The sequence below is a fragment of the Malania oleifera genome, chromosome 3 (assembly GCF_029873635.1).
Source record: "Malania oleifera isolate guangnan ecotype guangnan chromosome 3, ASM2987363v1, whole genome shotgun sequence".
In the NCBI taxonomy this organism is placed as follows: domain Eukaryota; kingdom Viridiplantae; phylum Streptophyta; class Magnoliopsida; order Santalales; family Ximeniaceae; genus Malania; species Malania oleifera.
In genome coordinates this window covers 58563864-58635952 of record NC_080419.1, presented here as the reverse complement: position 1 = coordinate 58635952, position 72089 = coordinate 58563864, and the positions used below count along the sequence as shown (strand labels likewise).

Below are 72089 nucleotides of genomic sequence, written 5' to 3'. Positions count from 1 at the left end.
TTCATTTTTCACAACAATTTTCCAAGGAAGAGAAGGATTAGTGAGTGAAAGAATTTGTGGTGGAGAGAGAATTTTTGAATAAATTCTTAATCACCCACTTTTTCCGATCTCATTTCTTAAAGATAATTATTGTGTTCGTAGCACACGGTAAAAGAAGACGGTAAGTAAATTTTGATTATGTTAGTTTCTTTTATTTTAAATTCATACCCGAGTTTATTTGGTACGTAAATTTTAATTATGTTACTTAGTTCCACAAAATTTCCATAAGTTTATTTTTACGCATATTTAATTATACCAGTTCTATCTTTAATATACTTGCATCTATTTTTGGGTTAAGAAATGTTCCAATCCCCTCGGGTAAATTTTCAGCATTTCTTTCTATTTAAAAATAAAATTATATATATTTTAAACACAAAAATTGTGTGGCATGAGTTTATTTCTACGTTACATTTTTTTATGTAAATATGAGTAAAGATGAGATTTTCACGATATTACTTTTAAATTTGCATAAATTATAATAAGATGATTTTAAAACCCCTTATGGCAACGGAAGTTCAAAGTTACAGAGGCTCGGTACCGCAGCTTAAAGTTTATACGGATCAGAGTGCACCCACACTGTTTACAGAGTGGTTATTTATGTTAGTGGATTTCTCCTGAGTGCACACCTGGTTTAAGTCCAGGACTTAATAAGGAAAATCTCACTTAAAGTTTACGTACGTTGATTTAGTTTGGTCGGCCAGCCAGCTAAGTCCAGTCTTCGGACCGCACAACCCAGTCATGGGGGTAAACATGACTTATGGCAAAAAGGCCTAAGGGTGGTTTTTATAATATATGTTTATACATATTTAATTACGTATACAAGTTACTGATGATTTGAAGGAAAAGTATAAGTTTACGTGAAAATGATCATTCTGGTGCTTAAATGACGATCTAAGGAAAACGTATAAGGAAAAGTATATGTATGTTTATCATTAAATGTTTTTTTACAGTTTTAAAGTTAAAAGTTTAATTTAGCAGTTATAATATATGATTATAAAAATTTACTGTTGAAATTGATGACAAAAGTTTTATGCAGAAATTTTTAAATTTATATTTATTCTAAAAGCAGTCTTGAAGTTATATTATTAAATATTGTTTTACGAAATTCTTTAAAAGCTCATTTTAGCCACACACTAATAATAATCTTATTTACTTACTGAGCGTCGTCTCACCCCAATCATATTTTATTTCAGATAACTCTGAAGGACATGTCGGAAATCAGGCTTAGCAAGCATGCGGGTGGGGATTAGAAAAATAAAGATTAATTAGAAATATAGTATGATTTCAGATATTTACGTTTGTGTAATTTTCTTCTTTTGAAATAAGTGATTGTAACATGAATAATTAGCGCTCTGGTTTGAATAAAAATTGAGTTTATTTGCTTCCGCTGTAAATCAGTAGTAAAAAGTTAATATCTCAGGCCCCTCGGGGTCGGGGTGTTACATTCAAACTAGTATTGTGCTTATTTCATTGAGGAAAATCTTTTTGAACAAGTTTGATTACCTGATTCATATCTTTGGAATATTGATTTGCTATTAAATTGTGCTTTGCTTAGATTCCAAGATATTGCTTGTATTGAACACTCTTGAGTGTATTACTGATTATACCATATTGAGTGTTGATAGCACAATTATTTGCATCACTAAGCTTACACTATATCCATATCTTTGATGTGTATGTAACTGCACGTAATAGGTACATATCTGCTTTACATGAAAGCATAATCACTGTACCATTTGATTGAGAGAATACTGTTATATTTCCAAACGTGGCCTGAGGGGGCAGTAATCCAACCCGATAAGGATTATGTAAAGTTTGAGGTCAGTCCTATGCTAATTGACCTGATTTTTTTGGATGCCACTCCACCCGTTTAAGTGAGTATTAAAGTTGTAATCCTTGTGTTTGTTAGCCAAGGCAGGGATGTAGGCAATTTTCCAAACCTTGATAACATTTCAGCGTGTCACTGCTTAGTTAATTAAATTGCATTATTTAATTTTTGGTACATATTACAATTGCTTTACTTTACTTGCACTAGATTGACCATAGGGTTGTGAATATACTGCTATTAGGATACTGACTTAGGGCATTAATTTTAAAAATACCAATTCACCCCTCCCCCCTCTTGGGATCACGGTAAAGCTAATAAGATCAACACCCAATAAATTAATTTAATCAATGAAGATAAACTTCAATATAAAACAATATATCAATTCCAATAATGCTTCCAAGATTTAGCTTTTGAATATGTCAATCCACTTAACAAGATGAGCTTGATTCTCAATATGAAACACAATAGAAAATTCAACCAAGCTTCCAAAACTCAAGTATTGATGTCAAATATGTAACTTGAATTATGCAACCAATCAATATATTAATGAGCTTTGGTATTGATCAATCAATGTCCTAGATTGTGGTTTCCGCAATAATATTGGTCAATCAACGTACTCCCTTATGATTTCCGCAATTCCCAAAAGCAAATTAATTTTTAGCGGTTAAATAATCAATCCACACAGTTTATATATGTGTAGAAAATTAAATTCACAACCACGCAGTTTGTATATATATGCAAAAAATTAAAGAGAGTAGGGAAAAGAGAGTGACACCAATATTTTACGAGGTTTGACTATCCTCACCTATGTCCTCGCCTTAGGCAACACACCTAAGGATTCCACTATACCACTGCTTTACGGGTGGAGCAAACCTTTACAACACTCCTTGAATAGGATAGAACACTCCTCTCCAAGCGATACTCCACGCTCGATTCACTCCTTCAACTAGGGTGGAGCCCCCTCTCTAAGCGATACCCCACGCTTGATACAATGATTCAACAATCTTAAACCTTCAAGAAAATCAAGAAACAAATTGGTGTATAAAGACACTCTCAACAAGCGCAAATTAGTACAATTGAAAACAATATACTTCAATCAAATTTAATGTAGAAAGGTGAAGCTCTAGTGTATATCACCGGGTTCTTTCTTAGATTGAAAGATTCAAAATTTGTGCTCAAGGATCAGTGAGAAAATCTCAGCAAGACTCGGTAGAAACTTCAGCAAGTATGTGAGCAAGATAGCTTTTGAGGATTGTAAGCAATAAGGCTTGATTGTTGATTTTAATTCTTGGTATCTAAAATATTTTGTCTTGGGGGGTATTTATAGAGTTTAGAAGGTGTATTTTGTGTTCCTAAGTGACTTGGAGTGTTTCCCAAGTTTTCATAATGTTTAGAATTCAAAAACTCAATTTCGAAAACTTCTTGTTACTTTTAAAAATCTGAATTTCAAAAGGTCAGTCGACTGGACTCAAGGGGTTAGTCGCTTGGACTTTAAATTTCAGCATATTTTTTAAGTCAATACAAGGTCAGTTGATTTGGCTTTGATGGGTTAGTTTCCTGGACAGGTTCTGTCTGCTGTTTAGTTGCCTGAACAGATATGTTCAATCGCTTGACAACTTCGACCACCGTTTAGTATTTTAGTCATAACTTTTTATATACAACTCCAAATTAGATGTTCTTCGCATAAATAGAAAGCTAAGGCCTACAACTTTAATGTTGATCATTGTTGAAGATAAAAATTCGTTGATAGAGAAAAGTGTACATCAATGCAGATATAGAAAAAAGAACAGAATTTGGAAAATCATGTTTCACTACTTTTCATTCCAAAAATAATTTTAACCTTTTTGAAATAACTTTTGACCTTATAAAAATATTTTCCAAGTATTTTAAAAGGTATCTAGGTCCAAAAAATTAACCTAAGAGTTTCATGTATCCATATTGAAATCGTTTGAAGTACTTACATAAAGAGTTCTTAAGATCTTGACATTCGAAGCATTTAAGTCCTCATGCTTGTCTTTCTTTGAGTTCGTCTTGTCTTCAAACTTCAATATACTTTAAGCTTCATCAGATTTTTCTATTTTTGAATCCAATCTTTTTTTTATTCATTTTTCTTTTGTTTCACCATAGGCCAAGCATAATCTTCATGTGAGCTTCTTTACAAATATTTAAGATTGATCCTTTAGAGACTTGATATGTTATAAAAACTTTTGAGCTTTGTCTCTTTTTATGAAAGCGTTTGAGCCCTGAAACATATCTTAGAAAAACATGTTAAGTTCCTTTAGTTTGTTATCATCAAAATAAGATTCTAAATCTTGTGAGGCCAACTGAAGAATGTCTGACCACAGGGGAGAAGATTTTATTATAGTCAACCCCTTTCCTCTATGAGTAACCCCCTTTGCCACTAGACAAGCCTTGAATTTTTCTCCTTCTTTTTCTCATACTACTTTTTTCTTCCTATGCACCCATTTGCATCCTATTGCTCTCTTCCCCTCTGGAAGCTCTACCAACTCCTATGTTTGGTTCTTATGTAGAGACTCCATCTCCTCCACCATAGCACCCATTCATATAATTTTCTCTTAGTTGTGCACCACCTCTTGAAAAGTAGTAGGATCCTCGCTACTAGTAATGAGTGCATAAGAAACCAAATCATCAAAACCATACATATGGGGTAGCCTGATAGTGCGTCTGGGCTTGTCTATAGCTATACTATGATGTTACTTATCTCTTGAGCTAGGACTCCCTGCATTCTGAACATTGTCATCTCTACCATGAGTCCCTAGCTCCACATGCACCCTATGCTCATTACTGTTGCAATTTTTTGGTACTTGTTTCTATTCTTCCTAAGTACGCTGCAACATGACTTTCTCATTAAAAACCACATATGTACTGATCACTACCTTGTTTGCCTTCGAATCCTAGAGCTTGAAACCTTTCACCCCTTTCTGATACCTCAAAAAGATACATTTTCTAGACTTTGCATCAAGCTTTGATCTCTCCTCACTAGAAACATGCATATAGGTTGGAGATTCAAACACTCTCAAACCAGAGTAGTCCACTGCACTACTTATCCACACCTCCTCTACTATTTTCCCATCTAGTGCTTTCATTGGTGACTTGTTAATCAAGAAACATGTTATACTCACTACTTCTGCCCAAAAGTTCTTTATAAGTCTTGTATTCAACCTGAGACACTAAACTCTTTCAGCTATTGTTCTGCTCATCCTTTTCATCACACCATTCTGTTGTGGTATCTTACATACTATGAAGTGTCTCTTAATCCCATACTATTCACACAATACCATGAACTTTAAATCTATGTACTTATTACCATTGTCAGACATAAGGTATTTGATTTTCCTCCCTATCTGGTTTTCCACTTCAGCTTTCAAAAACTTGAACTTGGAAAATGTTTCTGACTTTTGCCATATGAAGTACACCTAGAACTTTCGTGAGTAATCATTAATAAAAATCACAAAATACATATGTCTTACCCATGATGCTACCCTTACTGGCCCCTAAACATTTGTATGAACATAGTTGAGAATTCCCTCTGTCTTGTGTGTGGTTGTCTTGAACTACACCCTATTCTGTTTTCCAAGAACACAATACCTTCATAAATTAAGCCTACATGTTTTGACACCCTTCAATAGATTTCTCTTATGCAGCTCCATCATCCCACGCTCACCTATATGACCTAACAGCATATGCTACAATACTATACTATCTAACTCAAATTATGTAGCTACAGATCCACCTAAACCTATGGTGTCTGGTAGTGTAAGATATTTCGTACTAATTTTTGCACTTTCATCATTGTTAAGACACCTTTACTCACCTTCATTACTCCACTTGTAGACTTGTAATTAAACCCGTCACAAGCTAAAGTGCCCAATGAAATTAGATTCTTCCTTAAATCTAGTATACACCTATCATTACACAACATTCTAAAAACACCATCGAACATTTTAATTCTAATATTCCCTATTCCAACAACTTTCCATGATGCATCATTACCCATAAGAATAGAACCAAAATTTACTAACCTATAGGTGTCAAAACAATCTTTATTGGGTGTCATGTAATAGGAGCATGCCGAACACAAGATCCAAGAATCCGTGAGATAATCTAAATCAGATGAAATTGAAAGCATATCCCTGTCACCGCTCTCTAAGTCTCCTTCTTCCAATACATTCCCAGATTCTGATGAACCCTTTTTATTCTCTGCATTCCCCTTCTTTTTCTTTGGACAATTTTGGTTTATGTACCCTTTTTTTCCCACACTTAAACACCATATGTTCTTCCTATTCCTAGAATTGGACCAAGATTTATTACTACCTAGTCCACTTCAAAACTTGCTTCTCCCACGTTCCTAGTTACCCCTTACCACAAACCCTTCACCTTGTAAATTCTTATCGCTAGCTTTCTTCCTTTTATGTAAACCTGAAAGAGCACTTGTGATCTCCTCCAATTCGAGAGTTTCATTTCCCCACATCAGAGTTGTAACCAAATTTTTGTACGTATAAGAAGCAGGTAGGGAATTCAGCAGCATCAATGGCTTGCCTTCATCTTTGAACTTCATATCAACTCGCTTCAAATCACTAATGATCTGATTGAACACGTTGATGTGTTAGTTTAGATCCAAACCCTCTAACATCTTAAGACCATATAGTTTCTACTTAAGATAAAGATTGTTCGTCAACGATTTACACATATACAGACTTTCCAATTTCAGCCAAACTATCACCGATGATTCCTCATCCATGACGTTATACATCACGTCATCAAACATACAAAGCCTAATATTTACCACAACCTTCTTTTCCAATTCCTTCCAACTAATTTCGCCCATGCCTTCCAGCTGCTTTCCATATAACGCCTTTCACCATGCCCTACTTCACTAACAAATCCTTGACCCTCCTATGCCATAATCCGAAATTTCTAGATCCATCAAACTTGACCACATTGAACTTCTTAGAAAAAATCCCAACCATCATAATCTATGGCTCCAATACCAATTTTTGTGTAATGAAACGTGTGGAATGATCGTGCGGTGCAAAAATTATGATGAATAATATGGAAACACACATAGAAATCATGAAAGCAATAAAAGACACAAGGATCTACATGGTTCAACAAAATGCCTAAGTCCACAGGAGGAAGCGGTAGCTAAAATTCACTATCTGTCAAAAATAGGGTTACATCACTGTATTTATGCTAACCCTAGACTTACAAAGGTATTAGAGACTCCTTCAAATACCCCTATATCAATTAGTGGAGGATTTGCTTATGTATCCCCAACCTATTGATCTTCCTAATTTAAATTTCAAAAACAACGTCGAACAAAACCATCGATAGTTTTCTTCCTAATTAGCTTCTGTTTGAAACCGTTGATGTAACTGTCGATGGACTATGCAAATCGTCAACGGTTTTATTCTTAATTTAGCTTCTACTTGAAACCGTCGATGTAATCATCAAACCATCCATTGTCACAATGTCCCTGGAGCGAGGGGCCCCAGGAGGTGAGTAAAAATAATAAGTGTTGATTTTTGAAAAAAAAAATTAGAATTTTGGTGTAATGACCCCAAAAATATTTAGAGGTACTAATCCCAAAATAATAATAATAATAATAATAAAATTATTATTAATTTAATAATATAATATAATATAATTTAATATAATAATAATATTATAATACTATTTTATATATATGTAAATAGTTACCTGAAGGATCTAAGATCCTTCAAGATTTCAGAGTCTTTCTCCTCACGTCTCTCTTTTTCTCCAGCTCTCTCTCTTGTTCTCTCTCCTCCGCCACTTCTCTCTCTCTCCTCGATTTCCTCAGCCTAACGTGCACCGATTGGAGAATGAAAAATACCCCTAAGTTTCATTCTCCACCACCGATATTTTAACCGGAGTGGATTTGTTGTAGGAGCATCATAGGTACCACTCTTGGGATAAGGTAATCTCTCTCTCTCTCTCTCTCTCTCTCTCTCTCTCTCTCTCTCTCTCTCTCTCTCTCTCTCTCTCTCTCACTCCCCCCCCCCCCCCACCCTTCAATTATTCTCAAATCTTTAGTCAAATCGACGATCAAACATCACCATGGGGTCCTAATGTTAACCCTCATCATTTTAGTTGGGACAGATTTTTAATTTGGGTTTCCTAGGCACCACTCCAAGGTTAGGGTAAGGATAATGAAATTATATCTATTAATTATTTTTAAAGTTTAATTAGCTAATGGGAGTGTGTGGGCCTAGGAAATATTAAAATAAATATTATTCTGGGGTTGAGTTAATTGAATTGGTAAAAATATGATTTACGGGTTTTGAGTTCCAAACACTACAGGCGTGGATTTTGGGATTTAAGCAAGCCTCTCAGTAAGCAGATAAGGGTAATAAATTATAACAGTTATTTTTGAAAAATACTAGTTTAGTAAATATGTGAAAAATGAGATTATGATATATTTATTGTGATAATTATAATATGAATATCAGGTGAAAATTGTGCCATAAGGAATTTTGAAATAATAAATTTATATTGGGAAAGTGTTAGAAATTGAGAAATGTGTTTTGTACTGAGAAATGATAGTATGTTATAGTATGGAAATGTTTTACTCAAATGTGAGAATATGAGAAACGCAGTATTGTTATATATATATATATATATGTGTGTGTGTGTGTGTGTGTGTGTGTGTGTGTGTGTGTGTGTGTATGTGTGTGTTTAAATGAAATGATGAGAGATGTGTTATACAGATATGTGAAATGAAATATACTAGTATGAGATGAGAATTGTGTAGAAATGATGAAAATTATACAAGAATGATAGAAAGACATAGAAATGATGTGAACTATATGCTGACATGTTGAGATATATTGTTATAAAGGATTGTGAATACTGAAATGTAGACATGAGAACCCTGATGGACCAGACTAATTCTAAGAGCACGGTACTGTTGCTAGCATTGTGTTAATGCAACGACACGACTTGTATAGCATGTGGCATGGCAGTCAATTGGGCCAATGTGAAGGGTTGTCTTATCCCCTGGAGTCCATACCAAGTGTGGGCAAGCCAATCATACTACAAATATGTTCACTGTTTTGATCTAATCGGGTAGGCCAACTGCGGTTAGATCCAGCCTTCGGGCCGCACAACCCGATCATATGGGATGAATACATGACGATGTGAATATCCTCAAGGTAGTCATAAGCTACAGAAATGATGTGTAAAATATATTGGTGGATGCTCATGAGTTAGGGAATGTTATGAAAATGAAAAGTACAATGAATAGCCATAGGTTACAAACATGACGTGCTATATGTTGGTAGACACCCATGGGCTGGAAAATGTGAATAAATATGAGAAATGAGAGAATGTGAATTGATATGAGAAATGTACAACCATGGGTTACAGACATGACGTGCTATATGCTAGTGGACACCCACAAGCTAGGAAATATGAAAATAAATATGGGAAATGAAAGAATATAAATATGAATATGATTATGAGGAATGAGAAAGTACATAAATAGTATGAGAATGAATAAGTACGTATATGATATAAGAAAGAAAGAGTATGTATATGACATGAGATGTGAAAGTATACGAATAAGAAATGGGAAATGAAAGCATACGTATATGATTATGAAAATGATATGAAAGCTTATGAAATTATGCTTTACATATGTATATGTTTATGAGTACATATTTGTATATATTTTCTGAGCTAGTATATTTATTAAAATGGAATGTAATATGATGTGATTCAACTCATGTGCCACACACTATAAATAATTTATTCTAACTTACTGAGAGGTGTCTCACCCTAATATTTAAACTTTTCAGGAAATCGTGATAGACTAGTAGATAGAGCTCCAAGACAGAAAGGGAGTCGGTACCCTGATAGATAGGGTGAGTGTTTGAGTTAGGAAATGAGTTTTATGAAATCTACTGGGATATTTTCTGGAGTCGTAGAGATGTATATGTGTATGACAGATATATAGTACTCTGGTATTTGTATTCAGAATGATATGTTAATATTGACTTCCGCTGTTAGGTATGGTTGTAAGAAATATACTGAATACCCGGTACCCCACTTCTAGTTGAGTTATGTTAATATGGTATCAGAGCTTGTGATGTGGCAGATGCTTGTTTACTATTGTTTATTATGGAAAAAAATGGTATGAAAAAAAAAATCAGGGCGTCACATTTGGAGTCGCCACTAACGTTTTTTTCTTGGTGTGGTTAGAATACCTGATTACTACTCAGTTAAGAATAGTATCGGTCCGGGTAAATCAGGATCGGGATCAGAAGTTTAGTTATGCGAGGGGAAGGTACTTGCACCCCTACACGCTCGTTTTATGAACGATACCTAATTAATTGAGAATTATCTCGAATTAAATTTTAATAACCTTTTATTTCACCCCTTTTAAATTAAAAACTATATACAATCAAGCAAACAAACAAAAAAAATTATATAGAGTATAATTAAAATGAGGTGTGATTTATGGATTGTCTAATAACACCCCCGGAAGTGGGGATCTTGTTAGAAAAATCCCTCTTAGAGCTAACACAGGTGAGACTTGAAAGAACCATTGCCCTTTTTAAAATCATAGGGATACACTCCTTTTAAAAATTTAAAAAAAAAAAAAATGTTATTTTTTACAAAAATACCCCTAGATTTTTTATAATTTTCTGAAAATTTTTTTCATTTTTCCTAAAACTTCTCAGAGGTTTTCTCATTTTTCTGAGTCAAAATATTTTTCTTGACTTAAAAAATATTTTTCAAGCATTTTTCATATTTTTCTATGATTTTTATGATTTTTTATAATTTGCCTACTATTTTCACAATTTAAAAATCAAATAAATAATATAATGCCAAAAATAAATAGGAAAATAAATGAACCAGCTCAAACCGATCTGAATCGGATAAACCAGTTCAAGGGGAGGGGGTTTGGATCAGCAAACCGGGCCACGTGTCGTTTTCGGGTGAAGACATGTGGTCTGGTATATATATATATATATTAGTATTTAATGGGGGCAGGAGGTGACGTCATGACAATATCACCTGAGACACGTGTTGGCAACCGTGTGAATGGGAGTTGAGGGATGCGAATCAGTGATGTGGCGCTATCTGGACTATCCTGAGAAAGCACAGATCGGATAGCTAGGGAGTAACCATGTCGTGTCAAAATGAGTGGATAAGGGTTTGCCAAGTGTCGCCCCTCGGTGGTGACATGTGGCCTCATAAGTGCTTCATATAAAAGCCCAAATTTTCCTTTTTGATTCATTTGTCTCAATTTCCTTCTCTCTCCTCTCTAGAACCTTCACTTCTCTTTCACTCTCTTTCTCTCTCTATTCACGCGAGCCCTCTGAAACCCTAACTCTCTTTTCTTCTCTCTCACTCTCTTTCTCACTATATACCTATGAAACCCTATCCCTATCTTCTCTCTCACTCTCTGTAAAGACCTATAAGGTATTCTAGCTTGTCTCCACAAGAGACCAGAACCCTAACCCTAGAGCTCTCTCTATTTCTCAGCGAAGACCTATGAGGTCTTCTTGTCTCTATGCTTGTAGTTTGTTCCGGAGATTCGAGGGGACCTGATCGGGGTCCTATGATGGTGATGTGTTTACTGAGTTGTCAATAACTCGAAGATAAGTATCCCTTTCTAATTGGGTTTTGCCTTTTGGGTTTTGTAAATGTGTTTATTCTGGGTGATGTTGTATAGGTGTGATATTGTGTTACGAGTGTTGGCTTGATGATTTGGATGTGTGTGATTTGGTTTGGGCATGATGACCTATGTGTTGGCTTGAGCACGTGTTCGGGTGTGTGTTCCGATTCGTGTTCAGATTTGCGACCTATGTGTCTGCTCAAATCTGGGCATGTGTTAAAGGGTTTTAGGTGAGTCAACCCGCCTAAAACCTGGTGAGTTTGGGTTCAGGGTTGACTCAGCTTGTAAAGACTCGAAAAAAAATAATAATAAATAAAAATGGGAAATCGATTTGGTGTAGGACCAAACCATTGACTGTTTGATGAGCTCATAGAAATCATTGACGATTTCGAGTTACCAAGGCCTAGTAAGGATAAAATAGTAAAAATAGGTTTAGTTAAAAACCAAACCGTCGATGGTTTCAAACAAGCCAAAGTTCGGTTCTAGGCTAGGTTTTTCGATGAGAAGATCATGCCCACACTGTATCTGATCTTGAAGAGCAACGGCAAAGAGCAAGAGAAGGTTGTAGAGGGCTACTCAAAGCTAGTTAAGGTGTTTTAGGAAGGGATCAAAAGGGATTTTCAGATGGGATCACCGTTTATGAGGGGAGAGGCGCCGCCGGGGTATCTGGACATTGCAGTGGCGGTAGGTAACTTGACTGCTCAAACAGGGGTTGTTCGACACTGTTAACGAAGAAGAGAGGGGGTGTTGCGGGAATGGGAGAGTCAAAGTGGGAAAGAAACAAAAAAGGGGGTTTTGTTTGCGGACCATAGGATGTTAAGAAGTGGGCTGCTCCTTCTCCACACACGCAAAGGGAGGCGTCTCACCTCCTAAGTCGTTCAATTCAGGGGACGGCCAAGATCACACCATCTCCACCATCCTTACTCCTTTTGTCCAGCCACTCACAAGGTGACATGTGGCAAAATTGGTCTTGACGAGACTTTAGAAAGGTTCACCCTGATTTTCATCCGAACTGGTTTGGGTCTATTGAATCGGCCGTAGACCGATTCCTGTTTACATTCAATTATTTTTAAATTGAAAATCCACACAAAAAATATAAAAATTTAAAAAAAGACACTAAAAGTATTTGGAAGTTTTAAAATGTTTTGCATTTGAAAAACCTCAGGAAATACAATAAAAATTCAGAAAATTTACAAAACTCTCAAAAATGATTTTGGAAACCAAAAATTTGTTTATGCACTTTAGAAATTTAGAAAAAGGTCCAAAAAAATATTTTGAAGCATGAAAAATGTTTTGCATTTGAAAAATTCATAAAAACTCAAACAAATCCAAAAAAAAAATACATAATTTCATAAAAATATTTTTAGGATTAAAAATTGTTTTTGAACTTAGGAAAATCACAAAAAATCAGAAAATCCAGGAGAAAATTCCACAAATTTTTTTTGCTCGATTTCTTATATTATTTTTGCTTAATTGTCTATTTTTATTTAAATAAAAATATGAAAAATAGAAAAAAAAATATCAGAAAAATAGAGAAAAGTCAGGAAAAATATTTTAGAATTTGAAAACCATTTATGGCATCCTCTTCCACCCAAAAAAATCCCAAAACCTCTCAAAATAGTATTTGTCCTTACTTATAAAATTTTATAAAAATATCAAACCCCAGGAGCATATTTGTTAAATTTATTTTGGGATAATTTTTTATTAATTAGGTACCGTTCGTAAGAATAGGCGCGTAGGTGGTGCTAATACCTTCCCCTCGCGTAACTGAAATCCTGAACCCGACTCTAGTAATGCGGATCAATTTTACCCTTAATTAGGAAGTAATCAAGTGTTCTAACCACACTAAAAGATTAGTGGTGACTCCATTACACCATGTTTTCCATAAAAATCACATTTTCAAAACCCATTTCACTTCATCATCATTTTCAAAATCCATATTTTCCAGTTCGCGTACCCCAGGGCAATACACATTCTGGTGTTTTCCCTATGCACATGAGAACGTCGCGATATCTTGGCAACTCCATTGGGAAGGTTTGAGAGTCGGGTCAATAATTAATTGATGATTATCCCAATTTCATATATAATAAGCCTTGGTGAGTACTCCCTTTCACTGGTGTGCAAACTGACAATTTGATGAATAATTATGTAAGTGCTTGACTTACTTTTTGAATAAGCATGTGATTAATTCTAAATACTTATGAATATTTTCCATGTTGAGCATTTGATTGGCTATGGGTACCTTGATGAGCATGTGATTGATTGTACATACTTTTAAGCATGTGATATGTTGTAGCATGTATTTAATTGTGAATAATGTGTTTGAATAAATGCGTGGATGCATGTAGGGTAAAGGGATCATGGCAAAATTGAATTCACACACTTTCACAGCTCTATACCTGAGCTTTCCCTTCTAGGATTAGAAAGGAGTGTAATAGTGTCAGTCCCCATGTGGCAAAGCTTATGGGGACCCGTAAACCACTCTGCCCAATGCGAGCTTTATCCAAACCTCTGTGATGGAGGATAGAGTCTCAATTTGGTAACCTTTAGTCAATAGGGGTTAGAGCCTAACCACATATACTTATCCAAAATCCCCCCTAGGGTAGAGCCTTAGAGAACCCTATATATACCTATCACGAGTTGGGACAAAAGCTCTGTCCTTCTCAGCATGGTTTCATATGTGTATAATTGTTTTAGAAATGTGTGATATCATGACTAATATGTTGCATACACGTAGGCATCACATATGCCTTGCTAGGTTTCGAAAAAGATCCTAAGTCATTCATGGAAAGCCCGACAATCCACCATGAGACTGAGTCTACAATACAAGAATATCCAGAAAGTTAGCAGGCAAAGTGGGGTGACAGTCTCAATCAAGGGTCCGTCATTGAATTACCAGATCGGATTAGCATCAACACGATATCCAACCCACTAGACAAGTTGAAGGTCATATGGAAAGAATGGTCTCTTGCGCGACGATTGAAATTCTTTCAGGAATAAGGGCATATTGGGTTCTTGCTGTATGTCTCAGTGAACATTCAGGCTATAGAAGCACTAGTCGAGTTCTAGAATCCACCGTACTACTGCTTTATGATGGATGGAATTGACCTGGCACCAACCCTCAAAGAATATGCTTCACTTCTGCATTTAGTTGAGTTGCAGACACCATAACGAATGTATGTACATGATGCCAGTACTTCCTTTGTGAAAGAGTTGTTTGACACCACCAGGGTCAAGATTTCAAAAACACTCTCAAGGGAAGGCACGGAAGTAAAAAAGATCACATGGAAACAGCTAAAAGAAGTAATGGAAAGGGAAGAAGGGGAAGAAGTTCAAATACACATAATGGCACTATAAATTTATGGTTTAGTTATTTTCCCAAAGGATCTGGGCACTGTTGATCAAGAAATCGTTTCTTTCGTCGCACAAGTATAGAAGGGAGCCAATCTGGTACAGGGCATCCTGGCAGAAACTTTCCGTTTTCTCAACAATTGCAGAATGAAGAGATAGGGGTGTTTAAGATGTTGCGTACCCCTACTTTATATTTGGATCATGAGCCACTTATGACCTAACCTAAGAGGTTTTCACAACATCTTCTCAACTATCAGGATTCCTCTAGCTGAGTTCGAGGAAACACAGTGGAAAGAACAATTTGGCAAGCCGAAATGGAACAAGAAATTACACAAGATAGTTAATTCGAGGATAGTTTGGCAGGCACCATGGATGGATGGCTTGAATGTAATATATAAGTGCGTGAATTTCCCTTGGGTACCGCTACTAGGTCTTTGGGGAGGAATCGCTTACGCGCCCCTCATGTTCAGAAGGCAGGTGGGGATGTGTCAGTTCATGCCAATGACGCACGAACTAGCAGACACACAATTCACATACGAAGAAAGTAACTATCAGAATCGAGTCTGAGAATTTGCAGTTTCTTGGAAACATGTATGCTTGATAGAGTCAGGCAGTCAGTGCTTAAGTGTCCAAAGGAACTACAAATCATGGTGGGCCAACAGAGTAAGCTCGCAGGTCAAGTCGGTACCCAAAGTCCTCACGGCTTAGACCAAGGTATCAGTAGCAAATACATTGTTGAAAAAAGGCATACGACCGACCAAGGAAAAACCCATGGTAACAATAACAAAAAGTCGGCAAACGGAGCAAAAGAAAGAAGAACTGGTCACTTTCTACTACAACGAAGTTAAACGGCAGAAGACTCAACTCTTGCAATCAGAAAGGGAAGTAGTGGCTCTAAGGAAGGAAAGACGAACACTTCGAGCCACAATCAATCAGAAATCCAAGATGCTGGAAGGCACCAAGGTTCAGATTGAAGAGAAAACCCTCTATATACAAGAATTAGACAGCCAATGGGATGAACAGTAGAGAACATTTTGCCAAGGCGGAATTGTTCGTAGAATAGGTCAGATACTAGGAAGTCTAATACCAAGCACTAAGGTGGAGGGTAGACGGTTCGACACCTAGAAGGTCAGAGCTAGCTCAAGAGGGCTCGAGCCGCATCAACAGGGCAAGTAGAGGAATCAAAATCCCTCATCCGTTTGATCCATTCAGAAATTTCTTGTGTTTCTTCCAAAATGTTGTATGGAAAGACAAAATTGTAATGGAATGATGGCAATTCTTCCTGGAACATTGGTAAAAGTACATAAGTTGCATGCACAATTGTCTTGTTTGTATATGTCCATACATTAACTACACCCTTTGCATAAACATTCATTGCATATCATCATTATTCTGAAGAGGAAATTTTCTGTACAGGGAGGGAAATCAAAGAGTGACTTCTAGTCAGCAAAAATTGAGGTCCCTACTCATCCCTACGGTACCAGAAGAAAGACTAAGATCATGGCCAAGCAGGTAGAAAACAGAATCGTAGGTCTAGACCAAGGGCAAAAGGTGATGAAGAACAAAATAAGAAAAATACTGGATTTGTTAACGGGCAAAGGGAAGAAGGTTCTGGACTTGAATGATGAAAGTGATGAGGATCCCATCCATGCTCCAAGTTTCACCCCAATCCATGGGCAAGCATCTGGGCCACCACCGGTTGTTGTGGAAGGCCAACCACCAAACATGGCCCCTATTCATCCCAGTGGCACCAGTACTAGGGTTCCCCATGGATAGAGCACCTCCAATGGTGGCAACAAAGGCAGGAACAAGTAAATTTGCAACCAAGCATTGCTGCAACATGCTCAAAGAACGCCTAAAGGCCATCAAGGGGACCAATGCATCCCGTTCCTTTGACCCCACATACCTCTGTTTGGTACCTAAGGTGGTATTGCCGCCAAAGTTCAAAGTACCAGACTTCAAGAAGTTTGACAAGACCAGATGTCTACCAACCCATCTTCAATTGTACTATCAAGCGACGATAGCCTACTCTGATGACGAAAAGTTGATGATGCATTGCTTTTAGAGTAGCCTAACTGAAGCAGCAGTAAAACGGTATATCCAGCAGGACAGGGCATGGATACGTACCTAGAGAGAATTTTCCAATGCCATTGTCATCCAATATTGTCATGTAGTGGAAATGGTGTCAGATCGAATGACTTTGCAAGAGATGGAAAAAAAGCCCACATAGACATTTAGAGAATACACTTATTAGTGAAGAGACGTGGCTATTCAGGTGGACCCTCTAGTAAATGATCGAGATGTCATTTCTTTGTTCATGGGCACATTGAAAAACTCTTACCATAGACATCTTTGGGGGGCAACTCCCCATGATTTCATGGACATTGTAGTCGCAGGAGGGAGGATTGAGGCCGACATCAAGGCAGGCCTAGTCAAGAACAGTGGAAATAAGGTTGGTCAAAGTAAGAAGTGGGCCAAAGAAAAGAGAGATGAAGAGGTTCAGATGACTCAGGGGTGCCCTTACCAGAAGGGTAAGACTCAGTGGATAAACAAAGATTCGTCTTATGAGCCCACAATTAATCACATAGCACAACAGGGTGAACACCCGCATTTGATTACCTGAGGTCCTCCATCGACTTTGGGGCAACAAAACTCATGGATGCCAGAGGGAGGAATGAGAAGATTTGAAGTTCAACCAATTCCAATGACCTACACAAAATTGTTTCCATAATTGGCTGAGAGACATCTAGTTGTGCCCATATCAGGAGTATTGATATAACCCCCTTTTCCTCAGGTGGTATGACCCAAATGCTCGATGTGAGTACCACACTGAGGCAATAGGGCATTCAATCGAAAAATGTTGGTCTTTCAAGCACAAGTTGCAAGCCTTAAGAGATGCGGGATGGCTAGATTTTGATGATAAAAAGCCCAATATGCATGGGAATCTGTTGCCAAATCATAGTAGTGATGTAGCTAATGTCGGTAGATAGGAGGATTAACTGCTACGTGATTACGGAATTAGTGTTGAAAAATTTCCCGAGAGGATGTTTCCATTTTTTTTTAGTCATTTCAAATTTGAATTGAATAAAATGCAGTTCAGTCTCACTACCTTGTTCCAAAATGTGACTAGGTTTGACTTGCATTTTGTGTATTAACACAAGAAATGATTTCACCGTAATAAAGTAGTTAGTTGGTTGTGTGAATCTACTCATTAGGGAAAAAAAAAAAAGACCCTGGCAAGATATGGACAAAAAGCCTTGTTGATAATGGAGAATTTTAAGAAAAGAAGACACAAACAACTTTTTCTTAATAAAATTGATAACGAATGGGTGTCTTAGAAGTGTGATGATCATATTTCAATCAAATGAAGGGTGATCGTTTTTGGTTAGCTAGTTTTTCTCTAAAGAACTGAACATGAATTTATCGTTTGCTAACCCATTGGAACCTGAATAAACATAATAAACCAGATTTTTCTTAAAAGTCAGTGCACCATAAAATTAACCAGGGTTTGGGGCCTTCCAGGATCTAGAAAATCATGCCAGACAACAATTAGTTGCCAAAGTGATGGCAGACCATTTTTCTACTACCCAGAAGAAAACCAAAGAAGAAATCCCTTGCAAGCCCTCTTGAGCCTAGAAAGTTTATTTCTTGGCTAACCCATCAAATGATCACACCCCACACTGGGACAGTTTTAGAAAATAATCAATCCCAAATACAGGCTCAGTTGAAAATGACGCTAAGTTTCCTTCATGAAAAGGAAAACAAAAACAAAAAAAACAAAAGATGCAGTAAAAAAGGAAGATGCAGAAAAACAAGAAAAGAAATAGGAAATGGATAAAATAACAAGGGACATGCTTCATTTGTGATCTTTGACCAAAGATTACCCTTGAACGAAATAGATAATTTTGAGCTTTACATCCCTTTTCTTCTTTAACCAATACCCATAGCCTACATTATGGTCCAAACCAAAGTCCTGACCAGATTGGTACACATTATTGTCTTAAATGATTTGTCAAACTCAATGTTGAGTCTGAACTACGAAATGACTTGATCCTAAAATGGTATGTAGGCAGCTTGTCCAAATGAAAATTTTGTTCAATGCTTTGCGAATATTGCACCCCCAAACTAGGGTAGAGTTTTTTGTTATGGAATAAGATTTTTGAGCCTTAGTTTTCTTTTTCTTGTTGAAACCTGAATCCCTGACCTACATTTCATCCCATGTCTTGAAGTCCACCCTGAGCTTGGAATTTTGATCAGGCTACTTAATAAGATAATAGACAAAAAGTTTGACATGAGCAAGAAAGAATTTTTAGTTAGAAGGTTGAAAAAGAAAATGAGCTTTGCCTATTGATGTGACTCCCATGTCAAAATACTGGTAAAATTATTTCCTTATAAAAACAAACAGGCTTGAGTCTTTAATTCATATCCCTAAATAAGATTGAGATGCCTAAATGCATGTTCATTCATTTGAATTTCAAATTGGTTTTAAAACACTAAGGAAGCCAATCAAAAAAGGTCCTTGCGAAGAATGCAAATGTAGCCAAGATCAACCACAGATAAATGTAACTAGGGCAGACTCTGTGTTGAGCTTCAATAAGGCCAATTCTTGCTTCTTCGTATTAGAGCGGAATTCGAAAACCTAGCCAATTATAGATGCATTTAACTGGGGCAAGTTCTGTGTTAAGCTTCACCATAGTTAGTCACAGTGCCTTCGCATCAAAGCCAAATTCAAGAATATGGCCAGAAGCAGTTATCAATGAATTTAACTAGGGCAAATTCCTTGTTGAGCTTCACTGTAGCTAGTCTCGGTGTATTCACATCAGAGTAGAAGTTGAAAGATTGGCCAATAATGTAACTGAGGAAATTGACAGATTGAATTTCTAACGAACCAATTCAGCGACCCTCAAATGGGACTAGAATCTAAAAAGTGGCCAAGGTCAGAGTTGAGGGTTGTCAATTACAAGCACATTGGAAGAAGAAAGTTCAAACATCAACATGCATTTCATGCATTGTGACTCACTCTAAAAATGAGCAGCTCGAAAGTTATCCCAAGTATAGGAGTTCAGTCATATAATAATTAGCCCAAAAGTTAGATCGTCTCATCAGGGAATGCAGTTTAATTCCAAACTTGGTGTAAATCCAAAAGAAAATAAGAAAAGAAATTTTTACTAACTAAAAATTAAACATGCATAAAAAAATTCCGATTAAACACCAGACTCAAGACCAAAAAGATGAAAGAAGATGAACCCTGCAAACATTCAGTTAAAAAAATAAACTAAACTAAGCAGTAAATAAAACTCCACTAAATAAATAAACTAGATTTAACAGTAAATAAATCAAACAAGATTCAACCCCAACAATAATAATAAAAAAATTGAACTTGATAATATGAATAAACTCAAACTAAGAATTTTAAACTAACCTTAACAAGAATTAAACTCAAACAAAGTTTTAAATGAAAATAACTAAACTTTGAATTGATAAAAAGCTCCAAAAAGATAATCAAAATGACCTTAAAATAATAAGTGACAAAGTTCCAAGAATATTTAAAGGGATATTAAAGAAAAAAAAAGCAAAGGTTCTACTAGAACTTTAAAAATAAAATTAAAATGAAACAAAACATGTAAATAAAAGTAAAGGAGAGAGAGAGAGAGAGAGAGAGAGAGAGAGAGAGAGAGAGAGAGAGAGATAGAGAGTAGGAGAGGAGAGAGAGAGAGAGAGAGAGAGAGGTGTAGCCGTGTTGTTTGGAGAAGAGGAGGGGTTGGAGAAGCCTCCAAGAGAGGTGTAGCCGTGTTGTTTGGAGAAGAGGAGGGGTTGGAGAAGCCTCCAAGAGTTGCTGCGAACGGCCTCCAAAGCGCCCCTCCCCCCCCCCCCCCCAACCCAAAAATCACAAAAGAAAACCATAATAAAAGCTCACTCCAAAAAGCAACCCTAAGCCCCCACTTTTTGACTTTTCCATCCTTTAATTTCCTTCCCAGCAAATTGCTTCAATTGCTGTAGCAACCCATTTGAAATTCGAAGCCCCAAGGAGCTCCAACGCATGGGCCTAGCATGCAGCCCTCTCACATGGTCACATCACTTGATGGGCCTTTATTCATTTTTTTTTTCTTTTGTTAACACATGGTCAGTTCTGCACTTTCAAATTTGATTTTGACCTTCTTATAGCTTATATCTCTCAAAACTCAAAACTCAAAAGTTGTAGAGCATTTTCTTGGCTTTCCACAGCATTTTGAATCATCTCAATCGGAGCTCGGATGAGAGAGTTGTGATTAAAATACCAAAATACATCCAAGCTGTCTCCTAGCAAATTTCGGACTTGGATTGCGGCTCACTCATTTAATTTGTGTGCATGCAGCTTCATTCACAAGTGTTCTTGCATGGTCCAGCTTCCATATACCCGAATGCTCATGGTTGGCATGGATGAAACCCACGTTAAATGTATGCACGGCACCTAGATCATCTACACATGCACACAACTTCTAGTCCTCTCACACACGCCCACTTCATTCTCGTGCATGGCTCGTATGAATTTGCATGCAAGAGTTCAACCTTTCGAAAATTATCCTAGGATATTAAAACACAAATATCTGTAAATTTATAAAAATAAGATAATTATCTTAACATTATCGAATGAGCTCACTGATTAAAATAATGGACATAATATGACATTTAATTAAAATTATAATCCTTAATGCATGAATGTAAATGTCTAATTACGCAACTTTGATGCATAATCACACCCTTCAACTAACGTTTTGCTAGTCCCTAACAAAGCAAAAACTAAGAAAACTATCAAATCCTATCAACCTCCTCTTTCGCGGGAAACATGGTTGCATTTACCAAATGCAACAAGGCTTTAAACTCCTAGGTCAATCCTAGTGGACGAGTTGTAGTCTCGTGAGGGTTTCTAGGGCGACAGCCTCAAACACCAATCTCAACAAATATTAAATGAATGCATATGCAACACAATCATACCATTTCACATACAGGAATATAACCAGGTTATACACAAGCTCATTCATACACAATTCATGTAACCTCGAAGCAAGTCACTCATGTAAGTTTCATCATTATATAGCCCTTAAGAAAAGTATACTCACATAGATTCAACCAACAATAAAGTTCAAAGTTAATGTAACCATATAAATTCTAGTATAAATAGGCGAAATCTCGATGCATATGTAATGTGTATGACTCGTTACACCCAGGATACCAGTGGACACCTATAGAATGGTTGTTTTGACTTGGCCTAACTAGTGTACCTTAAAAAACACTCAAAAAGGATGGGTTCACTTATCATATGTGAGGAGGAGTGTCATGATCAAACATCCCACATATTTTAAGGAACAAACTCTAAATGTATAGAGTGGACTAGTCTGAAAAGGATCCAGCCTATTTGTAGGTGTCGGATCCTTCACCCTAACATCTTCTCACTTATTCGCCATATCCAATTAAGACCACCTTAAATCAACTTATTCACAAATTAGGCATCAATACATTTGAGGCATTAGGCAGTTGAAGAGTCTTCATATGTAGAGAACACGTGTCATGCCCCTAACTTTTTATTGAAGTTGTATGGAGCAGGTATTAATTTTTCACCCCATTCTAGTGCATTTCTATTTTTTGTACTCATTTTTCAATTTCTTTCTTTTCATAGTAAATTAGGAAAATCATTACACTTCTTTTGTTGTCTTCATACCACCCATGTGAATTAAGTTCGAACAATAGTCCATAAACTAAGTCTATTTCTAGGGTTGGCTCAGCCTTCACATTTTAAGTAAGCTACAAGACCTAGGTTTCTATCTCCCCACTGGATGTCACCTCTAGGCTAACAAGTCAAAAACCGAGACTAGCGTACAAAGAATATCCAAAAAAAAAAAGTTGATTTTCATGAACTCTGAGTTAACGTCAAAAACTCAAAAGAACGATAAATGGCTCAATAGTAGCTCACCAAGTGTCATAGTCGCCACAGGTGCTCTTTAAGTGCTCACAAGTAACCCTAAGTGCTACAAGTCACGTGAATGTTGTGTTTTTAGCCTCATGAGATACCATGTAAATACAAGAGTTTATATAGTCATATTAAGACGAATAAACTACTAATCAACCTACATAGAGTTATAATTCTTATATTAGCCATATAAAGAGAAACTACACATAAATAGCCTATTATATAGCTTAAGTGTGTAACTCCTAGGTTTTATGCAAGTATGTAAAGGGTATAAGTCAGTGTTAATTATGGTCTAATCATCCATATTCAAATTTTTTTTCCTTAATGTATTTTCTCACCCCTCCCCCCCCCCCCCCAAAACTAAAGTGGAACATTGTCCTCAATGTGAAAGTATAGGGGAAATAGAAAAGATGTGCATAGGGAAAGTAGAGCGTACCTAGGTGGAGAAGTAAGAGAAAAGAAAAACTGAAACTAAGGAAAAATGTACCTAAAAATTAACTAAAAATAAAATAAGGTAAAACAAAATGAAAAAAAAAAAAACATCACAGTCTGTCTGGCGGAGGCTTTGAAGGAATTTCATATGATGGGTACAATTCTATAAATTGAATCGGCAAGTCTCCAAATTTGAGTCACCGCAATGAATCAGTATTATTACTTGTACAAAAGTTAGGCTCAAATAAATCAATAATTCTAAGGTAACAGACAAAATATGTGCAAATTGTCTTCCTTATTTTAATAAGAAATGATCTCTATTTAGTATATTTTTTAGGAAATTCACTTCTTTAAGAACCAGTCTTAAAGGTGTCAGAGCAGTTACCTTTGGTTCTTTAGAAGCATCAACATTAAAATTTTTACCTGGTTCCTTGAAAGTTAAATTATCACCATTCTACTCACTCTCTTTATTGAGTGTACCAATCACCTTACCACTGCAAGGATTTGTTTTAGCATTGCACTCCTTAACATTTACTCCGATAGGGAGTGACATTCGACAACAGCCAATTTCTGAGGATAAGATACCACAGGTTGGTACTCCTTACTGATCTCGGTCTCCACGTTAACTGACTTCTTCAATTCTACACTTCCTATGATTTTTCTTTGACCTCGTCTATCTCAGTTGTAACTTTAAGTTTCGGGACAACTGTTGGTCTATCAATGAGTATCTTAGGTTGGAAAACTTCTTTTCCACTTCTCGAAGTAATAACGGTCTCCACTGTCTTAAGAGAAACATTATGTATTTGTGTTATTGGTGCTGGTATTCTTAAGGATTAGGCTGAGGTTCTACCGAAAATTTCCTTTTTTCTAAGATATTCAACTGTGTATTCATCTCATTAATGGTGTCCCACAATTCATTCATAGTCTAAGTATTGATCTGTATGAACTGCTGAAGAGCATCCTCAATAGACTTCTCCAGTGGAGCAGGTGCTGCATTAGATTGAAATCTTGAAGGTGCATAACTTTAAGAGATTTGTTGTGGATAAGGGGGTGCATAGGACTGGGAAGGTTGATTCCAAAGTTGCTCTGTACTATTCTCCTTTTCCATCTCCATAGCCTCCACTCATCTGGTAAGTTCAGTCAAACGTGCCTCAACATAAAAATCATCTTTCAATTTATACCATTCTCCACCATGTATTGCTCTCAATGGTTGAGTTGCAATTGGGTTTCGGTCAATCCTAGTGTTCTACTGCTGAGCATAGTTAGCTAAATGATCTAGAAAATCCAATGCCTCATCAAGCTCCTTGTCTAAGAAATATCCTGAACACATAGTATGAACGAATTGTTTCGATTCAGGAGTCAACGCAGTGCAAAAATAGTTAACCAGGCACCATGATTCAAATCCATGATGGGGACACATGTTAACCAGATCTCTAAATCTCTCATAGCTTTCATGAAATATCTCATCAACTCTTTGCATGAATCGACTAATTTGTTCCTGCAAAAATTGAGTTCTCTATAAGGGAAAAAATTTATGCAAAAATTCGTTTTGCATATCAGCCAAACTAGAGATAGAATTAGGTTTAAGTGAATTAAACCACGTCTTAGCCTTATCTTTTAATGAAAAATGAAATAGACGCAATCTAATTACCTAATTAGTAACAGCCTCATTTATGAATGTAATACATGCAAGCTCAAAATCACTTAAATGCTTATACGGATTTTCACACTTCATCACATAAAATTGAAGTATCACAGATATCATTCAAAACTTAATGTTAAAGTTTTGTACATTCTCAAGCAATATGATGCAAGATGGTTGTGTGGTTCGTGTGGGCTGCAAAAAATTCATAACCATGCGTGGTGCAAGTGTAGCCATATTTTCTTCAAAACTCTTTTTTTTTTTATGAGAAAAATTAAAATAATGGGAAAAACACTAGTTTAAAACTAAAACTGACATTCCCCGACAACGACGTCAAAAACTTAACTCACTCTAAAAATGAGCAGTTCAGAAGCTATCGCAAGTATAGGAGTTTAGTTGTGTAATAATTAGCCCAATGGTCAGATCGTCTCCTCAAGGAATGCAGTTTAATTCCAAACTTAGTGTAAATCCAAACAAAAATAAGAAAAGAAATTTTTACTAAACATAGTTCAGATTTGGTTTCTTGAGATTTTTGAGATTTTTGCAATGAAATTTAAACCCTGACTAAAAATTAAACATGCATAAAAAATACCGATTAAACACCAGACTCAAGACCAAAAAGATGAAAGAAGATAAACCCTGCAAACATTCATTTAAATAAAAATAAACTAAACTAAACAGTAAATAAAACTCTACTAAAAAAATAAACTAGATTTAACAATAAATAACTCAAATAAGATTCAACCCCAACAATAATTTAAAAAAAAAAAATTGAACTTGATAATACGAATAAACTCAAACTACGAATTTTAAACTCACCTTAACAAGAATTAAACTCAAACAAAGTTTTAAATGAAAATAACTAAACTTTGAATTAATAAAAAGCTCCAAAAAGATAATCAAAATGACCTTAAAATAATAAGTGACAAAGTTCCAATAATATTTAAAGGGATATTAAAGAAAGAAAAAAAAAACAAAGCAAAAGTTCTACAAGAACTTTAAAAGTAAAATTAAAATGAAACAAAACATGTAAATAAAAGTAAAGGAGAGAGAAAGAGAGAGAGAGAGAGAGAGAGAGAGAGAGAGAGAGAGAGAGAGAGAGAGAGAGAGAGAGAGAGAGAGGAGAGGAGAGAAGAGAGTAGCTGTGTAGTTTGGAGAAGAGGAGGGACTACAGAAGCCTCCAAGAGTTGCTGTGCACGGCCTCGAAACCACCCCCCACCCCCTCCCCCCACGCAGAAAAAACCACAAAAACTCATTCCAAAAAGCAACCCTAAGCCCCCACTTTTTGACTTTTCCATCCTTTAATTTCCTTCCCATCAAATTGCTTCAATTGCTACAGCAACCCATTTGAAATTCAATGCCCCAAGGAGCTCCAACGCATGGACCTAGCATGCAAGCCTCTCACGTGGTCACACCACTTGATGGGCTTTTATTCATTTTTCTTTTTTTCTTTTGTTAACATATGGTCGTTTTTGCACTTTCAAGTATGATTTTAACATTCCTACAACTTGTAGCTCTCAAAAATCAAAACATAAAAGTTGTAGAGCGTTTTCTTGTCTTTCTGCAGCACTTTGAATCATCTCAATCGGAGCTCGGATGAGTGAGTTATGATTAAAATATCGAAATACATCCAAGCTGTCTCCTAGCAAATTTCAAACTTGGATTGCGGCTCACTTATTTAATGTGTGCATGCGGCTTCATTCACAAGTATTCTTGCATGATCCAACTTCCATGTACCCGGATACTCACGGTTGGCATGGATGAAGCCCACGTTAAATGCATGCATAGCACATGGCTCATCTACACACGCACACCGCTTCTAGTCCTCTCACGCACAGCCACTTCATTCTCGTGCATGGCTCATATGAATTTGCATGCAAGACTTCAACCTTTCGAAAATTACCCTACAATATTAAAACACAAATATCCATAAATTTACAAAAAAAGGATAATTATCTTAACATTATCGAATGAGCTTACAAATTAAAATAATGGACATAATCAGACATTTAATTAAAATTATAATCTTTAATGCATGAATTTAAATGTCTAATTACGCAACTTTGATGCGTAATCACATTGCATAAGAAAGAAAATACAAATGGCATCTCATGCGACATGCATACATCTTTGCATTCAAACATCCTGCACAAAATATATTCTAGCATCACAGGAAGCAACATATAACTACATTCTAGAATCTCAGGTAGCAACATGCATACAGCGACAGAGCTCTACTCATTCATATTTGTCTTATTAGGCTTTTGAATAATCTTTTGTTCCTGAAACTGAGTCATTCTTGTCTTGCTAGTATCTAAATGGATATCTACATTAAGATCCAAAATTACCGTTTTCGGAACGATCCCATCCCCAAGTTGATCAATTTCGGAACGATCTTAGTTGCCTATTTTTGGAATAGTCTTAGTTGACTGCTTTCAAAACGGTCTCATCCTCGAGTTGATCATTTTCGGAATGATCTCAATTGACTATTTTTGGAATAGTCTTACCAAAAGTTCACCATTTTCGGAATGGCCCCATCCCACGTTGATCATTTTCGGAATGATCTCAGTTGACTATTTTCGAAATAGTCTCACCCTAAGTGACCGTTTTTGGAATGGTTCCATCCCACATTGATCATTTTTGGAATGATCTTAGTTGACTATTTTCAGAATAGTCTTAGTTGACTATTTTCAAAACAGTCCCATTTTGCGTTGATCATTTTCGGAATGATCTTAGTTGACTATTTTTGGAATAGTCTGACCCAAAGTTGACCATTTTCGGAATGTTCCAATCCTGCATTGATCATTTTTGGAATGATCTCAGTTGACTTTTTTCGAAATAGTCTCACCCTAAGTTAACCGTTTTCGGAATGTTCCATCCCGCGTTGATCATTTTCGGAATGATCTTAGTTGACTATTTTTGGAATAGTCTTAGTTGACTGTTTTCAAAACGGCCCTATCCCGCATTGATCATTTTCGGAATAATCTCAGTTGGCTATTTTCGAAATAGTCTTACCAAAAGTTGACCATTTTCAGAATGGCCCCATCCCGCGTTGATCATTTTCAGAATGATCTCAGTCGACTATTTTCAAAATAGTCTTACCCAAAGTTGACCGTTTTTGAAATGGTCCCATCCCGCATTTATCATTTTCAGAATGATCTCAGTTGACTATTTTCGGAATAGACTTACCCAAAGCTGACCATTTTCGAAATGGTCTCATCCCCAAGTTGATAATTTTCGGAATAATCTTAGTTGACTTCTTTCGGAATAGTCTTAGTTGACCATTTTCAGAATGGTCTCATTCCCTAGTTGATCATTTACGGAATGATCTCAGTTGACCATTTTCATAATAATCTTACCCAAAGTTGACCGTTTTCGAAACAATTCCATCCCCAAGTTGATCATTTTCGGAATGATCTCAATTGACTATTTTTGGAATAGTCTTACCCAAAGTTGACCGTTTTCAGAATGGTCCCATCCCGCATTGATCATTTCGGAATGATCTCAGTTAACTATTTTCGGAATAGTCTTACCCAAAGTTGACCATTTTCGGAATGGTCTCATCCCGCATTGATCATTTTTAGAATGATCTTAGTTGACTATTTTCATAATAGTCTCATCTTAAGTTGATCGTTTTCGAAATGGTCTCATCCCGCGTTGATCATTTTCGAAATGATCTCATTTGATTGTTTTCGGAATAGTCTAACCCTAAGTCGACGGTTTTCGGAATAGTCCCATCCCTGAGTTGATCATTTTTGAAATGATCTTAGTGTACTATTTTTGAAATAGTCTTGCCCAAAGTTGACCGTTTTCGGAATGGTCCTAACCCGCGTTGATCATTTTTGGAATGATCTCAGTTGACTATTTTCAGAATAGTCTCACCCTAAGTTGACCGTTTTTGGAATGGTCCCATCCCGCATTGATCATTTTTGGAATGATCTTAACTGACTATTTTTGGAATAGTCTTAGTTGACAGTTTTCGGAAGAGTCCCATCTCGCGTTGATCATTTTCAGAATGATCTCAGTTGACTATTTTCGAAATAGTCTTACCCAAAGTTAATCCTTTTTGGAATGGTCCCATCCCGCGTTGATCATTTGGAATGATCTTAGTTCCCTATTTTCAGAATGGTCCCATCCCGCGTTGATTATTTTCGGAATGATCTTAGTTGACTATTTTAGAAATAGTCTTACCAAAAGTTGACCGTTTTCGGAATGGTCTCATCCCGCATTAATCATTTTCAGAATGATCTTAGTTGACTATTTTCGGAATAATCTCACCCTAAGTTGACCATTTTCGGAATGGTCACATCACCAAGTTGATCATTTTTGAAATGATCTTAGTTGACTATTTTCATAATAGTCTTAGCTGACCATTTTTGGAATGGTTCCATCCCCGAGTTGATCATTTTAAGAATTATCTCAGTTGACTATTTTTGGAATAGTCTTACCCAAAGTTGACCATTTTTGAAATGGTCCCATCCCCGAGTTGATCATTTTCAGAATGATCTCAGTTGACTATATTTAGAATAGTCTTACCCAAAGTTGATCGTTTTCGGAATGGTCTCATCCCGCATTAATCATTTTCAGAATGATCTCAGTTAACTATTTTCGGAATAGTCTGACCCAAAGTTGACCGTTTTCAGAATGGTCTCATCCCGCATTGATCATTTTTGAAATGATCTTAGTTGACTATTTTCAGAATAGTCTCACCCTAAGTTAACCATTTTCGAAATGGTCCCATCCCGAGTTGATCATTTTCGAAATAATCTTAGTTGATTGTTTTTGGAATAGTTTCACCATAAGTCAATCGTTTTCGGAACAGTCTCATCCCCGAGTTGATCATTTTCAGAATGATCTCAGTTGACTATTTTTGGAATAGTCTTACCCAAAGTTAACCTTTTTCAGAATGGTCCCATCCCGTGTTAATCGTTTTTAGAATGGTCTTAGTTGACTTTTTTTGAAATAGTCTCACCCTATGTTGACCGTTTTTTTAAATGGTGCCATCCCTCGTTGATCATTTTTGGAATGATCTTAGTTGAATATTTTCGGAATAGTCTTAGTTGACCGTTTTCAGAATGGTCTCATACCGCATTGATCATTTTCAGAATGATCTTAGTTGACTATTTTTTGGAATAGTCTTACCCAAAGTTGACCGTTTTCGGAATGCTCCCATCCCGCGTTGATCGTTTTCAAAATGGTCTCAGTTGACTTTTTTTGAAATAGTCTCACCATATGTTGACCATTTTTTAAATGATCGCGTTCCGTGTTGATCATTTTTGGAATGATCTTAGTTGTCTATTTTTGGAATAGTCTTAATTGACCGTTTTCAGAACGGTCCCATCTCGCGTTGATCATTTTCGGAATGATCTCAATTGACTATTTTCAGAATAGTCTTACCCAAAGTTGACCCTTTTCGAAATGGTCTCATCTCGCGTTGATCATTTTCGAAATCATCTCAATTGAATATTTTCAGAATAGTCTCACCCTAAGTTGACCGTTTTTGAAATGGTCTCATCCCCAAGTTGATCATTTTCGGAATGGTCCTAATTTACTATTTGCATAATAGTCTTAGTTGACCATTTTCGGAACGATCCCATCCCCAAGTTGATCATTTTTGGAATGATCACAATTGACTATTTTCGGAATAATCTAAGTTTATCGTTTTCAGAATGGTCCCATCCCCGAGTTGATCATTTTTGGAATGATCTCAGTTGACTATTTTCAAAATAGTCTTACCCAAAATTGACTGTTTTCGGAATAATCCCATCCCGCGTTGATCATTTTCGAAATGACCTTAGTTGACTATTTTCGAACTAGTCTTACCCAAAGTTGACCGTTTTCGCAATGGTCTCATCCTGCATTGATCATTTTTGAAATAATCTTAGTTGACTATTTTCGGAATAGTCTCAATTCGAAATGGCCCCATCCTATGTTAATCATTTTCGGAATGATCTTTATTGACTGTTTTTGGAATAGTCTCACCCTTAGTTGACCGTTTTTAAAATGGTCTCATCCCGCGTTGATCATTTTCGGAATGATCTCAGTTGACTATTTTCGAAATAGTCTCATCCTAAGTTGACCGTTTTGGGAATGGTCCTATCCCGCGTTGATCATTTTCGAAATGATCTTAGTTGACTATTTTCAGAATAGTCTCACCCTTAGTTGATTGTTGTTAGAATGGTTACATCCCGCGTTGATCATTTTCGGAACGATCATAGTTGACTATTTTTGAAATAGTCTTACCCAAAATTGACCATTTTCGGAATAGTCACATCCCGCGTTGATCATTTTTGAAATGATCTTAGTTGACTATTTTCGGAATAGTCTCATCCTAAGTTGACCATTTTCGGAGTGGTCCCATCCCGCGTTGATCATTTTGGGAATGATCTTAGTTGAATATTTTCAAAATAGTCTCACCCTAAGTTGACCATTTTTAGAATGGTCTCATCTCGCGTTTATCATTTTCGGAATAATCTTAGTTGACTATTTTCATAATAGTCTTACCCAAAGTTGATCGTTTTCAGAATGGTCACATCCCGTTTGATCATTTTCGGAATGATCTCAGCTGACTATTTTCAAAATAGTCTTACCCAAAGTTGTCCGTTTTCGGAATAGTCACATCCTGCGTTGATCATTTTCAGAATGATCTCAGTTGACTATTTTCATAATAGTCTTACCCAAAGCTAGCCATTTTCAGAATGGTCCCACTCCAGTATAGCCATGGTTGTCCTTTCCCCCATCTTTTATTGATGGCAACAAAAGGTACCGCATTGATTTTAAAATCCTTAGACACTAATGTGGTCTAATTAAAATAAGTGTATTTATCTTTGCAAACTTACTACTACAAATAATGTAGGAGAATTCATATTGTTATATTGAAGCAACGAAGTCTACAAAGAGGGGCAGCTGTAGACATCCCTAAATTTTAACTAGGTCACCCCAAGGAAACCCAACTAAATAGAAGTTGACTTCTAGCTCTGAACTACCCAGAATTTTAAAATTAAGACCCTAAGTACCCGTGATTTTCAAAAAATCGAGTCCTTCCTAATTCCCTTATAAACTTCCAAAAAAATATAGTCTCTCAAAATCATTTTAAAGAAACTGAGTTTTCCTGATCATAATCCTAGCATAAGGTCCTTTTAGTCCCCTTCAAACCTCCTAAGTGGAGTCCCCTTAATTTCTCAACTCATTATAGACTAGGCTTTATAGTCCTTCAATTTCAGAATCATTGTTCTTCATAATAAATCTAAGTCCTATTCTCTAAGTTTTAATTTTAATTTCAAAACCCAAAAATTAGTTTAATTGATCAAGTCCTTTAAGTTTCCATGAGTTCAAGAATTGTCAAATTTGGAATTGAGCTTTCAAAATCTTAAACTGCTTTGAAATTGGGTCATAATTTTAAGACAAGTCTTATTTGGTTATTAAAATCATTCACTGTTTTGTTGGGTTCAAAAGTGGTCAACTCCCAAAGTCAATTAAAAAGGGCATGCATCACTTTTTTTTTTTTTTTAAGGGGGGGGGGGGGGAGCACGTGCGAGAGTAACACAAGCAGGCATGTAAAGAAATAAAAAGGTTGTACAAAAGTCGTTATAGTACAAGGGGGTGGAGGTACATTGGTATATATGTAAGGTCCAGGGAAATAATACATACAAAGCTTCCAACTAGAAATGAAAATAAAAGTTGTACAAAGTGAAGTTGTAGTACAAGCAACTCGAGGGTACATCACAGAATAAAAGAAAGGAAAATACAAAAACAAAAATGAAATAACAGGATGCCAAGCTTTCCATTCTCTCGTTGCCACCTAGATCACCAAGCTTCCTGCACACCAAAAGGAATCACTCGCTTAGAAGAAAATTCAACCAAATGGAAATAGAAATTCACGTATGCAAGGAGAGAATGACATGTATAAAGCAAATATTCCCCATTCTGTTAGAAGGGAAAATTGGGGCCAAGAGGCCACCCCAGACTCCTTATAAATAGAGAGTCTCACTAAAGCAAATACACACACACACTGAGAGCACAGAAGCACTCTACAAAATTTGAGAGAAAAGAGAGCAATTGAAAGAAATAAGAAAACAATGCAAGAAATTATAGAATTCAGAGAAAGAAATTAGTAAGAGAGGGGGAGGTTATACCAGTTTAAAGAAGAAGTAGAAGGCAAAGCTCGAAAGATCATTTAGATTCAGACTACCCAAACCAACCAGACAACCCAGACAGAGACCGAAGAAGAAGATCGGAGGAGAGCGAGCCTAAGGGCAAAATTTGATCCCCATTTTCCTAGTTTTGTTCAATTTATCTGGTGTTCGCTTGAGAATGTGAATGCAGGAATGGCTTCCAAAAGGTTTCAGGTTCCCAGTCTCTCAGAGCTCATAACACTCATGAACCCAAACCCAAACTCGGGTTCGGGTCTTTGAACCCAGAATAAACCACCAGACCTGAGCTTGAGCTTGTACCCAACCAATTCATTTTAACCACCCGAATCCAAACCTGATTTCAGACCCATCAAATCAGGACCTAACCTGAACCCCCTAACTTGAACTTGGGCTCGGGTTCAAAGCCTTCTTTTAGAACCCGTATTCCATTTTGAACCCCCCAAGCCCGCATCCCATTTTAAATCAAACCCAATGCCTAAACTAAACCCCAAGCCCACTAGTCTTATTTTATAAAAACCAAAGGCCCACTTCTTTTTGAAAAAAACCACAGGCCCCCACCCGTTTTAAACCTATCACATGCCCAGCGAGTTTTTTCCTATATTATTATTAAAATAAAATAAAATATTAAATAATATTCTATTTGGGAAAAAATTTTCCAATCTAATGCTCACGTAATCTCGCAACTTGGTGCTGCGAGATTTAACACGCATCACAAAACTGGAGCCCTAATCAAGAAAATCTCGCTGCTTCGCCCTGCGAGATTTAAAAAATCACCTAGTATGTTGGTGACGTGTGGCAAAAATCTCATAGGATGGTCCTGCGAGATTTTCCTGGGAAATGGCACGACGCGTGACACGTGGAAAATCTCGCAGGTCCATCTTGTGAGATTTGCTTTGTCTGGTTTTCACCATCCATTTCACTCGCGAAGCTTTTCCAGATGACTATTTGCAAGTGCAATAGGCAGAGAGGACGGCAGAGCAGGTGACCGTTCGTGAGCAGATGACCGTTGGGGAGTCTTGCAGGTGACCGTTCGAACGATCGGGCGAGAAAGTTATCTAAACTCGAAAATGGGGTACGTATTTTTTATTTATCGTAAAGCAAAATTGATTGCTTGAGTTTAATTGGTTTGGTTTTACTGAGTTCGAATTTTTATCATCGAGTTCGATTTGTTTCATTTAAGTTCATAGTTGCATCGGAAAAATCCAAAGGTCAGTTTTTCATTTATTTGCGTTTTTTCATGTTCTGTGTTTCAACAAATGATTAAGACAATTTGTGTAAGCATGATAATGTTTAATTAAATTAGTTCTTATATTGCCAATGTTTAAGCAACAAGCATGATTATGTTTAATTAAATTAGTTATTATATTGCCAATGTTTACTTTGCATGATTTGTGTGCAAGCCCACTATAATATAAATTATTATGACAATTTGTGTAAGCAATCAAAATTTGTATGTACAATTTGTGCAAGCATGATAATGTTTAATTAAATTAGTTCTTATACTATCAATGTTTAAGCAACAAGCATGATTATGAACTTCTTATATTGCCAATGTTTACTTTACATGATTTGTGTGCTAGCCACTATAATATAAATTACTATATGACAATTTGTGTAAGCATTCAAAATTTGTATGTACATATTTAACAAAAATAAAAATTACTTTTAAGTAACCAGAAAATATTTACATATTAATCGTAAATGTAAGTAATAATTTTTACATTATAAACAATTTTAATACTCAATTAATATTATTATGTTTGCAATAATATGTTAGAAAATATTATGTTAGAAATTTGGAATTTACAATTAGAAAATATAAATTTGTCTATTACAAATAATTTGGAATAATCGTAAATGTAAGTAATAATTCTTACATTATAAACAATTTTAATACTCAATTAATATTATTATGTTTGTAATAATATGTTAGAAAATATTATGTTAAAAATTTGGGATAAACAATTAGAAAATACAAAATTTGACTATTATAAATAATTTGGAATAATCGTAAATGTAAGTAATATTTCTTACATTATAAACAATTTGAATACTCAATTAATATTATTATGTTTGTAATAATATGTTAGAAAATATTATGCTAAAAATTTGGAATAAACAATTAGAAAATACAAAATTTGACTATTATAAACAATTTGGAATAATCGTAAATATAAGTAATATTTCTTACATTATAAAAAATTTTAATACTTGATTTTAATATTATTCCAATTTTAATAATTTGGAATAAAACATGATATCCCTTCAAATTATGTTAGAAAATACAAAATTTGACTATTTTAATAACACTAATTACATTTTTCTATGTTTGTAAAAGATATAATATATAATACAAAGTCATACTAAATTTATTGAATTAGAAATACATTGCATCGTCAAAATTAGGGGTTACATACATACAATTAAATGGAGATTTAAATTTACATAACAATAAAAGAAATTATATGGTTATAATAAGAACAATTTTAGATATTTACAAGTTGGATTATCAGTCTAGAAACTAAAGTAGCAAAACTAAGTGCCTACTTCCATTCACGTTTGTAACTATAAACATGGTGATCAAAAGACCCCGCAGCCAAGTTTGTAATGTACAAGTTAGACCCATTAGGTTCAAAAATCCTATTGGCAAATCAGCCATGTCTATCTTTCTTTTGAGGTTCACTCTCTTTCATCTCATCTTGTCTATGATGCAACCATGGTAAAAAATTTTACAGAATTTATAGCAATTTTGAAAAAATTCATTAGTGCAGTTTGAATTTGACAGTTTGGGACATATTTGTACACCTAAAAATCATTTATTTCAAGTGATCTAATAGTCAGATCACTTAAGAGTAAATACTTAATATCTTATGGTGAACAAGATAATTGATATAAGAACTTATAAAAATAAGTAATATTAGGATAGTCACTTTTATTATAAGTAGTAAAAATATACTGTTATTGAGTGAATACATTATTACATTTCAACATGTAATTAATACATTATAATATATAATTATTAAATTATATTAACATTATTAGTTAATAATTTTCAATTAATAATTTTAATTAAAATTTTTACGCATTACTATATTTCAACATATGATTAATGTACAACAAAATAGTATATAATTATAGTATGTTAACATTTTAAATTAATGTTTTCCAATTAACATTTTTATTTATAATTTTTTTTATATTTTAAAACTAGTAAATGATTATGTTAACATTTTAATTGATATTATAACTTATAAAGGCAATGCATAGGCAATTAACACGTATCACTTATAAGTACAATTTTGTTTTGCATAGGTCTTTTTTCTTTTCCGAACGTGAATCTAAATGGCAACAAGCTCAAGCAATGCTCTGATGATGGTATTGTTGTATGTAGAGGAGAACATTATAACCGGAGACGCTGGTGTTAGTTATAGTAGTCTGCCAGTTCGACCTATAATTGGTCATAGGTGTAAATTACATAAATTATATACGAAGATATACAAATATTTGCATATTGATCCAGATCAATATGCATTGCTGGTGATTACGGTCATCCATGAGGTTGTTCCCGTAACTGACGATTACGGTTTGCGCATTGTGTTGGATGCACAGCCTAAGTGCTACATATTTAACTGTGCAGTTATATGTCGAAATCATTCCTCACATGAGTATCGTCGCGAATAGGCAGACGAAAACGTATGCCGAGCATGTGGTTGAAGCAAAAGAAGACACCCAACAAGCACGTTCTTGTGATATGACTGCGAATGAAGGTATTGAACCATACACGAGTGCGGATGTTGGTGGAATGCCTGTTGTGGATTTGAACGAATGTCTAGGATCGTCGTTCGAGTCGCAGACGTACGAAAAACCTATTCTTGGCATGGATGATCATGGTGTTTATGAAGAACTTCCAACAGAACGTCATGGCGAACGTGTTAAACGAGAGAATGAACATCACGAATGATGTTAATTTACAAGATGACACGTACGAGCAATAAACTGGTGAAAGTACGAACAAGTTCCCCAATGATGTTGACACACCCCCCCTCCCGATGAAACGAATGATGCCACGTAATACGTCCAATTCATGGCGAACCTCCTATGTACGATGTAATTGACGTAGATGCTGCAAATTTGTCACGTGATGAGGAGTTTCTTATACAGGTAACTCGTTGGGATGAATCGTCTGAGGTGAGTAAGGGGATGCTATCAGGTCGAAAGATCAGTTGATAGCGTCCGTCCGAATATACCACGCTTGAACGCACCATGACTTCCACGACGTGCAGTATACCCCATTATTATGGGTTATTAGGTGTAAAAACTCTTATTGCGGTTGAAGAGTGCGTACAATGTATCGGACGAAAAACTGATTATTCGAAATCACTCAATATGGTGATCTGTACACATGTTTGAATGAACTTCTCTCGCAGGACCATAACCAAATCATGTCATCCCTCATTGGTAGAGAGATCGTGAATATGATTAGAGATTATGCGTCAACATCAATCGCTACATTGAAAGAGTTCATAGATCGTCGTTTCGGCTATTCAATCTCATATAAGAAGGTCTAGTTGGGCAAACAGAAGGCAATTGCCCAAGTATTCGGCGATTGGGAGATATCTTATCAAACTTTGCCTACGTGGATGGAAGCGATGTGCGCGTACAATCCTAGTATTATTGTAAAGTAGAGGTGGACTTCTCTTCCAAGTAACGAGCACACCGCAACATTTATATCTGTATTTTGGACATTCGCAACATCTATTCAGGGTTTTCGTCACTGCCTTCCTGTTACATGTGTGGATGGGACACACTTGTAGGTAAGTACAAAGGTAAACTCCTAATTGCAACATGCCCGGATGCGAATAGGCAAATATTTTTCCTTACATTTGCTATTGTTCAAGAGGAAAGTCTTGACACATGGAATTGATTTCTGTGTTATCTTCATACAATTATTGATAGGGATGACATTTGCCTCGTATCAGATCGGCATGTAGGAATTCTCGCTGCAGTGCGTGCAGCGCAATCTCGATTGACAACCACCACGTGCCCACCATCGATTCTACCTTCGACACGTAGTCAGCAACTTTAGCACGAAAGTGCACAATGTCAATCTTAAGCGTATGGTTGAGCGAGCGAGAAGGGAGCATCAGGTAAGAAAATTAAACATATAGATGGAAAGGATATTCGATGAGGGTAGAGAACCTAGAAAGTCGTTTTTTGATCAGATCCCACCTCTTATGTGAATTCAGTGCCACGACAGTGGTAGAAGGTATGGGAACATAACCACTAACTTCGTGAACTTTTTTAACATCTTGAAAGGCACTCGTAGCCTCCCAGTCACGGCCCTTGTGCAACTAACATTTTATCACGTTGCACATTATTTTAACAGCTGACGAAAGGCTGCTCATAACACAATATCGGGAGAAAATGCATACATTCAACCGATCTAGGGGTACTTTTAGCATCACGACCGCGCAATTGGGACCCCATAAAGAAAACAATGTCCAAACTTTGAACATTTAGGACAGGCACGAATGCTCATATGGGAAGTGGCAAGCGTTACACTTTTCATGCTCCCACCTTCTCGCTGCATGTGCAGAGACACAACTGAATGCTATGCAGTACGTTGAGTCATGTTGGAGCACTGCCAAACACTATGCAACATGCTGCGAATTTTCATTCGATTATGCACGAGGCGTACTAGCCAGCATCTTCGTTGTCGACTATACAGGCAAATCCTGCATATGCTAGACATAAAAGTCGTCCTAAGAGTTTCTGTATAAACAATGAGATGGACGACGCAAGGGAATGTAAGAAAGAAGCATGTGCAGCATATGTCATCAATAAAGACATAACCGCACAAGGTGTCCGACTGGACCGTCGCATTGACTTCGTAGGCAATTTGGAACTCTTTAGTACACTTCTTTTGTATATATTTATTGTAATGTGATAGTGCATTTTGCAAGATTAATCCAGGGCCATCTGATCCAAGCGTCTTGATGATGGGCGATGATCACCGAGCTAGCCGAGCGTAGGCTAATGGGCACGCCAACCCCTTGTTCTGCCGAGGGGCCACGTAGTTTGCGAAGCGCTGGTTGGAGGCAGACGATCGCATCATCCATCCGATACGCAATGTAGAATTTTATGATATTTATCGGATTGCCCATATCCAGCTGGATTGGCATCTCATCACAACTTTGGTAAAGCGATAGAGACCCGAGACGCAAATGTTCCACCTACCTCATGGGGAGGCAATCGTCACACTCCAAGACGTCACCACTTTGTTTGGACTGCCGATTAATGGGCGACCCATCACTGGTCATACTGTCGAGCCAGTAGAGGGACCTACAAACCATCGAGGACGACTCGCCCTGCATACTTTGTGCGAGCGTTTGTTAGGAGTCGTGCCACCTGACAGCAAGTTGGTTAGTGCACGCATCCGTATGCAATTCCTCGAGGGGGATGTGTTTCGTCAGCTCCCAGTAAATGCAGATGCACAGACTATAGCATGTCACGCACGAGCCCACTTATTGTGTTTGATCTGTGGGGTGATATTTTGTGACGTTTCAAACAACTATGCACATTTGATGTTCCTTCCACTCCTTGCGAACTTGGGAATGTGTCGCTCGTACAGTTAGGTGTCCACTACTTTGGCGTGGTTATACAGGAAGATGTGTCGCGTCGCTCACCACTCGAAGACACAGATTGCTGGTCCACCTGACCTACTACAGGTTTGGGCTTGGGTGAGATTTTTGTCCTTGACTCTTACGCGACGAGGTTTCCTGCAGATTCAGAGGGGCCAGGACGGTCGTCCGGTTGACTCCCACTCGCACACCGATTAGTATTAACATTATTTATCCCTCCTCATTCACTTTATAAGTACTACAAATACTAATTCGTAGTACTTACTAGTCATTACATTCAAAAACTTACGTTTCATCTTATACAGATGGAGGGACGACTTAAGAGCACCGATGGTTGCACTACACACATTACCCTGGTACAAGTTCGAGTTGAACATACACCGCGAGCATCAGGTATAATCCAATTAAAGTATAGCACATAGTATACTTTTTCTTTCTTTCAATTATGTATAGTTCGCTAAACTTTTGTTTACGTTTAAGTGCAGTTCCTATGAAGCTCCTACACGGCTGAGATTCTAGCCGACCTGCCTCCTAACTATGCAGTCAAGGGTTACTTATGGGTAATCCGAGTGCCACTTATATGTTTTCATATTATCGAGTGGTGTCTCCCCGACCGAGTCATGCAGCAGTCCCAGTATCGACAGGGCATTTCCAATCATTTTCTGTAGTCGGGGGTAGATATAGTTGGGAATAACCTCCACGGTATTGATGGACACAGTCGAAGAGTCACAAACTAGGCAACTACACACGCGATATTCGTTACTGCATGGGAATATTGGCGAGACTACATCGTACTAGGAGTGGCGGAGGACGATCTGATGCGTCCAGGTGACCCATACTTCACTAGGTATAGGTTCATCACACACCACTTCATCAATAGAACCGCTATTGTATAATTGAGCCTCATAAGAAAACTTTAACCTACAATTCCTTTTGTTATGTATTCGTTACAATTTGCATGGGTTAATCAAATATTTCCATATCCTACAGGTTGACATAATATATGAGGCAAATCAGATCTCGTTAGATCCTACTATCAACCAATTGATTAGTGTTGCATTGGACCTTGTCCCCGAAAACGATCGACAGATCCCAACTGCTCGACTTGATGTACCAGCACGAGAAGGTTGACCAGTTCTAGTACGAGAAGGACGACCTATCTCCTCTACTCATCCAGTGACTCTCATCTCTTTGCCTCCTGTTGTACAGGCGGAATATGCGTTCGGGCCATCAGCATCGTATGTACCTTCCACTGCAGCTGATATTGCGAGTCCATCCAGCAGACCGGCAGACGCCCCATCTGACTCTACTGCCACCCCATCGATGTCATTTTTATTGGACGATATTTTCGATTGGGAGGAGGTCGATGCACCCACTATGTTGTCTCATTCTCGTCCAAAAACATCATATCAGTTCTCACTACGTGCGCTTCGCATGGATGATGATTACGCAGTATCTCTTGGTGGACATGATCCACATCCACGACGGGACAGGACACCTAATGCAGATGACTAGCTGGGAGAGAGCAGACGCAGACGACAGCCACCACGACTTCGAAGACGACCTCGCTGCGGCACCGAGTAGTTTAGCATTATTTTCATTTCATTTCATTTCATTTGTATGTATATCATTGATTATTTTTATTTTCTTTGTATAATATTAATTATTTTTATTTCATTTGTATATCATTGATTATTTTCATTTCACTTGTATAACATTTGATTATTTTTATTTCATTTGTATAGTCATGTGTCTTGTGCACAAATCATACTCTTGAATTTGGTCTTTGAGTTTATTTATTTATTTAATCTGTTTGCTTAGTTGTTTGTTTTTGTGTGACTAATTTTTATTTTGGTCCAATAAAAAAATTTGTTTGGCAGGATATTTAACTTACCAACTACCGTACAAATTAATGGATATGAAATAAAAATAATCAATAATATATATACAAATGAAATGAAATGAAAATAATGTTAAACTACTCGGTGCAGCAGCGAAATCATCTCCGAGGTCGTGGTGGCTTCCGTCTGCGTCTGCCCTCTCTCTGCTAGTCATCTGCATCAGGTGTCTTATCCCGTCATGGATGTGGATCATCTCCGCCAAGAGGTACTACGTAATGATCATCCATGTGAAGCGCACGCGGTGAGAACTAATACGAGGTCTCTGGGCAAGAACGAGGCGGCATAACTAGTGCATCGACCTCCTCCCCATCAAAAATGTTGTCCAATAAAAATGACATCGATGAGGTGACAGCAGATTCAGATGGGGCGTCAGCCAATCTAATGGATAGTCCCATAATATCAGCTGCAGTGGAAGGCGCATACGATGCTGACACACTGAAAACGTACTCCACCTATACAACCGGAGGCAAATAAATGGGACTCACTAAACAAATAGAGGAGGCATGTCATCCTCCTCGTACTGGAGCTGGTCGACCTCCTCGTGCTGGTACATCAGGTTGAGCAGCTGGAATCCGTCGACCATCCTCATGGACAAGATCCAATGCAACACTCATCAATCGATGGATAGCAAGATCAGGCGAGATCTAATTTGCCTCATATATTATGTCAGCCCGCATGATATGAAAATATTTGATAAACTCATGCAAATCGTAATGTATACATAACAAAAAGAATTGTGAGTTAAAGTCTTCTTACGAAGCTCAAATATACAGTAGCGCTCCTATCGACGAAGCGGCGTGTGATGGACTTATACCAAGTGAAGTATAGGCCATAGGTCATCCAGACACATCGGACTATCCTCAGCCACTTCTAGAACAATGTAATCTCGTTGATGCTCCCACGCAGTAACAAATATCGCGTGTAGTCGCCCAGTCTGCAACCCCTCGACCGTGCCCATCAATGCTATGGAAGTCATCCCCAACTATATCTACCCCAACATCAAAAAGCGATCAGGAATGCCCTGTCGATACCCGAACTGCTACATGACTCAGTCGGGGAGATACCACTCGATAATATGAAAACATATGAGTGGCACTCGGGCTACCAATAGGTCACTCCCGACTGCATAGTTAGGAGGCAGATCGATTAGAATATTAGTCGTGTAGGACTCCCATAGGAACTGCACTTAAACATAAACAAAAGTCAAACAAACTATGCATAATTGAAAAAAAGAAAGAGAATATTATGTGATATACTTTAATTAGATTATATCTCATGCTCCTGGTGCATGTCCAATCGAACATGAATCGGGGCAATGTGTATAGCGCAACCGCCAGTGCCCTCAAGTCGTCCCTCCATCTGTATAAGATGAAACGTAAGTTTCTAAATGTAACAACTAGTCAGTACTACGAATTAGTATTCGTACTACTTATAGAGTGAATAAGGAGGGATAAATAATGTTAGTACTAACCGGCATGCAAGTGGGAGTAGGTCAACCGAACGATCGTCCTAACCCCTTTGAATCTGCAGGAAACCTCGTCGCATAAGAGCCAAGGACGGAAATCTCTCTCAAGCCCAATATTGTAGTAGGCGAAGTGGACCAACAATCTGTGTCTTCGAGTGGTAAGCGGCGCGACACGTCTTCCTGTATAGCCACGCCAAAGTAACGGACCCATAACTGTACAAGCGACACGCTCCCAAGTTCGCAAGAAGTGGAAAGAACATCAAATGTGCATAGTTGCCTAAAATGTCACAAAATATCACTCCACAGATCAAACACAACAAGTGGGCTCGTGCGTGGCATGCTATAGCATGTGCATCTGCATCTGTCGGGAGCTGACGAAACACATCCCCCTCGAGGAACCACATACGGATGTGTGCACCAACCAACTCGTTGTCAGGTGGCACAACTCCTAACAAACGCTTGCACAGAGTACGTAGGGCGAGTCGTCCCCAACGATCTGTAGGTCCCTCTACTAGCCCGGCAGTACGACCAGTGACGGGTCGCCTATCAATCGGCAACCCAAACAAAACGGCGACGTCTTGGAGTGTAACGATCGCCTCCCCATGAGGTAGGTGGAACATGTGCATTTCGGGTCTCCATCGCTCCACCAAAGCTGTGACGAGATGTCAATCCAACTGGATATGGACAATCCAATAAATACCATAAAATTCTGCATCCCGTATCAGGCGGACGATGCGATCGTCTACCTCTAACCAACGCTCCGCAAATTGCATGCCCCCTCGGCATGACAAAGGGTCGGCGTGCCCATCAGCCCATGCTCGACTGGCTCGGTGATCATCGCCCATCGTCAAGACGCTTGGATTAAATAGCCCTAGATCAATCTTACAAAATGCACTATCACATTACAATAAATATATACAAAAGAAGAAATGTACTAAGAGTCCCAAACTGCCTACGAAGTCAATACGACAATCCAGCTGCATCCCCGAGATGGATCCTTCTCGGACACCTTGAGCGATTATGTCTTTCTTAATGACATATGCTGCATGTGCTCCTCTTCCTACCTTCTCTTGTGTTCATCTCATTGTATATACGGAAGCTTCTAGGACAACCTTCATATCGAGCATATGCAAGATTTGTCTATATAGTCAGCAATGAGGATGCTGGCCAGTATGCCTCGTGCATAATCAGATGAAAATCCACAACATGTCGCATAGTGTTCGGCAGTGCTCCAACATAACTCAACGTATTGCATAGCATTCAATCGTGTCTCTACACATGCAGCGAGAAGATGGGAGCATGAAAAGTATAACATTTGTCACTTCCCACATGAGCATTCATGCCTATCCTGAATGCTCAAAGTTTGGACGTTATTTCCTTTTGGGGTCTTAACTGCGCGGTCATGATACTAAAAGTACCCCCTAGACCGGTTAAACGTCGTAACTCAACGTTCGATCACCTTCAACTTCCTTATTTCCATTGCTAGCAATATATAAGGAGTGAATGCATTTTCCCCCGATATTGCATTATGAACAGCCTCCCGTTGGCTGTTGAAAACATGTGCAACGCGATAAAATGTCAGTTGCACATAGGCCGTGATGTGAAGCTACGAGCACCCTTCAAGACGATGTTGAAACATTCCACGAAGTTAGTGATCATGTTCTCATACCTTCTACCACCGTCGTGACACTAAGTCCACATATGAGGAGAGATCTAATCAAAAAACGACTTCACGGGTTCTCCACCCTCATCGAATATTCTTTCCATCCACATGTTAAATTTTCTTACCCAATATTCCATTCCCACTCCTCAGTCATACACTTATTGACACTGTGCACTTTTGTGCTAAAAGTGCTGACCTCGTGTCGAAGGCAGAATTGGTAGTGGGCACATGGTGGTTACCAATCGGGATTATGCTGCACTGCAGCGATAATTCCTACATGTCGATCTGATATGAGGCAAATGTCATCCCTATCATTAATTGTACAAAGATAACACAGAAATCAATTCCATGTGTCAAGACTTTCCTCTTGAACAATAGCAAATGCAAAGGAAAATATTTGCCTATTCGCATCCGGGCACGTCACAATTAGGAGTTTACTCTTATACTTATCGAACAAATGTGTCTCATCCACACATATAACAGAACAACAGTGACGAAAACCCTGAATAGATGCTGCGAACACCCAAAATACAGAAATATTGCAGTGTGCTTGCTACCTGGAAGAGAAGTCCACCTCCACTTTACAACAATGTAAGGATTGTACGCGCACATCGCTTCCATCCACTTAGGCAAAGTTTAATATCTCTTAATCGCCAAATACTTGGGCAATTGCCTTCTGTTTGCTCAATCAAACCTTCTTATACAAGATCAAATAACCGAAATGACGATCTATGAACTTTCAATGTAGCGATTAATGTCGATACATCACCCCTGATCATATTCACGATCTTCCAAACAATGAGGGAGGACTTGATTTGGTTATGGTCCTATGAGAGAAGTTTGTTCAAACACGTTTGTGAACCACCATATTGGGTGATTTTGAATAATCAGTGTTTCATCCGATACATTACATGCACTCTCCAACCGCAATCAGAATTCTTACACCTAACAACCCATAATAGTGGGGTAGACTACACGACGTGGAAATCATGGTGCGTTCGAACATGGTATATTCGCACGACCGCTATCAACTGATTTTTCGACCCGAATAGCATTTCCTTATTCAGCTCAGACGATTCATCTCAACGAGTTACCCATATAGGAAGTTCCTCATCATATAACAAATTTGCAGCATCTACGTCAATTACATCATACATAGGAGGTTCTTCCATGAACTGGACGTACGTGACATCATTCGTTTCACGGGGGGTGGGTCGACATCATCGGGGAACTTGTTCGTCCCTTTACTAGTTTCCTACTCGTACGTGTCATCTTGTAAATTAACATCATTCGTGATATTCATCCCCTCGTCTAACACGTTCACAATGGTGAACAACGATCCTGGACATTCTTTTGGAAATTCTTCGCAAACACCATGATCATCCGTGCCAAGAGTAAATTTTTCGTACGTCTACAACTCGAACGATGATCTCGAACATCCGTTCAAATCCACAACAGGCATCCCACCAACATCCGCACTTGTGTATGGTTCAATACCATGATCCGCAGTCATATCATAAGGACGTTTCTGTTGGGTGTCTTCTTCTGCTTCAACCACATGCTCAGCATACGTTCCCGTCTGCCTATCCGCGACGACACCCATGTGAGAAATGGTTTCAACATATAACTGCACAATTAAATATGTAGTACCTACGCAGTGTGCATCCAACATAATGCGCAAACCGTAATCGTCAGTTACGCGAACAGCCTCATGGATGACTATATCATTATACCCTCGCATAGGGTATTTTACGGATTCCTGTAATGCATATTGATCTGGATTAATATGCAAATATTTGTATATTTTTGTATACAATTTATGTAATTTACACCTATGGCCAATTCGAAGGGTCGAACTAGCGGACTACTATAATTAGCATCAGCGCCTCTGGTTATAATGTTCCCCATACATACAACAATACCATCACCAGAGCACTGCTTAAGCTTCCTACCATATAGATTCGCGCGCTCAAAAAAGAAACAAGACATACGCAAAAGAAAATTGTATGTATAAGTTATATATATTAATTGTCTATGCATTGTCTCTATAATTTATAATATCAATTAAAATGTTAACATAATAATCATTTACTAGTTCTTAAATATAAAATTTAAAAAATTATAAATAAAAATATTAATTAGAAAGCATTAATTTAAAATGTTAACATACTATAATTATATACTATTTTGTTGTACATTAATCATATGTTGAAATATAGTAATGTGTAAAAATTTTAATTAAAAATATTAATTAAAAATTATTAACTAATAATGTTATTATAATTTAATAATTATATATTACAATATATTAATTACATGTTCAAATATAATAATGTATTCACTCAATAACAACATATTTTTACTACTTATAATAAAACTAACTATTCTAATACTACTTATTTTTATAAATACTTATATCAATTATCTTGTTCACTATAAGATATTAAGTATTTATTTTTAAGTGATCTAAGTATTAGATCACTTGAAATAGATGATTTTTAGGTACACAAATATGTCTCAAACTGTCAAATTCAAACTGCACTAATAAATGCTTTCAAAATAGCTATAAATTTTGTAAAAAGTTTTACCATAGCAGTATCATGGACAAAGTGAGTGAACCTCAAAAGAAAGATGGATATAACTGATTTGCCAATATGATTTTTGAACCTAATGGGTCTAATTTGTACATTACAAACTTGGCTGCAGGGTCTTTTAATCACCATGTTTATAATTACAAACATGAATGGAGGTATGTACCTAATTTTGCTACTTTAGTTTTCAGAATATTAATCCAATTCGTAAATATCTGAAATTGTTCGTATTATAGTCATATAATTTCTCTTACTGCTATGCAAATTTAAATCTTCATTTAATTATATGACTATAACCCCTAATTTAGACGATGCAATGTATTTCTAATTCAATAAATTTAATATGACTTTGTATTATATATCATATCTTTTATAAACATAGAAAAATGTAATTAGCGCTATTAAAATAGTCAAATTTTGTATTTTCTAACAAAATTTGAAGGGATATCGTGTTTTATTCCAAATTATTAAAACTAGAATAATATTAAAATTGAGTATTAAAATTATTTATAATGTAAGAAATATTACTTACATTTACGATTATTCCAAATTATTTATAATAGTCAAAGTTTGTATTTTCTAATTATTTATTCCAAATTTCTAACATAATATTTTCTAACATATTATTACAAACATAATAATATTAATTGAGTATTAAAATTATTTATAATGTAAGAAATATTACTTACATTTAGGATTTTTCCAAATTGTTTATAATAGTCTAATTTTGCATTTTCTAATTGTTTAATCCAAATTTCTAACATAATATTTTCTAACATATTATTACAAACATAATAATATTAATTGAGTATTAAAATTGTTTATAATATAAGAATTATTAGTTACATTTATTTTTAACATGTAAATATTTTCTGACTACTTAAAAGTAATTTTTATTTTTATTAAATATGTACATACAAATTTTGAATGCTTACATAAATTATCGTATAATAATTTATATTATAGTGGCTAACACACAAATCATGCAAAGTAAACATTAGCAATATAAGAACTAATTTAATTAAACATAATCATGCTTGTTACTTAAACATTCTCAATATAAGAAGTAGTTTAATTAAATATTATCATGCTTACACAAATTGTCTTAATCATTTGTTGAAACACAGAAGATGAAAAAAAAATGAAAAAGCACAAATAAATGAAAACCGAATTTCAAATTTTCCAAATGCAGCTATGAACCCAAATGAAACAAATCGAACTCGATGATAAAAATTTGAACTCAATAAAACCAAACCAATCAAACTCAAGGAAATCGATTTTGCTTTACGGTAAATAAAAAATACGTACCCCATTTTCGAGTTTAAATAACTTTCTCGCTTGACCGTTCGAACGATCACCTGCAAGACTCCCAAACAGTCACCTGCTCTACCGTCCTCTCTGTCTACTGTGCTTGCAAACGATCATCTACAAAAAATTCGTGAGTGAAATGGATGGTGAAAATCAGACGAAGCAAATTTCGTAGAATGGACCTGTGAGATTTTCCATGTATCACACGCCGAGACATTTCCCAGGAAAATCTCACAGGACCATCCTGCGAGAATTCTGGAGTGCATAACCAGTATATTGGGTGGCTTTTTAAATCTCGCAGGGTGATACTGTAAGATTTTCTTTGACCATGGTTCCAATTTTGTGACACGTGTTAAATCTTGCAGCGAGATTACGTGAGCAATAGATTAGGAAATTTTTTTTCAAATAAAGTATTATTTAATATTTTATTTTATTTTATTTTAATAATAAAACAGGAAAAAACTCTCATTTTGAAACCCCACTCCTGCCAATTCCCAGATTTTAAAACTAGCCCATTTTTTTAAAAAATAAAACCAAACCCATTAAATAACCAGCCCACGTGCACAGTACCACCGAGCCTAACCCGGGCGAAACCGAGTCTCACGGCTCGCTGGGTTGACTCTTACAAGTCAACCCGGTGCTCACTCTCCTAGGATGGGACGAGTTTAACTCGTCTACAGCCTCTGGCCTGCCCTCAAGCTCAACATCAACAACACAAACAAAATAAGAAACAAAACAAAACAAAAAAACTTATCCGAATCTGAAGGGACACCCTGAGATCTACGACCACTCACTCCACCATCATCTCCGCATTGCCACCATATTCACGGCCAACCCCTTGCTCAGCTCTTTCCGACTCTCCATACTCTTTTCCGTCTCCATTGCCCACACCTCTCTCACGGTCATCACACCAGCAGCCGGCAAGAGCAACAGTCGAGGAAGTACACACACAACACAGCAAGAAGCAGTTGCAGCAGTCCCTCTCAACCCCGCTTCAGCTTCTCGGCTCTCTCACAGTAACCAACCTCCATACGTAGCCGCGGCAGAGTGTCACCATTCCAGCCCTACATCGCCGTTGTTCACCTTCACCCAACATCACTAGTCACCCGCAAGGCCGCAACGCTCCACTCCCCAAAGACGAAGTCGCCTCCATCGACGACGACTCAAGAAATCTTTCGCGAGTTCCATTTGTTGCCAGCACTGCCCCTTCGAGTCTCGACAGCTTGAATCTCACGCACAACACTGTTCACATACGGCCAAACACTCTCACGCACAAATCAATCTCACGCACAACCCTGTTCACAAGAAAGTGCCCGTGCTGGTTCACAGCGGTAGACCCATCTGCGAGTGCCTCGTCATCCTCGAGTACATTGACGAGCTCTGGAACCACTCCCCCAAGATCTTGCCAGAGGACTCTCATGAGTGAGCCAAAGTCCGGTTCTGGGCTATGTTCTCCGATGAGAAGATCATGCCCACTCTGTATCCGATCTTGAAGAGCAGTTGCAAAAAGCAAGAGAAGGCCGTAGAGGGCTACTCGGAGCTGGTGAAGGTGTTTGAGGAAGGAATCAAAAGGGATTTTCCGGCGGGATAGCCGTTCATGAGGGGAGAGGCGCCGCCGGGGTATCTGGACATTGCGGTGGCGGCAGGTAGCTTCACTGCCGAGCAGGGGTTGTTCGACGCTGCCAACGAAGAAGAGAAGGAGAGAGGGGGTGCTGCGGGAATGGAAGAGTCAAAGTGGGAAAGAAACAAGAAAAGGGAGTTTTGTTCCTCCTCCACACATGCAGAGGGAGGCGTGTCACCTCCTGAGTCGTTCGATTCTGGGGACGATCAAGATCCCACCATCTCCACCATCCTTAACCCTTTTGTTCACCCACTCACAAGGCGACATGTGGCAAAGTTGATCTTGACCAGACCTTAAGAAAGTTGACCCCGATTTTCCTCTCAACTGGTTTGGATCTATTGAACCGGCCGTAGACCAATTTCTGTTTACATTTAGTTATTTTTAAATTGAAAATCCGCACAAAAAAATAAAAAATTCAGAAAAAGGCACCAAAAGTATTTTGGAAGTTTTAAAATGTTTTCAATATGAAAAACCTCAAGAAATACAATAAAAATTCAGAAAATTTACAAAACTCTCAAAAATGATTTTGGAAACCAAAATTTTGTTTATGCACTTTAAAAATTTAGAAAAAGGTCCACAATAATATTTTCAAGGATTAAAAATTATTTTTGAACTTAGGAAAATCACAAAAATTCAAAAAAATCCAGGAGAAAATTCCACAAGCATTTTTTTTTACACGATTTCTTATTATTTTTGCTTAATTGTATTTTTGTTATTTAAACAAAAATATCAAAAATATCAAAAAGATAGAGAAAAGTCAGGAAAAATATTTTAGAATTTGAAAACCATTTTTGGCATCCTCTTCCATCCAAATAAATCCCAAAACCTCTCGAAATAGTATTTTTCCTTAGAAAATTATATAAAAATTTCAAACCCCGGAGCGTATTTCGTATCGTATTTTTTGTATTTTCTTATCCCGATGATTGCAAAGGGAGGCATTAAACTCTTTAGAGTACGATATGCCTCTATTCTAAGGGAATACTATATAGTATTTTTACTTCTTTACAAATTTTGAAAGGGAATAAATTTTTAAGGCTTGCGAAATTTATTTTGGGATATTTTTTTATTAATTAGGTACCGTTCGTAAGAACGGGCGTGTAGGGGGTGCTAATATCTTCCCCTCGCATAACCGAACTCCTAAGCCCGACTCTGATAACGCAGACCGATTCTACCCTTAATTGGGTAGTAATCAAGTATTTTAACCATACTAAAAGGTTAATAACGACTCCATTACATTATGTTTTCCACGAAAATCACATTTTCAAAACCCACTTCACTTCATCATCATTTTCAAAATCCACCTTTTCCAGTTCGCGTACCCTAGGGCAACACACATTCTAGTGTTTTCCTCCTCGCGCAGGAGAACATCGCGACAATATATATATATATGAGTATAGTTTTACATGATTTTGCTATGGAAGAAAAGTTAAATAATGGATGCGTTTTTACTACAGTAAAACTCATGTTGCCACACACTAATAATAATTTGTTCTGTTTTACTGAAATGTGTCTCACTCCTATAATTTCTATCATTTTAGGAAATCACAGAAATTAGGCCTAGAGTTCTCCTAGGCAGGGGTAGATAGTGTTTTGTTCAGGGTAAGAAATTGTGAGACACATTGATGTATTATGGTTGTTTGGGGATTCGTGTATGTATTTTGGGTGACAGTAGAACTCTGGTAATGTATTTAGAATTTATATGTTTACGCTCCGCTGTGTTGTGTAAAATGAGTTTATGGATGGGTGTACCTAGTACCCTCTTCGGGTATCAAGTTATGTTTTGGTATCTGAGCACATTTATAGGAGATTTTCACAAGGTGTCACAGTTTGGTATCAGACCCTAGGTTGTTAGGTTCTGTAGACTTTAATGGGCAGCTAATAGTAATACCAGAGTATAGGAATGGATCTTGATGAGGATAGTAAATAGGTAGATTTGGAGTTTAGCAAGTCATTATTGGAAGTTAAGATAGAATCTTGGGTTTTGGTTTTGCAGCCTAGAGGCAGGAATCCATTGACGGTCTTTTGTGGTTTTCCTCGGATGACAATTTCAAGAAAATTATGGCAAACCATTGACGGTTTTTTTTATTTCAGTGCAAAGAGACTAGAACTTGAGATGTTAGTGAGTTGGATAGGTCGAATTTTTTTTGGATTAGAGGTTTGGTCCTTGAGATGGCTAAGTGTATGTAAGAAAAAGGATTAGTGAAGAATTTCTAGGCCAAACCATCAACGGTTTTATGTGGCAAGTACAAATCGTTGACTATTTCCTTAAAACAGCCTCTCAGGATCTCAAGTTTTCCATCGACGGTTTCAGAGGTCTTAGAAAAACCGTCGACGATTTTGTGTCTGAGTTGTGTGCTACGACTTATATTGAGAATGTGGATGTTAACCTGTTGCTTAGTTAGATAATCATATTAGTCACTTTAAGATATTGAAATTCTAAGATTATTTTTTGTCCAATTTTCAAGGTGGACCCTAGGAATAATAACGTGAATGCTAGAGGTAGTAGCCATGTGGGGGTGTTTAGTATGGGTGCAGTGATTCAGATCAAGTGCTGCGTAGCGTTGCTCAGCAGGTTATGGTGGAAATAGCATAGAATTCTAGGGAACAGGGTTGCCCACCAATTGACCAGGGCTGCACCATAGAGCAGTTCACTCGGATGAGTCCCCCAGCTTTTCCAAGAAGTGCCGACCTAATTATTGCAGAGAATTGGGTACAGGAGATTGAGAAGATTTTGGCAGTACTACGCTACACTGACGAACAGAAAGTTCTTTATGCTATATTCAAGTTAATGGGTGAGGCCGAGCGATAGTGATTAGTGGTGAAGGTCTTGGAGGAACAGAGGTCAGTACCCGTAGAACTGACCTAGGGTTGTTTTAAGGAGATCTTCTTCAACCGGTACTTATGTACCTCCGATAGGGATGCTAAGGTGGAGGAGTTTCTGAGCCTAACCTAGGGCCACGTGATAGTGCACTAGTACGCTATGAAGTTCATAGAACTGTCTCGCTTTACCCCATACATGATTCCAGATGAGTCTAGAAAGGCACAGAGATTTGAGAAAGGCCTAAGACAGGAGATATATGAGTAGGTGATGGTTTCACAGGTGCGGGATTTCTCAAAGCTAGTGGATAAAGCCACCATAGTAGAGATGAGTCGACATAGGGGCACATGGATACAGAGCCAAAGCAAGAGGCCCACACCTTCTAGTTTTCAGGCAAGTACCAGTCAAGGTCTGTGGAGGAGAAATAATATGGTCCAGCGGCAGGTAATGGGACACTGAGTTCCTCAAAGTAATCCAGCACCCCCTCTTTGTACTAGGTGTGATCGGAGGCATTGGGGGGGACTGCTGAATCAGGACGAATGTCTGCTATTGGTGTGGTTGGCATGGCCATATTACAAGACACTATCATGCGTCGCCGATCAATGCACCCGCTCCTAATCGTTACCGGGGAAACAACCAAGCACCCCGAGGTAACCAATAGAGGAATGCCGCTTTGGTGTGGATTTATGCACTTACGCTGAGAGATGCAGAGAATGCGAGTGACATAGTGACAAGTTCCACTTTTATTTTGTCATATAAAGTTGTTGTGTTATTTGATTCAAAGGCGATTCATTCATTCATAGCACAGGAGTTTATCAAGTTACGTGGGATAGAAGTTCATACACTGGATGTCGATCTATTAGTAGCTACACCAACAAGAACCGCAATGGTGTGTAGGAGGGTACTTAAAGATTGTCCAATCAGTATTTAGGGGAGGTCACTACATGCAAATTTGGTGGTCCTCAACATGCATGGATTTGAGGCGATTCTAGGGAGGGACAGGTTAGCAGCTAACTATACTAGTATTGACTACTACAAGAAAGAAGTAGTGTTTAGACCTCCTGGAGAGTAAGAATATATATTTGTAGGGACGTGTGTGCACTCCTCACCACAGATATTATCAGCTATTCGGGAGAGGAGGCTACTTCTGGAGGGATGCCAGGGGTACTTGGCCTGTGTGAAGGAAGCGCCGAAAGGGGAATTAAAGTTGGAAGATATTCTGGTAGTGAGGGGGGTTTTCTTGATGTGTTTCTAGAGAAATTACTGGCGTTGCCTCCTAATCGTGAAGTCGAATTTTCTATCGACCTATCTCTGGGAACAACGCTGATCTCTAAGACTCCATATAGAATGGCTTTGGCGAAGTTGAAGGAATTAAAAGAACAGTTGCAGGAATTACTGGACAAGGGATTCATCAGACCCAGTATGTCCCCGTGGGGCGCACCAGTGTTGTTTGTTAAAAAGAAAGATGGGTCTATAAGAATGTGCATTGACTACCAGAAAATCAACAAGGTAACGATTAAGAACAAGTATCCACTTCCTTGTATTGATGATCTATTTGACCAGCTCCAAGGAACACAAGTTTATTCTAAGATTGACCTTTGATCCGATTACCATCAGGTGAAGGTTAGGGCAAAGGATGTTTCAAAGACTACGTTCCGAAGTAGGAATGAACATTATGAGTTTTTGGTTATGCCATTTGGATGGACTAATGCTCCTACTGCATTCATGTACCTGATGAACAGGGTTTTCCATCAGTATATGGATCAGTTTGTGGTAGTGTTTATCGATGACATTCCGGTATATTCAAAGAGTTCCGTGGAGCACAAGGATCATTTGAGGATAATTCTGCAAGTGTTGAGAGAAAGGAGGTTGTATGCTAAATTCAAGAAGTGTGAGTTTTGGTTGGAACGAGTCACATTCCTCAGGGCATATGATATCTAAGGGTGGTATTTCTATAGACTCGAGTAAGATTGAGGCGGTAATGGATTGGTCAAGACCGAAGAATGTTCAAGAAATCAGAAATTTCTTAAGTTTGGCAGGATATTATCGCCAATTTGTAAAGGGTTTTTTTAAGGTATCAAGCCCTCTAACAAAGTTGACCAAGAAGAATGTAAGATATAAATGGATAGATGAATGTGAACAGAGCTTTTAGGAGTTAAAGCAATGAATTATCATTGCGCCGGTTGTAGAGACCTGAAAATTTTTAATTAAGAAATTTTTAAGGGGAAACTACAAGGCTTCATCGATGAGTTCCCTGAGCTCGTCGACGAAGAGACACAAAGAACAGGGTGTCAAAATTTTCAGGTTCGGCGACGAGGTTCATGGGTTCGTCAACGAACTCCCTTCTTCGGTTCATCGATGAGTCCACGTGTCTCACATTTTAGTGAGAGTTTCAGTCTTCTTACCTATTTCTCTCTCTAAAATTCGGCCCTCCCTCCTTCTCTCCTCCAATTCGGCTCCGATTCTCCCTATTTCGATGATCAGAAGTTGCTACAATGATCCTAGGGAGATTCTCTACAACTTAACCAAAGCAAAATGTTGATTTGAGTATCTTGGATAAATCCCAAAATCAGGGTAAGTAAGTAATTTTAGGACTTATGTGCTTATTTGGAATTGTGGAAACCAAAAAATGTGTTAGATGTTAATATACTGGGGTTTGAGTTAAGTGAACTGGTGTAAATGTGATTTCAGGGTTTGGAGTTTGGAATGCCGTAGGAGTGATTCAGGGCTTTTAATAGGCTTCGCAAGAATTAGGTAAGGGAATTTATTAAGTCAGGTATTTTTAGAAATTTATTTATGAATTAATGTACTTTTGGGAATACTGATGATTAATGTATTTTTGGGAATACCAATGTTGAACAGAGAAAATAGATTTTATAGCATGTTATAGTATCATATAGAGTAGAACTCACTCGTATGGCATGAGTATAAATTTAACTTAAAATCAGTATGTTAGAATTCAAAGAATATGTTGGGTTTTTTAGTAATTTTTAGAAGATCATAAATAGTACAGATGTTAAAGATATTTCCTGTAACGACCTGCTACTTATATCATCATTTTTTTCCTTAATATGTATAAACATATAGCCAATCTGTCTATAATACTACTGAAGATGCCTCAAGTCCAACGGAGCACTGAGGAAATTCTGTACACAAAACATTCCTAAGTAGCGATAAACATGAAACTGTAAACAATTATATACAATACTAGAAATCTAAAAATCTCAAACCACATATCACAAAAATACCTAGTGACATCATCAAAAACCTGTGATATGCCCCAAACCACTGACACCATAGAAACACTTACCCTTCCAGTAAACGCAGCGCAAGAAGCCCTCTACCTGCAAACCTGATCCGCTCGCCTAACTGAATCACCTAAAAAATGGTAAGTCACTAAGATGAGACAACGCTCAGTAAGAGGAAATATGTTATTACTAGTGTGTGGCGGCTGAGTTGCACATTTAATATACAAATATAATACTAATACTGCAAAACTCATAGGCTAGTATATTGTACAAATCACAGGTATCTGTATATATGTAAGAACATCTGTGAAAATATCTTGGGATCTGAATGTCATGATTTAACCCCTCATGATAGGGTTGTGCAACCTGTAGGCAAGACTTACTCTGGTTGGCCTACCAGGTAAGTTAATCTGAATCTCTATCAATCAACAATTTGGCCCACTACAGTCTCTCAGAGCACACTACTACTCTACCTTGTCTAACTGGCCACCTCAACCTAGCTTGCTAGGGAGACTACAATCTCTCCTGACGCGGTTAGATGGAATCAACATACTATCTGAGATATATGGTTGCACTTTATCTAAAATAGCAATGGTACCGTGCTCTGCTAACTGACTCTGACTAAAAATTTCCTCATGGATATGGTAGTGTGTAATACTAATATATATATATATATATATATATATATATATCTTATTGTTTTATCATGATTTCAAAATAACCATAACACTATAAATCTGATCTGAAATACTATAATATCTAATTGAAATTTCTAACTGAATAATCTGTAATATCTGAGTGTTATGGTTTTAGAAATCATGTCATTCTAAAAATTATTATAAATCATATTTTCTGCTAATATACAATATAACAGGATATCTGTAAAATTATATAATCACCATACTAAATTGTAATGAACTCATACCACACAATTGAGTATTTAAAATCCCATGCTCTAAAATCTGTATTTCTACTGTAATAATAATAATAATAATATTCTGGAAAAACTGAATAATAAGCTGATATGTATATAAACATAACCTTCTGATATACTTTCTAAAATCTCTAACATAACATATTTCCCTTACCTAATTATTAAAAAGCCCTTATTGTGTCTGGTCCTACACACGTAAGGTTCCCTGCTCAACACCCTGAAAACAATATCTTCTAGATCAAAACTTCAGTATTTCTCCATGTATTACATCTATTATAACTATGGAAAAGCCAAATATTGAAAAAAAAAAGTCTTACATTGAATTTGAGATGAAATCCAAGGTAGTCCCACCAACAATCTACTCCAGCAGACTTGAAGAGAACTTTCCCAGGAGTGTCATGGTGGCCTCGAATCGTCGAACCAGTAAGAAGCTAGCCCGAAATCTTAGAGAGAATAGGGAAGGGACGAATAGGAGAGAGAGAGAGAGAGAGAGAGAGAGAGAGAGAGAGAGAGAGGAGGGTTTGCGCATGAAAATTCTGCAGAAAAATCGAGTTTAGGCTATTTATACACTGGCCTTCATCGACGAGACACGTCACTTCATCGATGAGGTCAAGAAGGAAGTTCATCGATGAATGCTTACTCCTCGTCGACGAAATTCAGAACTAAAATATAACCTCTCGGTATCTTCCCATTGACGAGACACGTGTCCCCATCGACAAACCCCTCATGTGTGCTCACTGACGAACGCCCTGTGTTCGTCAACGAGACCCTATTTAAATTCCTTCTTTCCTCTCCTTCTCCTATTATTAAATTATGATAATTATTCGGGTCTCTACATTCTCCCCTCCTTATAAAATTTCGTCCTTGAAATTTACTATTTGTACCATACACTATTCTCTGAAGAAATTGTCTACTTATTTTATTACTTACCCTCACTTATGAAGGAGGAATACTGTGGTTACATTCAAGGTCCTGAGAGATTACAAATATACCCAAAAAGAAAATTCTCCCACAACCAAAACATTACCTATCCTATAATCTAAAGTACAACATATAATTATCGCTCTGCACTAACAAACTTTATCTTTATCTAACCATACTGACTAATACTATAACTCATTAAATAAGTGTGGGTATTTCTGTTTAATTTCTTCTTCAAGTTCCCACGAAGCTTCCTCTATAGCATGGTTTCTCCACAAAACTTTCACCAACTAAATTTCTTTGGTGCGCAATTCTTATGTCTTTCGTAAGATCTATACTAGGGCTTCCTCATAGGCTAATGAATCTTTAAACTCTATTTTTTTATAACTGATTACGTGGGACAGGTTTGGTACGTATTTCCTTAGCATATTTACATGGAATACGTCGTGTATTTTAGACAAAGCTGGTAGCAGAGCTAGCCTGTAGGCTACTGATCCCACTCTCTCTAGTATCTCAAAAGGGCCAACAAACCTTGGGCTCAGCTTTCCCTTCTTCCCAAACATCATAACCCTCTAAAAGGAGCTACCTTCAAGAATACCCGATCCCCCACCTCAAATTGTAACTCCCGACGGCAAGTGTCTGCATAGCTTTTTTGCCAACTCTAAGCTGTACTGATTCTTTCTTTAATTAGTCGGACCTTATCATACGCTTGTTGCACTATTTTCGAACCCAAAACTCGCATCTCACATACTTCATTACAAAAAAGAGGAGAACGACACCTTCTACCATATAGTGCCTCGTAAGGTGTCATGTCAATGCTGGCTTGATAGTTGTTATTGTAAGCAAACTCAACCAATGACATAAACTGGGTCCAACTACTCCAAAAATCTAGCATGTACGCTCGCAGCATATCTTCTAATGTTTGGATCGTCCTCTCAGTATGACTATCCGTCTGAGGGTGAAAAGCAGTGCTGAATGCTAACAGTATACCCATAGCCTCCTAAAAGTTTTTCCAAAATCATGAAGTAAATTAAGCATCTCGGTATGAGACTATGGATACTGGTACACCATGGACGTGAACTATTTTCTGAACGTATATTTCTATCAATCTATCCATGGAATAGCCGATTTTAATAGGGATGAAATGAGCGGTCTTTGTCAGACGATCAATGATCACCTAAATAGCATTCAATCCCTATCACACTAGTGCTAACCCAGTAATAAAATCCATAGAGACGTGATCCCATTTCCACTATGGAATAAAGAGTGGCTGCAACTGCCCCTGGGTTTTTGGTGCTCAGCCTTTATCTGCTAGCACGTCAAACATTGCTTTACAAATTCAGCAATATCTTTCTTAGATCTCAATACATTTTAGTACTACCTGTATGTATGGTGTATAGGGATCTATGAGCCTCCTCTAATATAGTTCTCCTGATTTTGGCATCCACAGGAACACATAGTCTAATACGGAACTGCAGGGCTCTGTCATCTAATATGCTGAAATCCTCCTCTTGTCCATCTCACACTTTCTCTATCAATTCTACTAATTTTGGATCAACATTTTGACCAGTTTATCTTTTCTTGTAATGTAGGCTAAATCAGCAAGTTAGCAACGAATGACTGGTGATCACTTTCTATTAGTTCCACGCCTAATATCTCTAAATCCATCAGAATAGGGTGCTGAATCTCGACTGCTGATACCACTGCTCCCACTGACTTCCTGCTTAATGCATTAGCCACCACGCTTGCTTTCCCTAGATGTTAGCCAATAGTGCAATCATAATCTTTAATAAGTTTTAACCATCTTCTTTACCTCATATTTAGCTCTTTTTTAGTGAATAAATATTTTAAATTTTTGTGGTCCGTAAAGATTTCACATTTTCCTCCATATAGATAATGCCTCCAAATCTTGAGGCATATACCACTGCAGCTAACTCTAAATCATGCACAGGATAATTTTTCTCATATTCTTTAAGCTATCTAGAAACATACGCAATAACCTTGTCGTGTTGCATCAATACGCACCCAAGTCCCTTTAGGGACGCATCACTGTATATCACGAACCCGTCCTCTCCTGATGGAATAGCCAACACTGGGGTAGTGACCAACCTCTGCTTCAATTCCTGAAAGCTCTATTCATAGTCATCAGTCCATTCAAACCTCACATTTTTCTTTGTGGGTTGCGTCAGCAGACCTAATAGTCTGGAGAAATCATCAACAAAACGTTGGTAGTAGCTTTCCAAACCTAGAAAACTTCTAACCTCTTGGACATTCCTTGACCTCACCCAATTCACTACTGCCTCTATCTTACTTGGATCAACTGATACACCCACCTCAGAGATCACATGCCCTAGAAAAGTAACCTGCCTTAACTAGAATTTAAATTTCTTAAATTTTGCGTACAACTTTCTCTTTCTCACTGTCTGTAACACTAGCCTTAAATGATGCTCGTGCTCCTTAAAACTCCTCGAGTAGACCAGTATATCATCAATAAATACAACCACAAACTGGTCCAAGTACTGATGGAACACCCGATTCATTAAATCCATAAATACTGCTAGTGCATTAGTCAACCCAAATGGAATCACCAAGAACTTGTAATGCCCATATCTCATTTGAAATGTCGTCTTTGAAATGTCTTTTGCCATAACTTTCACTTGTTGATAACCCGACCGAAGGTCAATTTTAGAATAGACTTGGGTCTCCTGAAGCTGATTAAACAAGTCGTCGATCTTGGGAAAAGGATATTTATTCTTAACTGTCAGTTTATTTATCTCCTTATAATCTATACACATTCTCATGGTCCCATCCTTCTTCTTTACAAGTAGAACTGGTGCTCCCTAGGGTGACACGCTAGACTTGATAAATCATTTATCCAGCAATTCCTACAATTGATCTTTTAGTTCTTTTAACTCAGCTAGAGCCATTCGGTAAGGTGCTTTAGATACTGGTGCTGACCCCAATAGCAGATCCACAGTAAATTCAACTTCACGATTTAGTGGCAAACCAAGTAATTCTTCTATAAAAACGTTTAAAAATTCTCTAACCACAAGAATATAGGCTTGTCTCAATTTCTCTCTTGACAATTCCTTTATGTAGGCAACAAATCCCTGGCAGCCATCTTGAATCAGTTTCTTCACCTGAATAGCTAACGCAAGCTATGGTGAAGAACGTACGCGTGAACCAAGAAATTTGTATTCTTGCTCAACCGAAGGTCTGAAAATCACTTCTTTCAAATGACAATCTTTACTAGCATGATTAACTGCCTACTAATCCATACCCAGAATTATATCAAACCCCTACATGTCTAATATCACAAGATTAGCTGACAGTACTTTTTCCTGAATGGTCACTGGAAAGTCCCTAAGTATTCTCTTACATCTCACCACTGATCTAGTTAGCGTAGCTACAGCCAACCCAACATCCAACAATCGTACCTCATACCCCATTAATTTAGCATACACCGACGAAATAAAAGAATAGGTGACACTTGTATCAAATAAAACAATAACTTTATATGGAAAAGTAAGAAGAGTACCTTTAACTACGTCTCCAATTGCCTCGGCATCACCCGACATCAACGCATAGACTCTCATTGGTGCAGTGTTCCTTTGGTGGCCTCCACGGGGCACCTGATAACCACCCTGAAACGGTCTGGGAGCTAGTGCCTGGGCTAGCAATCCCTGACATGGCCAAGACCTGTGCCTAGGTCTCCTATAATGATAACAGACTTCCTCTCCCATTCTAAATTCATCTGGTTGCGTCCGGCCACATCTAGTATAGGTAGGAATAGCCCGTCCACCCTGAGGACCACTACGTCTCATCATCCATCCCTGACTACCTCCATATCGGTCTCCTTTCCATGGGCCTTGGCTAGAAATCGCCTGAAAATCGTGAGGCGCGGGCCTCTTCCTCTGACTCTAAGCTACGACACCCCTCTGCATGTCACTCTTAATAACAGCAGCTCTATCCACCACCTCTGCGAAAATCTAAGCCTAAAAACCAATGGCTTGCTCCAAAAAATTCTACCTCGGGCCTTCTTCATATTTCCTTGCTTTCTTCTCTTCGCCTGGTGCCAAGTGTGGGGCAAATTGAGACAACTCAATAAATTGTGCTACATACTGTGACACTATCATCCCCCTAAGCTAAATGTAGGAATTCTGCTGCCTTCGCACTCCGAACAATAGAAGGGAAATATTGCTCAAAGAACAGTTCCTTGAACCGACTCCACGTCACTAGCACTGGTTCAGGCCTCTATTTCTCAATCAATCACACTGATATCCACCAGTGCTTTGCCTCTCCTATTCATTTAAACAACGTAAATGACACCTTTTGCTCGTCTGTACATGCAAGCACTGCCAAAATCTCCTTAATATCCTAAACCCAATTTTTAACTACAATTGGGTCAACTCCTCCAGCAAAATATAGAGGCTTCATCAGCGTAAACTACTCTATCATGCAGCCACATTCTCCCCTGCTCCTAGCCATCTTAGCCATCACCTGCTGGGTGATGTTGCGCAACACTGCATCTATATCTCCACCTCCCATACTGGAGGGTCCTGCTTTATCACCTCCAACATTCGTACCACTGCTTCCTGGGTCCATCCTAAAAATACAAAAAACACTATTCAAGAATCCTATCTCCCATACTGATCTAATTTATTCTGTTCAACTAAAACCTCAATTTTACTATTAACTATTTCCTCCTATTCTTAACTCAAAATCCAATCCTGCAACCTAGACACACAAGTCGTCAATGGTTTACTATGGTTTTCCTAAAATCATCACCCTAGGAAAAACATAGAAACCACCATGAAAATCATGTATGCAGACCACAGAACAACACCTCAAATCCTTTCGCTATATTCTGGTATTGTTTTTATTGCATTATAAGGTCTAAAGAACCTAGCAACCTTGGCTCTGATTCCAAACTGTAATGACTTGCTACTTATATCATCATTTTTTCCCTTAACATATATATAAACATATAGCCAATCTGTCTATAATACTACTGAAGATGCCTCAAGCCCAACAGAGCACTGAGAAAATTCTATACACAATACATTCCTAAGCAACGATAAACATGAAACTATAAAAAACTATATACAATACCAGAAATCTAAAAATCCCAAACCATATATCACAAAAATACTTAGTGACATCATCAAAAACCCTAGGATCTACCCCAAATGAATGACACCATAGAAACACCTACCCTTCCAGTAAGGGCAACGCAAGAAGTCCTCTACCCGCGAACCTAATCCGCTCGCCTAGCTAGATCACCTGAAAAATGGTAAGTCACTGGGATGAGACAATGCTCAGTAAGAGGAAATATGCTATTACTAGTGTGTGGCAACTGAGTTACACATTTAATATACATCTATAATATTGATACTGCAAAACTGGTAGGCTAGTATTCCATACAAATCACAGGTATTATAATTTAAAATTCAACTGTGTATCTGAGTTTTCTAATAACACATACTTCTAATATTATAATAAAACTGTTACTATATGGTATATCTGTATATATGTAAAAACATCTGTGATAATACCCTGAGATCTGAATGTCTTGATTTAACTTATGATAGGGTTGTTCGGCCTGTAGGCGGGACTTACTCTGGTTGGCCTACTTGGTAAGTCAATATGAATATCTATCAATCAACAATCTAGCCCACTGCAATCTTTTTGGGCACGCTACTACTTTACCTCGTCTAATCGTCCACCTCAACCCAACTTGCTAGGGAGACTGCAATCTCTCCTAACGTGGTTAGATGAAATCCACACACTATCTGAGATATGTGCTTGCACTCTATATGAAATAGCAACGGTATCGTGCTCTACTGTTTGACTTTGACTGAAAATTTCCTCAGGGATATGGTACTATGTCATACTAATATATATATATATATATATATATATGTATATATATATATTTATTTATTTATTTATCTTACTGTTTTATCATGATTTCAAAATAACCATAACACTATAAATCTAATCTGAAATACTGTAATATCTAACTAAAATTTCTAACTAAATAATCTGTAATGTCTAAGTGTTATGATTTTAGAAGTCATGTCATTCTGAAAAATATTATAAATCATATTTTCTACTACTATACTGTATAACAGGATATCTGTAAAGTTGTATAATCACCATACTAAGTTGTAATGAACTCATGCCACACAATTGAGTATTTAAAATCTCATGTTCTAAAATTTGTATTTCTACTGTAATAATAATAATAATATTCTAGAAAAACTGAATAATAAGCTAATATATATAAACATAACCTTCTGATATACTTTCTAAAATCCCTAGCATAGCATATTTCTTTTACCCAATTATTAAAAAGCCCCTACTGTGTCTGGTTCTACACCTGTAGGGTTCCCCGCTCAGCACCCTAAAAACAACATCTCGCAGAACAAAACTTCAATATTTCTCCATGTACTACATTTTTTATAACTATGGAAAAGCCAAATATTTAATAAAAAGTCTTATCTTGAATTTGGGATGAAATCCAAGGTAGCCCCACCAACGATCCACTCCAGCAGACTTGAAGAGAACTTTCCCAGGAGTGTCATGGTGGCCTTGGATCGTCGAACCGACAAGAATTTAGCTTGAAATCTTAGAGAGAAGGGGGAAGGGACAAACAGGAGAGAGAGGGTTTACGCATGAAAATTCTGCAGAAAAATCGAGTTTAGGCTATTTATACACTGACTTTCGTCGACGAGACACGTCACTTCGTTGACGAGGTCAAGAAGAAAGTTCGTTGACGAATGCTTACTCCTTGTTGATGAAATTTAGAATTGAAATATAGCCTCTCGGTATCTTCTCGTTGATGAGACGTGTCACTATTGACGAACCCCTTAAGTGTGCTCGTCAACGAACGTCCTATGTTCATCGACGAGACCCTATCTAAATTCCTTCTTTCCTCTCCTCCTCCTATTATTAAATTACGATAATTATTCGATTCTCTACATTTCCAGTATATTATGATATGATAGTAGGGGCAGATGTCAAGATATGATAGCCAGTGCCGATGCTGAGATATGATAGTCGGCGCAGATGCCGAGATATGATAGTTGGCGCAGATGCCGTGATCAGTTTTATTATGATGATTTATTTAGAAATTAAGAAATGACAATTTTTATTTAAAAAATATGTAAAAGCTAGATTTTTTTTACAAAAATATGAAAATGTTGTTTATGAACAGAAATATATTATATGAAATGTATTATCTAGTAACATAACCTGGATAGTTACATATATTAAGAGCACGGTAACGTAGCTAGTTAATCATATCGGTGTGGTAGGATACCCACTGAGTGCCGACCCCGAGAGATTGTTGGTGAGTAAGCTGGAGGGACCAAATCGGGTATAGCAAACAATGCAACCACACTGTTCAAGAAGTTTGGGTCGGTGGCCGATTAGCCCGGAAGTGTAGGCAGTGTAGTAGGATAGCCACTCTGTTATTGACCCCTAGAGGTTGTCGGTGTAGTAGGCTGGGCAAGCTTGGTTGGGTGGGCAATCGTGCATAGTTATGTTATGTTTGATTTAACCTAGTAGGATAGCCAGCTTTAAGTCTAGCCTACAAACCATATAACCCAAATCATGAGGGGTGGAGTTGTAACACCCTGACCCCCCCCTACGTGGGCCCAAAGTGCTACTAATCCATTCATTTACCTAATAATCTACATTCTAATATCATTTATGAAGTGGAAAACATAATTAAAATCTTTCAACAAATATAACACCAGATTTTTCTACATCCATCTATATTCTAACATAAATTATACATCCACCTATATTCACATAAATACATATCTCCAAAACATAACCTACACTTCCAGTATTCACAATCACCAGTATATTTAACAACCATCCTTTTTCCAAAAGACTTAAAACATAAAAATAAAATATAAAATATTTACATCCCAAAATATTATCAAAATTATACCCTTTTTCGCAAAAGTGCTATAACAGCTCGAGAATTCTAAGCTTGATCTCGTGGAGGTCCTAAAAAAGATAAGTTCATATTCGGGTGAGACATATCTCCGTAAGGGAAGAAACAATATATTAAAATAGTGTGTGGCTAACATGAGCTTATATAACAACATAATATTTAACATTTGAAAATCGTTAACATAATTTTTGAAATCATTCTCTGAGCCTATTCAAACACATGCAAGATATTTTACCCACGAGATTACCTAAGGATAGGGGTGATTACCTGCCCATACAAGTAGCACTCCTCTGCTCTTATACATTAGGCAACCCAAAGGTCACAGCTAAAGCATATCAGGGCACTCACCTTACTTAGTAAGCCCTCAAGTGATAAATTAATCTCGTGCTCACACAGTTCATACAAAAGTTTACTGGTGAAGGCTCTTAAGAATAGGAAAATCTACCCGCCCATACAAGTAGTTTCCCTCTGCCCTAGCACGTTATGCAGCCTATTGCTACAGCTGATACAATCAGGGCACTCACCTTTCTCAGCAAGCCCTCGAGCAAAGAGTACGCCCCCCCTCCCCCCCCCCCCCCCAAACGTAACATGTTCTACTAGCATAAATACTGATAATACCATAATACATTATTTTGTTTACCATTATTTTGCATCTCTCAACTGTTCATGTTTTCATCTTTTACCTTTCATTTCATTTCACTTTACGTGACTCTTTTCCATTTTATATTGTTCACATTTCACATTTCATTTCCGTTTCGTTCATTTCCATTTTCATTTCATTTCATTTCATTTTCATACCCCGCATCTTTCAGCTGTTTTACCCAACATCTTTCAGCTGTTTTACCTAACATTTTTCAGCTGTTAGGTAACATCTTTTAGTTGTTTTACCCAACATCTTTCAACTGTTTTACCCAACATCTTTCAGCTATTTTACCCAATATTTTTTAATTGTTTTACCTAGCATTTTTCAACTGTTTTACCCAACATCTTTCAGCTATTTTACCCAATATCTTTCAACTGTTTTACATGGTTACATTAATATTCACATGCAACATACTTCATATAACATTTTCGTACTCAGTTCATTTCCTGTATATCCTGCATCTCATACATATAACATATTTCCACACAACATTCCTATTTACTCATGTCACACTATTTAGCAATAAAATTCATATATATATATATATATATATATATATATTTCCTATAAAATAAGTCAACCCACATTTAACATTCACATACTAGAAAAATACTTTTAATTTCTTACATAATTATTTTAAAAAATATTTCATTTTCATCAGTTCAATTTCACATATAAGTATCTAATAAAATAGCCCTACCTCAGAAAGCATAATTTACAGGGTTGGTATTTTAAACCCAAACCGAAACATATACACGTATATATAACACAATTCATTTTCCATTAAATTCATAAAAATTCTAATTTAATATATATTTTCCCCCTTACCTGGTTTCTTGAACTACGCTAACAGGAACCTCAAAAAATACCTACAGTGCTCACCCGGACCCTGAATCAAAAATCCTAATACCATTAAATTAATCATAAATAAAATAATATTTTAATATTTCCTAGGGTCATAAATTTCAAATAAATAATTATACCCTTAAATATAACAAATTTAGCTAATTTCCCAGATCCCACTCTCGCTTTGGAGTGGGACTTAGAAAATCCCAATTGAAAATTTACTCCAGGCAAAATGAGGATGATCGCAACTAGGACATCGTGGTGGTGCCCGATCATCAATTTAACAGCAGATTTAAAGCGAAATTGAGAAATTAGGAAAAAATTACCTTACCCTAGAAATAGTGTCTAAGCTGCTTTCATAACAAATCCGCTCTAGTAGAAATGTCGATGGTGGAACTAGGAATTTAACGGCACCCTCCGTTTCCTGATCTGCTGCAAATCCATAGAGAAATTAAGAGAGAGAGAGAGAGAGAGAGAGAGAGAAAGAGAAAGAGACGGAGGGAAGCTAGGGCGCAGGAAATTCTCAAGGGGGGTGGCGTGAATCTCTATTTCTCCTAAAGGTTAAACCTTCAGGAGATTTACATATATACTTATATATATATATATATATATATATATATCTATATTATTATATTATTTAATTAAGAATAATAAATAAATAATTAATTAATTATTTTTAATTTTTTAAAATTTTAATTTTAATCTAATTTAATTATTTACAATAATAATAATAATAATAATAATAATAATAATAATAATAATAATAATTATTATTATTATTATTATTATTATTATTATTATTATTATTATTATTATTATTATTTTGGATCACTATAGGAGTCATGATACATAGATTTACATCCAAGGTATAATTTCAGTAAATACAAATTTAACAAATGATTTTTAAGATATGAAAATTCATTATGATATAGTATGTTTAAAAGTAGAGATTTTCATATGATATCAGTTACAATTTAAAATATGTATATATACAGTTACATTATTTGCAGTATATGTTTATAGTATGATAATAATACTCACATTGTCACACACTGATATTAGTCTATTTCTTTACTGAGAGGTGTCTCACCCTTGTATTACAAATATTTTAGGAAATCCCAACAGACGAGTGGAGCGAGTTCCATGATAGAGGAGTTCGTAGGTACTACCCAATTACAGGGGAAGTAGTCGAGTCAGACTCATGATGGATTTTTGGGGTATATATGTGCATATGTAGAAATAGTGAAACTTTGATATTGTATATATATATAAGTGTATTTTGGTTCTGCTGTTTAGGTAATAGGTATGTATAAACAGGTAAATCCCCGGTACTTATGGGTCCAGGTTAACTTTGACTGTGCATAATGGTATCAGAGTATTATTAGAGTAATAATTGTATGTAAAAAAAATGGTTCTAAAGTCAGGGAGTTACACCAGTACTGACAATCCCTTTGGGAGAGGGGAGTTTTCTAATCTACAGTGATGCATCTCAAAAAGGGCTCGGATGTGTGCTTATGCAATAGAGGAAAGTTGTAGTTTATGCTTCTTGACAACTTAAGGAGTACGAGAAGAATTATTTGACACATGATTTGGAATTGGCAGTGGTGGTTTATGCATTGAAAATTTGGAGGCACTATTTGTATGGGGGTAGGTGCGAGATCTTCACAGACCACAAAAGTCTTAAGTACTTCTTCACACAAAAGAAACTGAATATGAGGCAAAAGAGGTGGCTAGAGCTAATTAAGGACTATCACTGCACTATCAGCTATCACCTAGGGAAAGCTAATGTGGTAGCTGACGCGTTGAGTCGTAAGTCAGGAAATGCATTAGTATCGGCAATGGTAACTCATTCTCATATCAAGATGGATTTAGAAAGATTTGGTGTGGAATTAGTAGAGGGGAATCACTACACACTCATCACCAATCTGGTAAATCAACCCACCTTGTAGGAAAGGATTAAGGCCGCTCGGATGAAAGATGTAGAGTTGGTGAAAATTGTGGATAAAGTGCGGAGTGGACTGAGGCAAGATTTTAATGTCTCAGATGAGGGAGTGTTAAGGTTTTGTCCCAGATTATGTGTACCTAATGGTGCTGAGATTAAAAGAATTATTCTAGAGGAGGTGCATCATTCCCTTTATGTAGTGCATACATGAAGGACTAAGATGTAAAGGGATTTACGGGAATCTTTTTAGTGGAGTATTATGAAGAAAGAAATTGCTCGATATGTATATTAGTGCTTGACATGCCAGCAGGTGAAGATTAAGCATCAAAGACCGATGGAATCATTGCAATCACTTCATATTTCCAAGTGGAAGTGGGAGCATATTTCTATGTACTTCATCACGGGATTGTCACCAGCACTACATGGGCAAAACGCAATTTGGGTAGTCATTAACCGTCTGATGAAGATTGCCCATTTTCTTCCAATCAGAGTTAACTACTCCATGAATAGATTGGTCGAGTTGTACATTCAGGAGATAGTTAGACTTCAAGGCGTGCCAGTGTCCATCGTATCAAATCGAGACCCACGATTCACATCTCAATTTTAGAAGATTTTACAAAGAGCCTTGGGATCTCAACGGACATTCAGTACAACATTTCATCCTTAAATCGCTGGATAGACAGAGAGGACAATTTAGATACTGGAGGATATGTTATGAGCTTGTGTACTGGACTTTGGAGGTAGTTGGACCCAGTATTTGTCACTAGTTGAGTTTACTAATAACAATAGCTACCAGGCCAGTATCAAGATGGCACTGTATGAAGCCTTATATAGTCAGCGGTGCCGAACTCCTTTGTATTGGGATGAAGTGGGTAAAAGGTAGATTTTGGGGCTAGAGATTATATAGAAGACTTCAGAGAAAATCAAACTCATCAAGGAAAGAATTAGAACAGCTTAAAGTTGACAAAAAAGTTATGTAGATACCTGCCAACGATAGCTAGAGTTTGGTGTGGGGGATCATGTATTCTTGAGAATTACACCAATGAAAGGAGTTAAGAGATTTGGGAAAAAGGGTAAGTTAAGCCCTAGGTATATTGGACCATTTGAGATACTAGAAAGAATTGGTCCAATTGCCTATAGGTTGGCATTACCTCTAGCTCTGTCTAGGATCCATGACATGTTTCACGTGTCTATGTTGAGAAAGTAGGCCCTAGACCCTTCACATGTGATCAGTTATGAGTCACTAGAGCTCAAAGAGACCTTGTCATATGAAGAAGTGCTAGTTCAGATTTTAGACCAGAAGGAGCAGGAATTACGCACTAAAAGGATCCCATTGGTAAAAGTACTCTGGTGCAATCACGCGATTGAGGAGGCTTCATGGGAATTAGAGGAGAAAATACACCATAGATACCCACACTTATTCAGTTAGGCCCAACGCAAGGCAGATAAGCATTTTGGTTGTATGATTAAGACTTGTTTAAGATAAGTTGTTTAGTTTAAATCTATTTGTATATGGTATTTAAGTTTTGAATGGTTTTAGGAGAACTTTAATTTGACTATTTGTAATCTCGCAGAACCTGTATATGTAACCACGGTATTCCTCTGCCATAAGTGAAAGTAATTAATAAAATTGGGACAGGGCCGTTATGTGAGTGGCTACCGGCTCTTTTGCATTGCGAGGTTACCATCTAATAGAATTCCATAGTTGGTATAAGTATTACATAATAAATTTTGAGGATAAAATTTTATAAGGAGGGGAGAATGTAGAGACCCATAAAAAAAATAATAATAAAGAAAAATGGGAAATCAGTTTGGTGCAGGACTAAACCATTGACGGTTTGATAAGTTTAGAGAAAACTATCGACGATTTTGAGTTACCGAGACCCAGTAAGGATAAAACAATGAAAATAGGTTTGGTTAAAAACCAAATGGTTGACGGTTTTGCTCTGGGACAGAAACCTATAAATAGGCTGCAAGGTTTTTTTTTTTTTTTTAGAAATCTCTTTCTCTCTCTCTAGGGCTGTGACTCTCTCTTTTCAATTTTTCACCCAAATTCAACCTGAATTGAAGGATAAACATCATTTCGGGATCTCGATGTCAATTTTCTGCAGTTTAACTAGAGTAGATTAGTTGTTTGAGGGTCCTAGGCACCACTCCAAAGTCAAGGTAAGGGGAATAGATTATATTAGACATTTTTATAAATTTTACCGATTAAATTATAGTATGCGATTATAGAAATAAAATGTATGTTTTCCTGAGTATACAGGCTTATGGAAATTGGAACTTTGAAATGATATATGTATGTTTTTAGAAAAATTAGGTTATTGAGTTTGACTAAAACCCTAGAGATGTTTATACCAATATTTTCAGCAGAATATTATAGTATGAATTATCACTCAAACTGTGTGACATGATTTTGAATATTATGCATAATTAAATTTGTTAGTTTTTATGGTAATATATGTATATATAGAAAGAGATATGGTTTTATAAAAGAATTATAGCATGATAGTGCTTTATA

At 37.1% G+C, this 72089-nt stretch overlaps 1 long non-coding RNA gene across 1 annotated transcript; it reads right to left on the bottom strand.

The window, feature by feature from the left end:
* Positions 1-32494: 32494 nt before the first annotated feature.
* Positions 32495-50565, bottom strand: LOC131152412 (uncharacterized). Its single transcript, XR_009135939.1, has 3 exons — positions 49421-50565; positions 48627-48743; positions 32495-32722 (listed from the first exon to the last, which is right to left on the bottom strand). It is a non-coding gene; the product is annotated as an uncharacterized LOC131152412 (long non-coding RNA).
* Between the last annotated feature and the right edge of the window lie 21524 nt (positions 50566-72089).